A 72089-nucleotide genomic window follows, 5' to 3' on the forward strand; every position below is an offset into this window, starting at 1 on the left:
GTCAAGCCAGCCAACTGGGTCAAACTATAGTTGCTGAGGTATGTAAAGTCTATAGTGCCCGATAGATTTCCAAAGATATTTGGAGAAAAAGTCCCAGTAGATAAACTATTATATAAAACTATTGTTCCTCTGGTTATGGTTTGAGTTTACTTTCACTCTGCCTGGTCTTGATTAAGCCGGAGTCTAGATTGAAGTAGGGAACTTCCTTTCTCTAAGTTATAGAGAGATAAACGATAAGCGAATACCGACTTTATCAGTAATTCCTTCTTTCGGATTTACCGAGATAGACAAAAGATAATGGAGTCGAGGCGAGAATAAATTCTCTTTCCTTAAGACATTTTACACCCCCGTAACAGTACCAAACGTTAGGGGGTATGCCTTCGGGATACAACGACTATCCTTTCAGAATTTTAAGATGGTACTTCTATATTCTGAAAGCGGACGAACCTTTGTAAATAATATGAGCTCTTGGACTGATGCGATAGGTTCACTCAAAACTTCTTTCTTTTCTAGAGATACTAGTATTCCAAACACACACAATACTAATTGTTAGAAGAGAAGAGAAGAAAAGACTGGACTTGGATCTTCTAGACACTTTAGATTATAACTTCACTCAAAAACTTATTTCTTCCTTTTTTCTAGATATACTAGAATTAATTACCAATCAGTATTCCAGACACACAGAATACTAATTAGAAGAGAAAAGAAGAAGAGAATGAATGGAATGAGAATTGGAAAGGTTTTGGGTTGTTTATATAGGAGTTGAATGGGTGCATAGTGTCTGTTGGGTCAAAGAGACATATCTCTTCATTTTGAGGACTTAAAACGAAGTCTGAAACAGTTATATAGTCGGTTGGGTTATAGACCGTTGGATCTGGGTCAAAATATCGGAAAGAACGCGCACCCTTAGATCAATCTCGACGTGCGTCCAACAGATCAAGAGAATGAGCCGTTGGATGAAGATCTCGGAAGATCCCGCATCATGCCCGATGCGAGTGGAACGCCAGCCGTTGGATCTTGCAGATCAAACGCGTATGGCTTCGTCCCAACGTTGTCCCGAAAGACTTCAACGCCCACCGTCAGATCTGGAGCACTCCCGCGGAATGAACGCCAGCCGTCCATATCTGGACGTGCGCGCTTTGCCCAGATAGCCCCCAATCTAACTTCGTCCCTTTTGACGTTTTAGACCCTAACTTAACCGATTTTTCATCCAAACTTTAAACTCGAATTTCTCATTCATCCGGTATCGGATTCGAGTAATTCTTTGCTCTAAATTGAAGAGCTCGACGAGACGAGCGCCATGGCGCATTCCGTTTCATAGTTTGACGAGTCGATTTGAGCCAAAAATAGCTCCGAGTCCAACAAAACTGCATAAATATTGGGTTTATTGTTCAAAGCATCGTTTCCTATTTGATCCCTTTGAATTCCATTCTTGAAGTTGTGATCGGATCTATTCATAAAAAAAAAAGATTGAGTCTACATTTCTTATGTAATCGGATTTCACATCAATCAATATTGATTTACTACCTACATTTCTTTCTTGTCTCACCAGACCCCCACTTTATCCAGGGCCCAAAGTTGTGTATCGGTCAATACCCAATAGAGGTACAAAAGAACAGGGACGGAACTACAGCTAGGCCCGAGGGGGCCATGGCCCCCCAACCTAGCCGTAGTGACTTGATGTACTACCATAATCATAAAGATTACAGTATTAGTCCAAAGAATATGCCAAAAATACCAACAAAGTGCTGAAGCCTTTTTGGTCAGATTCTGTGGTTATGACCTAAGTGCCTCCGGTTTAACACCTTGAGACAGCATATATGTTAAATTTTAAGCTTAGTTTTAAGACTTCTCTCTTTCTTTTTTAATTTGCCCCCCTTGGTCTTTAGTTCTAGTTCGGTCCTTGCAAAAGAATTAATTAGGATAAGAAATGGATGGGTGTGTGCGAGTATTGTTGTACTCTTTCCCTTTCTCTAACTTCTTTCTTGAACATTTCTTTCCCCCCTCAAAAACAGTAAGGTTTCGCTTTTGCACACTCTGTCTCTGACATTTTCTATTCTCTAAACACATGTATATTATTTAATTTCAGGTCATTAATTATTTTTAATGTATTTGTAGAGGTTGTTTCTCTTTCTAAATTTCTCCTCTCTGTAACTTTTTACTATTCTATTGTTGAATTATAATATTATTTATGTACAATATCTATATAATCTATATAACAAAACAGAATGGGGTCTAGCTGACTAGGATAAAATAAATGCGGATGACTGTGACAAAATTAATGCACTTTCTTGCTAAGTAGGACAACCTCTTCCTAGATCCAACCCTCCATTCTCTTCTCCAAGATTAAACCCGACTGTCGATGTGCACTCTAATGTCCCTTCAGTTACCACTTTCAATTATATCCTAATTCGGTTACAAACCCTCCATTTTCCTTTTCTTGCATCAAAGAAAACGTAGTAACGTCTTGCCCATGCCTTTTCCATCCTTCAAACTTAGGTGATTCATCTTGAGAGATAAAATCTATCACCACTCTTCGTGGAGCAATAGTTGAGGTTAATTGTAGGGAAGAAGCATGAATTCATTTTACCTCCTTCATCTTCATACATCCGGAAAAGCATAAACCCTAATTTAGTAAGTTTTATTTTTTTCTTAATCCTATTGCCAGATTTGATGTTCTCCGAAATTATATCTATTGTGAAAGGATATTTTATATGATGGGATAAAACTCCAACATTGAAGAACATTGAAGGTAAATATGGTATTTTGTTCATCATTTTTCATTGTGAAATTTTGTTTCTGGTCTAGATTTAATATCCATGGGTTTGATTGGGTTTATTTTCATACAATCAGAACATTCCTCAAATAGGGTTTAATTTCGTTTTGAGTAGAAATCAAAATTTTAGTGTTCAATCAATTAAGGTGAATAATTATGCCATTATTTAACCCTGGTTTGTATGCTTACTTAATAACTTTTATCTTGAATTTATATTTCAAATTAGAGAGGATTTTGATTAATCGTTTTGGATCCGAATCTAATTTGTTTAGTTTTTCTTTTTATTAGTTGCAGCATAGAACTAATGAACTATAGCCGTTATTTATTGTGGACTCTGGAAATTTTGTTACATAAAGTCGAAAGAGTATCCATGATTTGATTCTTTGCAAATCAAATTCATAAGATTTTCTCATTCACAGGGAGAGTGTAACACCCTCACAAAACAAGGGTGTTGTTAGCAAAAAAAACAAGGGTGCAGATAGCAACACCCTTGTAAATCTGTAAAAACGTTTAACCCCTTCCCAATTCCTTTATTTCTTTCACCTGCTTCACCTTTTACACTCGCCAGCTGTGAGATAGTTTTAGAGAGAGAGAGAGAGTAAGGTTTAGAGAGAGAAAGTGAAGAAGAAGGATAAGGAGGATCAAAGAGTTTTGCTAGGGATTTGGTCTTCTTCTTTGTGTTCCATATCAAGTAGGTTTCTTCTTCCCTAGGGTTTACATAGCCTTCTTCAATTTTTAACCTAGTTTTGAATAGTTGGACTATAATAACTTTGAACCATTATTGTTTACTAGGTTATCATCAACTTAGAACCAATTAGTAATACAATAGATATCCATTATGATTAGAAACTATTTCCAACAACAATACAGTAATCCTAGACCATTATAGTCATATTAATGGAGTACATAATACCCGGACAATAACCTAGGTTATTTAGATTATATAAATATAGTATAAATACACCCGGACACTAGCCTAGATGCTAAGGATTACTTGTGTTTATGTGATTGATGTTGATAATTGATGGTTGTGATCAATTAGATGTAGTATTTTGCATCTCTAGACATATTTATAAAAGTACACTCATCGTAATAGGTTATAGTGATATTATAACCAATACTTATCATGTTTGACTCGTTTGATTGCATGAGATTATATGTATGATATTGGAACATAAGTGCTATCAATAGTTGTGTGTGATATATTGCTTTAGGTTGTTAACCTAGAAAGCATAGACTAGTCGGAACCAAGAATGGTTGGCTCGACATATGGGTCGATTGCAAACACTAGTTACTGATGTGATTTAGATAACTTGGTGAACCATGATCTTGAGTTCCGTTAATGGATTGAACTAAGACTGGTTGGCTCGACAGGCGGGAATGCAAACACGGGTTTGTCAATGTGATATTGGACAACCTAGTGGACCGGGGGCTTGAGTTCCAATATGGATTGACGGTTGTAATCCATAAGTAATCAGTGGTTGGCTCGACAAGATAATCGTTGCAAACACAAATTCATTCTTGTAGACCACATACTTCTAGTTTGAGAAGTAATTTACCAACTAGAGGTTGACTTCCCTCCTGCTCATATGTGAAGTGTTCGTGTTGCACTGTGCTCGTGTTGCACGGATCCCCATTTTTGAGAAGTATCCATGGTTTATTGAGAGGTTTAAGTCGATGCAAACACGGATGCTAAGTGATGCTATCTCGTGGACCTCAAAATTAGTTATGCCCCTCCAAACATTTATCAGACTTATCACAATTTCTGTGCAAGCGCTCTAATCACTTGTAAAACATTGAGAGCATTTTAAGAAATGTTGAAGGAATTACCTGTTGCTCTTTCAACATTTCCAATTCTGCTTCGAGTCTAGAATAAAATGGTTCAATCCACCACCTTGTTATTCGAGGACTAATCCCAACCTCCTCCACCAGGTCCTCATGGGTCCTGGTGTGCATGCAACACCAAAATTTCATAGACATTTAAGATAATGTTTAATACAAATAACAATCTGTCAATTGCATTTTATCAAATGTGATCGTTTTGAAATACTTACAGAAGCAGAAGCAGACAACCCAAAGCTTTGCTCGATTCCTCCCAATGCTTGTGTATCCTCTCCGTCATATATGAGTGAATAGCTCTGGGTCATGACACCCTTTCGACCATTCTTCCCGTTTGGAGATTGTGATAAAAAATGCTAACCACTGAGTAGCCGGAAGAAGAAGCAAATAGGAAGGTGGAGGCCATGTACATGATCCACAATCTTAAGAAGATCCTTCAAGAATTCTGCAAGACCTCAGAACAAATGATTAACTACACCAAATTTAACATCTTCTATTCCAAGAAATCACACCCGAAGTTCAAGCGCCTCATTATGCGGACTCTCAAAGTCAAATACGCTTCTACTTCAGAAAAATACCTGGGTGCCCAACTCTTTATCGGAGCCCAAAAGACTAAAGTTTTCAATGATATCCTGGATCAAATCAACAACAAGCTCAACAAATGGAATCACTCTTTTCTTTCCCAAGCAGGTCGCACGGTGGTCATAGCGACCATCGCTGCAGCCGTACCCTGATATCAGATGCAGTGCTTTGCTATCCCCAAAGGTATCAGCAAACGCATAATCCGTTCAACGGACTTTCTGGTGGGGTAAATCGAAGGGTATATGCACCAAAGCATGGTCTTATATCTGTCTTCTGAAGAATCAAGGAGGACTCGGAATCCACTTGTCGGAACTTGACAACGCTGCCATGCTCTCTAAATGCCATGGAGACTCAAAACAGAACCTGAAGCTCTTTGGGAAAAACTTCTCAAAGCTAAATACTTTCCCCACACTATTAAACCGGGTCCGACTAAACCGCATCACTCTTGGAGCTGGAAAACTATCAGATAGCATTACAATCTTATCGAGGAATTAACCACGTGGGAAGTTCAGTCAGGTAAGGATATTAACATTTGGGAAGATAATTGGACCCCCGAAATCAATGGATCAGTGCCGAACACGAATAACTTTAATCTGAATAAGGCGGCCCAACTTATTACGAATAACTCCTGGAATAATGATGTTCTCAATGTAAACTTTGACACCACGACCCAAAACCTTATCAAGGCTATACCGGTGAATAGCGAAGGGCATGATCAACTCAAATGGAAGTTAACTGAATCAGGTAACTTCACGGTAAAATCCATGTATCATCATCTTAGCACTAATAATATCACTCAAAACCCTAACCATCGGAACTGGAAGTTCATCTGGTCTCTTCCGACAGTTCCGCGTATTAAAATATTTATCTGGAAAATCTGTAATAAAGCTCTCTTAGTAAGAGAGAGAATAGGGAAATACATTGACAATAACACAACTTGCCCAAATTGTATGAACGTCGAAACAATTGAACATGCACTTTTACACTGTGCACTGGCAAAAAATGTATGGTTTGACTTTAATATTATCTCTGAGAACATAACATCCATCTCAGATTGGATCTTTTCATGGGAAGGTAATCCCTAGTATTGTTACACTAGTGATGATATCCACTTTGCAAGTATTCTTTGGATATTATGGAAAGTAAGATGTGATCATTGTTTCCAGCACGAGATAAACGATCTTAATACGATCGTCAGAATGATAAAAACATTCCCAAAAACCAACAAAAAACCTGAGAAAATCAATCATAAACCCACTGATAAGTGACAACCTCCTACCGAACATTTCATTAAGATTAATGTTGATGCATCTTTTGTGAATGTAACATCCAATACGGGACTCAGTTTAATAGCTCACAATGCAGACTCGAAATTTATCGAAGCTCAAGTGAAAACCTCGAGGGCAAGAAACAGTGAGGAATGTGAAGCAATGGCCATTTTATATGGCGTGGAATGGGCTAAAGAACAGAATCACAAATCAATAATAACAGAAAGCGACAACATGAATTTCATCAAGCACATCCGGAATAGAAAGCATACAGTTCACTGGCAATCCTTGATTCACATCAGGAAAATTCGAGAAATGAGAAGAAATTTTGATGGAATTCAATTAAATTACACTAGAAGATAGCTCAACTCGAATGCAGACAAGCTAGCTAAATGAGCGAGAAAGAAGAATAAAAGTAAAATTTGGTGTAATATTCCCTGTATTTTAGTTAATAAATATTGTTATAATGTTTATATTAATTAATGTAAGGATAGTTCAACAAAAAAACATTATACAAAATCCTTATGTCACTCTCACTTTTGCAACACACATAGTTATAAGGTATGCTAATTTTCACACTTTCTCAAACACTACAACTTATCATGTAAACATTACTAAAACTGAACAGGGAGTAATATAGAGTGCTCTCAACATTATGAAAAATGCTTATGAAAATATTTTTGTTGCAAGTAACCCTTGTTTATGTTCAAACCTTACAACTTTTTTCATGCCAAAACATTATACACATGCTTATGTCACTGCTGCTTTTGCAAACACACATAGTTACGAAGTCTAACATTTTACAAAATGCTTAGGTAATTTTTCGAATGACTTGAACATTAGTCAGTTTGTTCCCCATAGTGTTTACAAGTGTTATGAAAAGTTTACAAAAGAAAGTCATTTACAAATTGAAGACACCTAACCTCTTTACCAAAACATTATATAACATGTTTATGTAAGAAAAAAAATGCTCTGAACACTTGTACTATTGCAAACAACTTTTTTTTTACCAAAACACCTGATTTTTTTACACAAACATTTCACAGAATTGTCACATTAAAACTAGAAATGCTTTAAACAATTTTACAAGTGAAAACAATTTTCAAACAATTGTTATATACCAAATCAAGACACGTAACCTCTTTACCGAAACATTATACAAAATGCTTATATTAAAACTAAAAATGCTTTGAACAATTTTACTAGTGCAAACAAATGTTATTACCTCTGTGGTGGAGGTTGTTACCACCATTTTGGTTTTGCCTTTTTTCGAATCCAGTTGAGTTTGTTCTTCACTAGCCCTCTTTCTGGGGCTAGTTCTTGTCACCGCTTCCCCTGCGGTTAGTGAAGAAGAACCTTTCTTTGTTGTCGATAATTTACCCATTTTTTTCTTTAAACGTCTGCATATAAACAAATGTTTAGATATGAAATGAAATGATTGCAGTAGAATCCTAAATGTTTAGAAAAGAACATGACTGTTAATAAAGATGACCCCCAAAAATTGTCTTCATTTATCAAAAAAAAAACCTATATGTTTAAAACATAACACTAAATGTTTAAACCAAAACCAAAACGGTACTACCAAAATCCTAGATTTACCATGAATCCCGAAAATGCTTAAAGAAGAACGTGACTATAATAATCAAGAGTTTTCCTAAAAAATTGACAATCAAAACACTAGATTTAGAAACAAACCCCTAAATGTTTAAGACAAAACCAAAATGTTACAATCAAGACACTAGATTTTGAAACAAAACAAACAAAGATTAACTTAGAAGAAACCCCACATATTACTCTTGCAATCTGTAAAAAAAAAATTTAAGAACCCTAACGTTTCTTATATAAAAACGAACAGATGTTTCAGAAAGTCACAACCCTAAATTTTTTTCAACAAACTATTCGGATTTTCATTTCAAAAACGCACTTTTGTCTCTTAAATCAAGTGATTCAATGGTTTGAAACGTTAACTCTCTTCGTTTTGAGTGAATGAAGGTCGAGATGCTTAGAGCAGTCGATCTAGAGAGAGAAGTAGAAGATACGGTAGAGTGAGAAAGATTGTTTACTGTTTTCGTTTGGGCTTCTCATGTAATAAAGAGAGAGAAAATGGCAGTGGGTTTAAACGTCACTTCTTCCTCAGTTTTGCATGTACTTTTGGGTCTCGATTTCCGCGAAATCTGGCTGAAAACAAAAGGAGCGGAAAAGGGTAGAGGGATACAAGAGGGATGTGAGTCTCTTATAAGGTTAAGATGGTATTTTTCATATTTTCGGTTTTTTAAGTTATAATTCCGAATTGAGCTTGGTTTGATATTTTGACCCGAATTTTGGGCCTTAGATTTTTGCCCTCCTTTTTTAATCTGACATAAAATAAGTCTCTACTATGAGCCTATTATTGGTTGAAACAACCTGAAATGACTATTTCACCTGACGAAAAAAATTCAGATTGAGACTCTAAAAAAACAACGTCGTCTTTAAGGGTATTATTATTTTTTCCATAAATATTGCTTTATATGGATTGAATCATCAGAAATGTGCGTATGTGAGAAAATGCGAAAAATTAAACAGAATTAGTCTAATAATATTATTCGTTCCGGAGACACGGGTTATACCTTATCTCATACATATCTGAACTCTAATTTTTTTCTTTCCCTTTCTAAAGTTCTACTTCTAGTCATCACAAATTGAAATCGATGGTAATTAATATTTTGGCAAAAATATAAAATGCAAAAGTAGATATATAAGTAATACAAATTCTTTTACTTCTTCACAATTTTCAAATTACGAATTCACTGTCACTAAGGTACTCTGTAAACTAAAACAAAACTAAGTACTCTTTCAACTATTTTTGACTTTATATATGTTATTTATTGTTTATTTTGTATTTGAATGTACTACATATTGTCAGTTTGTCATAATGTGGGTTACAACTTAGAAGCTACATCAATGGGTATAAATATTGCATATAATTTTGTTGATTGTACAAGTGACTTTCATTCGTACAAAGAAGCTTCTCCAGACTAATTTTTTTTATAAATCATACTTAAGATTGACCAAGGCGAGCCCGCATAGGGATTCGTGGGGGCACGTGGCCCCATAACCTTAGTGTGGCTCATTTATGTTATACTGCACTAACCATCCTATTATATATGTATTTTTCCAGCTTTCAAACAAAATCTCTGCCTAGCTCAAGTGGTGAAAGGTATGAGTTACATAATTAAGGTATTTGGATCAAGGAGCCTATGCAACACCATTTTTTCTAGAATTTTTACTACTTGGATGCTTATAAAAAATACCTTATGAAGACCATGCTGGGCTTAAATTGGTTCTTATTAATAGGCAAACTCAAATTTGACCTCCTCAAAATTAGGGGTGAAACCGGTCCTGGTGGACCGGTTTTTTGACATATTTAAACGGGTAAATATTACAACAATCCGATTTTTATATGTAAAAAAACCGACCAAAAATCCGTTCAAAATAAAATAGACCACCCATCTAGAAACCGGTCTTTCGTTTTTCGATTTAAACCTAATTTAAACTTTATTTCATGAAATATTAACAATCGAATATTATATTGAGGCTAATATCAGAGATCAAATGAATATAATCCACCAATAACAACAATTTTGGGCATTTTTCTTTCATTCAATAGTGTATAGAAGCAAAATTGAGAACAAAAAAAATTCAACTATAAGATATAACACTTAATTATCCATTAAAATTGGCCAGCGCCTTAGGGAAAGCTAAATAGTTTCCGGGGTGTGAAATTTTAAAGGGAATATGTAGAATTTTAGAAAATTTCCGGGGAAATAAATTTTAACGAGAGATAAAAAAAACACTCCACCTTACCTCACTCTTTCTCCACCTCACCTCTTTGTCTTCTCCGATTAGGTCGCCGGCCGGAAAATTTTCCGGCCGGCGACCATGAAAAAAAAAAATTGACTCTCTCTCTCTCTCTCTAGAAACTCCGACGAAGGGGTTTCCCTTCGCCGGAGTTTCTAGAGAGAGAGTGAAATTTTTTTTTCATGGTCGCCGTCGGAGAAGATAAAGAGGTGAGGTGGAGAGAGAGAGCTGAGGTGGAGAGAGAGAGAGCTGAGGTGGAGAAGCTATGTTGCTTTCTCCCTAAATAAAATTGTCAAACAAAATTGACCAATTTTTGACCAAGTCTTCACACTCCGGAAACTATTTAGCTTTCCCCAAAGCGCTGGCCTTAAAATTTTACCATGAATTGTGTGGATATTATATCTAGTATTTAATGTGGTCCAGTGCGGGACCCACAGGCTTGTTAGAAAAAGGACTGAACCGGTCCTAAAGACCAAGTCAATAAAAAAAAGACCGACCATTATAGACCGGGTTTTTTTGGTCCGTTTTTTTGTGGTCGGGTTCAATTTTCACCGATCTTCACGGTCTTCAGTTTCACCACTACTCAAAATGACCAACTTATTAGAATAGCCTCGTAGAGATGATAAATTTCCTAAACAACCCCCAACATTTTAATTTTGTCAGATTTTTCCGTGACTTATATTTTGGAATTCAAAATTGTCTTTCCTATGCGTTTGTCAGATTTGTCATAGTTAACGTGTTATTAGAAGAAAACTTTATTTTCATCTTTCTTCCATTGCGATCACTTCCTGTTCGTCTTCTCCCCCATCGTTTCATCTTAATTTTCACCATTATCTCTTTGTGTCCCTCTCTTTGTTTTCTATTTTAACATTTTCTGAGAATCTGGTTCGGGGATATTGGTGAGTAAATTAAGGAGATAACTTGTTATATGTCAAAATTACCATGAAATATCTTAACTATAACTAATTTTTTTTTGAGAATTTGCTTTTTGATTCTTACTTGACCGTATACTTAGAAATTCTTGTATTAACTATAACTAAAAAGTGCCCCCACACATAAAAATTTTTTGGCCTCGCAATTGAGAACGACTATGTTTGAAGAAAAACTAAATCATACTTAGAAGTTAGATCATAGGGTTTAGTTTTGTTCTCAAAGTGTCTCTTTGGGCAGGATCAATTATAAAGTTTGATAAACGAATTTGCTTCAAAAAATTCAAGACAAATTCTTTTGAGTAAAGAGAGTCGCATAGAATTACAGAGAATCAGAGATGAATAGATGATGAAGCTATTAAGATGTTAATTTTTTTCCATCAATTTTTTTGTTACATTTGCTTTGTTGTTTGAATTTATCTACAATGTGATATCTTATTTAAAATTGATTGTTTCAAATTTTATTTTGAAGTCTAAGTGTAGGCCTTTTAACAAAAAAAAATATCAAAGTGTAGGCCCCCCTTAAAATTTCGCACGTCCTCAAATTGTCCCATGGCCCCAAACTTTCGCCCAATTCTTCTTATGCTACAGGGATGGAGAAACAATCAAATTTGTAGACAAAGCCTCAATCTGACTTGTAATGAAGTTCTCAAACTCAACCGGATAAAAATTATATATATAGGTCATTCAAGGAGTGTTTTCATGCTCAAACTGATTCAAAATAGTGTTTGAAGTCAAGGATAGGTTACACTGGTGCTTCGAGTCACATGACTCTTGTAACAACTTTTCCCTTAACAGCTTATTCTCCTTGATAGATATCTTATTAATAACTTCTTGTTAGCAAAGGTAGTCTTGACGAAAAACTATCTACTCCCTCCGTCCCATTTTGTTTGGGTGTTATTCCTTTTAAGGAAGTCCCAAAATGTTTGTCCACTTACTTTAAATAAGATTTATTTATTACTAGTTCTATTGATGTTTCCCAATCTACCCTTACTTTTAATACTAATAAAAAAATTCTATTGGTTCTACGTTAGGTCCAATGTAGTTTTCATTGTAATACTCTAAAGTAAATATGGGTGATATAGGAAAATACATTTAGTTAGGTAGCAATAAATGAAAATCCTTAATAAGTTGGATCTCCCAAAAGGTCAAACAAAATGGGACGGAGGGAGTAGTATTTATGAACCTTCACTCACCCCAGCCTTTTCTTATTCAGTTTCCTCTAACATTTCACTAATTTATGAACCTCTTTTTTTTTGTTTATGAACCTCTTTTTTTTGTTGCAAGGACCCGGATGAACCTTAACTTTTTTGCTTGTCATTCTTTCACCACTTCCACTTTTTTCCAATTAAAACTATCTCGTATTTAATTTGGGCACGAGGTTAAAAACACATTCATATTGAGTGGATAGAAAAAGATATTTGTCCAACCCTACCATGAAAGTTACGTGCTAAGTTAGGTTGTTTCTCAACAAAAAAAAATGTTGCTCCAAAATATCAACATATTGTGAATGAAGTGGATAGAAAAACATATTTTTCTAGTCATGAAACTTGAGGCTACCTAATTCTACTCACCATGGCTGGTTTAGTTTTAATTTTACCAATAGTAAAAGTTATACAGTTCTACTGATTGAGGTCTTTCAGTTGTTGCTCTAGTATTTCAGAGTTAAGTGAACATCTCCATAAATTATTGATTGTGAAAGAAAATAATCATAAAAGTCAAATAGGTAGTCGAGGCTACACAAATGTTATTCTTTTTCCCGAAAAATCGGAAGATTAAGAAAGAAACCCAGGACAAGGTGAACAAGTTGATAAATCCAAACATGGGGTAATTTGTAGAAAGGTCAAAATAATATTGAAAATGAGTAAAAAAGCACAAAACATTTGAAAATTATTATTCAGGTCAAAAAGTGTGCAAATATTAAAATACCCCTTTTTGTCATTTTGTGTAACTAATTTTTTTTTCTTTTCTTTAAACTTTAGATCGATATAACTTTTGTTTGAGATGTCGGATTTCTATAAAAATTATATATTTAGAAATGATTTTCCATTAGCTTTCTAACAAGATCCACTTTCAATACTTTTTTTCAAAAAAAAAAATCCAGAAAAAACGCCGTTTTTTCCTTTACGTTTTTCTGCAAACGCGTTTGCAACAATCAGTTATGCAAACGTGTTTGCAAAAATCTGTTCGGCAAACGTGTTTGCAAAAATCTGTTATGCAAACGTGTTTGCAAAAATCTGATCTGCAAACATGTGTTTACATAATGTAAACTGCAAACATGTGTTTGCATAATATAAACTGCAAACTGTGTTTGCAAAATGTGGTCTGCAAACATGATTTGCAAACATTGCATATGTGATTTCGGGTTGGAGATCTTGCAAACTTGATTTCGTGAAGAAAATTCAAACTCCAATTTATAATCAACAATTTATTACAATCGGTTTGTTGGGTCCATCATCAATGCACAATCGTAGTTCTGCACCATTACAATCATCTCCAGCACCATACCAACTAACCCCACCCTTAACTAAAAAATAAAGACTATGGTAATGCTACATATCCGGACAACAATTTCATTCTTTCTTCCTCAATCTGGAGTAGTGGTACTCCACCACCACCACTGCCACCACCTTCAGCGGATTGAGTGTGATCCTTCAAACACATTTGACAAAAAAAATCATAAGAGTTTCTCTTGGATAGCCACAGTTAATATAACAAGCCAAAATTAAAGTCCACGAAATCGCATCTCTAATAAGAAATTCATCAAACACCTTCTGTCCACCTTGAATAAACTTACATTTCTCATACATTTGTATTTTGAGACCATCCTATATTCTGAAATATAGTCTTTTGAAACAAACCTTGACTATAAAAAGCTATGTCAAGTAAGAACCAAGTACTAGTTGTTCCAAAAAATTAAGTCCATGTCTCTTAAGAAATTGAATCGAAAACAACCCAAATGAATTCTTTCCTTGATCCATTATGATTATATTCTCATCAAACTTTTCTTGTTCGTACTTGTAATTGTACTTATAAAACTTTCGACATACCGACAGCTGCCTGTTTAGCATTTTTGGCTACAAGAGCAGTATATCATGCAGTTTCGGGCAGTTTCATACGCCAATAATACATTAAAGCAGCTGGAATACCACTAAACATTAAAATGATTCTCCACATAACCAGCTTGAGGAACGGTCGAACCAACCGGGTCAAACTGATAAGCAAGGGAAGGAAAAACAGCTTTACAAACAGAAGAAATTATAATCGAGACGACTCGACCAGCCAAAATCCCAAACCCTTGCATAGCAAAAAACAGCAGTAATGAAAGCGCCTCGAGTTTTCTTGTTAGCATATTCAGACATGATCGTTGCTATGAGAAATTACTATGAGAAGATAAACCAGAAGTGATAGAACAAAATATCATGAACATCAGAGTTAGCCCGTAAACTCGTTTACGCCCCATTTGGCACTAAACCACCTGAAGTAGCTGACCAGCAAAAGTGCCACAAAGAGCAACTCCATTAACAACAGAGTTGACATTTAGTGGTAAAGAACCAGGAGGTTTCGATCCTTCTTGGTAGTAGTAGATTCATCCGAGTAAGTTTGTGACTATTGCAATGCTAAAGAGATCATAAGCGTTCGTTGAAAAAACCCATACCAGCAATAACTATGGTAGTGAAATGGTATAGTTGTGTTTTTGCAACATCAAGTGCATTTAGCACTTCTGAAGTCTCTCCAGCCGTGACTAATCTCTTGATCAACTTCTTCAACTTCCTTTCTAAATACTACTTAAATATCCCGACTCTTGATCAACTTCTTCAACTTCCTTCCTAAATACTTCTTAAATATCCCGGCGAGCTAGAGGGATCGAAATACTACTTAAATATCTCGGGAAGATTGAGGTGAAATCAGGGGTCTCTAATGGTAAACAACATGAGATTGAGCAGCAAGATTGTAAACCTATTCGGGATTGTTGGTGAAGAGAAGGGTCTGTTAAATCAACGTAGAGCTTCGAGAGAATTATAAGGATCAATGTAGGTGGTCAAAGTTAACGACTTTATACCAAACAACAATCTACACTACTCAAATACAAAATTTCCAAATATTTTAGTGACTTGAACTAGTGAACACAAAATTCACTTCATTGAGGAATTTCTTCAACTACCTTATGCTACATTGTTTGCTTTTCCTCAACCAACCCAAAATGAGGTTAGACTTGAACCTAGTCTTAAGACACTAAACTATTGAGCTCAAAATCTCCCACAGAAATCATCAATTTTAGTTCAACCCATCTCAAAAATGAGAAACAAAAAACAGATAACATGGAAATGTAATCAAATAGAGATGTTTATTAAGAGAAAGAGAGAGACAAACAGGAAAATGAGAAAGGACCTTCAAAGGAACTCCAATTTGAGGAGCATCAAGACCAACACCAGGGGCTTCTCTCGTAACTTTAATCATATATTATCAATAATTCTCTCAATTTTCTCTCATAACTTTGTATTTGATTCGTTTTAGTATTGAAATTCGAAGATCTTCGAATCGATCCATGAACTTCATATACTTTCTCGAGGGAGAACTCAGTTAGATATAAACCATCTTGACCTGTCATTTAGGTGATCAAAGCTATCATCCTTCGGGGTTTTGTGGATTCTCGGTTAGTTGCAGAGACCATTGTCGTGATTGTTCTTCGCTGAAAATTTCTAGAGAGAGAATGCAAAGTGGAGGAAGAGAATTCATGGGTAGTTCTGGAATAAAAAAGTTCTAAAATGACCTAAAAGATAATTATACATATTATTTCAAGCATTAAGAACAATTAAACATATTATAATTACACTCTTTAGCTATTTGAAAATTTTAAGTGATTTTTTACTCATTATATAAAATATTTTGACCCAAACAGTCGTTTTCTATCCAAACATTGATATCATGGCTAAGATTTTGCATCCTACACAAACCAGGTCTCCCCTTCCCCTGTCCAAGTGAAATGAGAAAAGATGAAGATGAAAAGAAAAGTAGCAGAAGCCTAGTTTACACCCCCAGTTCAAGTGAAAGTAAAAAAGAAACGTACATTCTGCCATCCTTCTCTAAGTATTCTGTCATCCTTCTCTAAGTCGCCTGCCGCCGACAGAGGTAGGCTACGTGTATAGGTCAAGCCAACTGACTGAGTCAAACCATACGGGCTGAGGTATGTAAATTCTATAGTACCCGAAAGATTATTGATTTACTACCTTCATTATGTTGTCCCTGGTGTTAATACCTCTAGATAGAGAGATAGAGATGACCCCCAAGCCGAAAGTCAAAAATAAGAAACCAAATACTATATATTAAAATGTGATCTATATTCTCTATATTACTACATTAAAGGAATCAAATTTGTTTGTGATCTTCTGCCATATCAAGAAGAGTGATATGCTATAATAAATCAATGAGACATCATTAGTTCCTCTCTTGTATAAAAGAATCAAAGAAAGAATTGAGACCCAAAAAAGAAAATAGAAACTTCATAGATCTACAACAAATAGAAAACAAACTCTCTGTACTTCCATTAATTACAGAACAACATTAGTATCTAGGGAGATACTTTGACATTCGAGAACCGTATTCTGAGGAAGAGTGGATTGGCGTTGTTAGAGGAACTGTTGAGAACTCTGTATCTGAGTTTTCAGGTTGCTGTTGCTGCTGCATGTTTCCTCGAGAGAAGGGACTTGCGTTGCTGCTTTGATAATCAAGAAATGAATTTCCTCTCGTAGAAGTAGAAACGGGACTGCTGGTTCTATAATCAGGTACTGTTCCTGTCGTGCTTGAAGTATTCCCGTCTGTATTGCCCTTTGAACTGGTTGTGGCCATGAGTTCTCGTCTCTCCCTTTCCATAATCAGGTACTGTTCCTGTCGTGCTTGAAGTATTCCCTTTCTTGAAGTATGCCCTCTTGATACCTGTACAACTCCTCAAGTCTGGTGTTAAGGGAGATAAAGTCACTTCTGTTAATGTTATTTTGAAGAGCAGAGATGGTGTCCTTGATTTGCTTATCGATATTGTCGAAAACATTCTTGTTCCAATGAGAAAGGTGCTTTACTGAGAGTAGAGAGATTAGACTGAATATTGTGCTCAGAGGGATTGTGAGAAATATGGGTCCACTTATCAGCTATGAAATCACGGCACTCAGGGTGAGACATCCAAGTCCGGATGAATTTGAAAGGTTTCGGTTGGAGGTGGTCAGGGTTATGATTATAGAGATATATGGGATTGTGATCCAAGCCTATTGCCTCTAAGTGGCTGAGGCAAGAGTTAGGGAAACAAAGGAGCCAATTATCATTGACTAGATCCTGTCGAGCCTCTTGTATAAGGTTTCCCGAGAATTGCCTATTACTCCAAGTGAAAGGGTTGCCTTGATATCCCAGATCTGTCATTCCAAGCTGCTCGATAATGAGCTGGATGGATAGAATATGAGAGTTAGAGATATTCGTTTCCCCTTTCTTCTCCTTGGGGTCCAGGATGCTATTGAGGTTGCCTATAACCACCCAAAGAGAATTAGGATTTGGGATGAGGGTTTTAAGAGTACTCCAGGGATGAAGTTTATTCTTCTTATAAGGGCACCCATAAAAACAAGTAATATATGTACTGTTATTGTTATTCATGTCCTTAATCTCAGTGTAAGTAATATTGGAGTCGGAGTAACGCATAGAAATATTCATATGGTGTTTCCAGTAAAGAACCAGCCCCCTGCAGTGTGGTTGGGCTCAACAAAGTGGCTGGCGTATAATTTTCCTATACGCACTCTTCCCTATTCTCTAACTTTTCTCTTTCTCTCTTGAACTTTTCTTTCCCCCTCTAGAACAGTACCGTTTTGCTTTTGCGCACTCTCTCTCTCTCTCTCTCTAACATTTTCTATTCTCTAAACACATGTATGGAGTATTATTTAATTTCATCCATTAATTATTGTTTAATGTATTTGTAGAGTTTGTTTCTCTCTCTTTTATTACGAGAAATGATAGAGAACAAGAAAATCCAAACATACTCTACACATACATCTTATGTGGTTTGTCGTGATTTATTGTCTAGTGAATTAGAATCATCAAAAACATACATCCTATGTTATTGATGTGCTATGCACAAGTGTCTGTACCCTGTGGGCACGGGTTATAGCTAGTCTATATAATAAAAAAAAGAAAAATATTGACTGAGGCAAATCCCCTTTCTTAATTATGCATATTATTTAGACGTCTTTCATCATTTACAATATAGTCTTTTGTTAAAAATGTGTAGTGAAATCAAGTGCACGTGAGTATCGAAATCGATTACTTGATTATACAAAATCAGATTAGTCACTTCACTTTAATTACGTATGAATTTTTTATTTGTTTTATATTTGTTATTTTTTTCTTATAATTGTAGATGAAGTTATCACGTGGATATAAGGGTTGGGTTATATAAATTGACTCTCGAGAGACCGAAATACATTAATAATTTGACTGATACATGGTGTTTTTTTTTTCCAATTTCAGATATGATATCCAATTCAAGCATTTGATTCCGGCTGAAATTTCTCGAACTTGTTATTTGCTTTATATTTGTTATTTTTTTCTTATACTTGTAGATGAAGTCATCACGTGAATACAAGGGTTGGATTATTGAAACAACCTGAAATGACTATTTTATGGCAGGGAAAAAAAATTCGGCTTCAGACTCTAAAAAAACAACGTCATCTTAAACGGTATAACCATATTTCCATAAATATTGCTTTATGTGGATTGAATCATCAGAAATGCGCGTATGTGACAAAAGGCGAAAAAATTAAACAGAATTAGTCCAATGATATTATTCGTGCCAGAAGCACGACTTATACCTAGTCTCATACATATCTGAACTCTAATTCTTTTTTTCTTTCCCTTTTAAAGTTCTACTTAGTCATCACAAATTGAAATCGGCGGTAATTGATATTTTGGCGAAAATATAAAATGCAACTTTAGATATATAAGTAATATAATTTCTTTTACTTCTTTACCACTTTCAAATTACGAATTCTCTTCACTAAGGTACTATGTAAACTAAAACAAAAATAAATACTCTTTCAACTATTTTGACTTTACATATTTTATTTATTGTTTATTTTATATTTGAATGTACTACATATTGTCAGTTTGTCATAATGTGTGTGTGTTTTTTTGGTTGAAGGTCATAATGTGTGATTTTTTTTTGGTTAGAGAGAACATTGCATTAACGAAACCAGAGTACAAAGTACATAAAACTAAACTACTGCAAAACATAAATAAACGTAGGTACAGTATTCCACACAGTCCTGTTCGAGTTCCTTCTTCCCCATTTGGCAAGAGCGTCAGCCTGAATATTGCTTTCTCTAGGAGTAAATGTGAAGATGGTGCCTTCAAATTTATCTATTAGCCTCTGTACTTGTTGTATTATCGTTACCGCTTGCCAGTGCAATCCAACCTTATGGCCGTTAATAAAATTTATCAAGGATTGGCTATCGCTTTCAATGTGGATGTGAGAGATATGCAATTGTAGCGCCCATGTGTGTTAGAACTTAGAAATTACATCAATGGGCATAAATATTGCATATAATTTTGTTGACTATATGTGACTATCATCAGTACAAAGAAGCTTCTCCAAATTATTATTTTTTTAAATCATACTTAAGATCGATCAGGGGCGAACCCACATAGGGACATGTGTCCCCACAACCCTAATGTGGCTCATTTATGTTATACTGCACTAGCCATCCTGTTATATATATATATATATATTATTCAATCTCTCAAACAAAATTCCTACCTAGCTCAGTGGTGAAAGGTATGAGTTACATCACTAAGGTATTGAGATCGAGTAGCATATGCAACGTCATTTTTTCTAAAAGTTTTACTACTTAGGTGTCGTTTGGCAACCAAAAATATAAGTATGTTTGCTTGTAGTAGAAGTTCTTTTAATTCAAAAAGGTAAAAAATTGTCATAAATATGTTTGGTAAAAATGTTACTTATAAGTAAAAAAGTAAAAAAAGTTTGTTTGGAATGTATTCTACTTTGATATTTTCTCATAAAGATACTTGATTTCAATTAAATTTCTTTATGGCGGTTTTCGTCATTACTCTTTCGGAAGAGGTGGTGGTGATATCGGTGGTAGTTGTGGAGCCTTTGAGGTATGGTGTGATTGAATCGGTGGTGGTTGTGATCTACTTGAGGTGTGGTGGTGCTGGTGGGGGTATGATCGTGGCAGCGGCGACAGTGGTGGTGGTGGTGGAAGTATGGAATGGTAGTGGTGGATGTATGGGGATGGTGTTAGTGGAGGTACGACGGTGATGGAGGTACAACGATGAAGGTATGGTGGTCGAGGTACGGTAGAGGTATGTGATAGTGGTAGTGGATGACTGGATGTATAATGGTGGTCGTGGTGGCGGTGGTAAATACCGTGGTGGTGGTTGAGATTCAGTACTGGTGGCGGTTGAGGTGTAGTAGTGGAGGTACGATGTTGATAAAGGTGTGGTGGTGGTGGTGGTGGTTGAGATACAGTGGTGGTGAAGGTTTGAGGTGGTGGTGGTACAACGGTGTGGTGAAACTTTTGTTGTGGTGGTGGAGCGGAAATATGCAAACAAAATGTTTGGTAAAGTAAATTTGTGCATATGTTAAAGAAAAGTTGCTTAACTTTAACGTCAAAAGCTAAAAACTTAAGTAAAGTCGGAAGGTTTTACGTTGCAAAACTAACTTGTTAGATGCTTATAAAAAATACCTTATGAAGATCATGTTGGGCTTAAATTGGTTCTTATTAATAGGGAAAACTCAAATTTGACCTTCTCAAAATGACCAACTTATTCGAATAGCCTCATAGAGATGATAAATTTCCTAAACAACCCCCAACATTTTAATTTTGTCAGATTTTCCCGTGACTTATATTTTGGAATTCAAAACAGTCTTTCCTATGCGTTTGTCATATTTGTCATAGTTAACATGTTATTAGAAAGAAAACTTTATTTTCATCTTTCTTCCATTAAGATCACTTCAACTTCGTCGTCTCCACCATCGTTTCATCTTAATCTTCACCATTATCTCTTCGTCTCCCTCCCTTTGTTTTCTATGTTAACATTTTTTGAGAATCTAGGACGGGGGTATTGGTGAGTAAATTAAGGAGATACCTTTTTATACGTTATAATTACCATGAAATATCTTAACTTTTTTTTTTGATGAAAATTGGCATTAACCTTAACTTTATTCATGAATGGAAAAAGAGTTAATGTTGGATTTATCTGCCCCCAACTGGCTTGCAATGCAAACTAGAATCTGATTAGAGTTTCATACATTACTTTCATTTGATATGAGAGCTTCTTTTGCTAGAGTAAGAGTCGCCCAATTAAGATTTCTTGAGCAGCAAGTGATTCTATATTCTTATAAAAAAAAAATGAATTCTATATCATGTAGATTATTAAGTTCGGATAGTATATCAGTCATTATTGGTCGAATTCGAGAATTTGCCCATTTATTCTTACCTGATCTTATTGAGGAATTCTTGTAGTAACTATAACTAAAAAATCCCCCCACACATTAATTTTTTTAGCCTCGCAATTGAGATCGAATATGTTTCAAGAAAGACTAAATCATACTTAGAAGTTTTGCTCTCCATTGAAAGTGGCTTTTTGGACGAGACCAATTATAAAGTTTAATAATGAATTTACTTCAAAAATTCAAGACAGATATTTTTAAGTACAGAGAATCAGATATGAATGGATGATGAAGATATTAAGATGTTAATTGTTTTTTCTTTCAAGTCACATGTAAATATTTTTTATTTATAATAAGAGGGTGATTAAAATTTTGCATGACCCCAATTTTTCGGCCACTCGGAGTGTGGGTCAATTATGCCACATAGATGTAGAAATAATCAAATTTGCAAACAAAGTCTCGATCGGACTTGTAATGAAGTTCTCAAACTCAATGGGATAGAAATTATTTATCATAAGTCCTTATTCTGGTAACCAATTTGTGTTAGTAGGGTGTTAGTAGGGAGTTGTAACTCTATTACAATTGCTAGCACTAGTAATTCTAAGTAGTTACTGCTTCACAACTTTGCCTTCACCTTCTTCTCCCTAATAGATAGCTTATTAATAACTTTTTGTTAGCAAAAGAAGTCTTAACCATGATTGGTAAGAATGTAGGAATTTTATTAACCTTCACTCATCCCATTCTTTTTTTATCCAGTTTCCTCCAACATTCCACTAATTTTATGAACCTTTTTTTATGAACCTTTTTCTTTGTTGCAAGGATCAGGATGAACCTTAACATTTTTGTTGGTCATTCTTTCACACCTTCCACCTTTTTCCAATTAAACCTATAGTATTTATATTGGGAATGAGGTTAAAAACACATTCATGTTGAGTGGATAGGAAAAATACTTGTCCTAACCTAACATGAAAGTTACGTGCTAAGTTAGGTTGTTTCTCAACAAAAAAACGTTGCTCTAGATCATATTAGTATGAAATATCAACATATTGTGAATGAAGTGGACAGAAAAACATATTTTTCTAGTCATGAAACTTGAGGCTACCTAATTCTACTCACCATGGCTGGTTTAGTTTTAATTTTACCAATAGTTATACTGATTGAGGTCTTTCGGTTGTTGCTCTAGTATTTAGGAGTTTAGTGAACATCTTAAATTATTGATTGTGAAAGAAAATAATCATAAAAGTCAAATAGGTAGTCGACGTTACACAAATTTTTTTTTTCCGAAAAATTGGAAGATTAACAGAGAAACCCAGGACAAGGTGAAAGTTGACAAGTCCAAACAATGGTATCATGGTCAAGATTTTGCATCTTACACAAACAAGGTCTCCCCTTCCCCTGTCTAAGAGAAATGAGAAAAGATGAAAAGAAGAGTGGCAGAAACCTAGTTTAGGCCCCCAGTTCAAGTGAACAAAGTAAAAAAAAGAGACGTACTTTCTGTCATCCTTCTCTAAGTAGCCTGCCGCCGACAGAGGTACGCGTCTTGGAAGAACTACGTGTATAGGTCAAGCCAACTGACTGAGTCAAACTATACGGGCTGAGGCATGTAAAGTCTACGAAAGATTATTGATTTACTACCTTCATTATGTTGTCCCTGGTGTTAATACCTCTAGATAGAGAGATAGAGATGACCCCCATACAGAAAGTCAAAAATAAGAAACCAAATACTATATATTAAAATGTGATCTATATTCTCTATATTACTACATTAAAGGAATCAAATTTGTTTGTGATCTTCTGCCATATCAAGAAGAGTGATATGCTATAATAAATCAATGAGACATCATTAGTTCCTCTCTTGTATAAAAGAATCAAAGAAAGAATTGAGACCCAAAAAAGAAAATAGAAACTTCATAGATCTACAACAAATAGAAAACAAACTCTCTGTACTTCCATTAATTACAGAACAACATTAGTATCTAGGGAGATACTTTGACATTCGAGAGCCGTATTCTGAGGAAGAATGGATTGGTGTTGTTAGAGGAACTGTTGAGAACTCTGTATCTGAGTTTTCGGGATGCTGTTGCTGCTGCATGTTTCCTCGAGAGAAGGGACTTGCGTTGCTGCTTTGATAATCAAGAAATGAATTTCCTCTCGTAGAAGTAGAAACGGGACTGCTGGTTCTATAATCAGGTACTGTTCCTGTCGTGCTTGAAGTATTCCCGTCTGTATTGCCCTTTGAACTGGTGGTGGCCATGAGTTCTCGTCTCTCCCTTTCTTCAGTTTCTTTGAGAAGAAAATCGACCCATAGATCTGCGAAAGACTGGAGAAAGAAAAAGAAATAGAGTGCGTTACAGAACAGTAGATTTTTTAGGATTTATACATGAACTCTCAAAGTTCCGATGAATGATCAAGTTGTAGGCCTTGGGAGCTGTGGGTTGTTGTGCAGAAATAGATTATCCCACATATTGCAACTCCTAAAATTTTGGCTGATTGTCCGCACTTGGGAGCTAATGCGAAATTTTATTTTCTTTAAAATACAGAGATATAAGAGCCTGTTGACTAATGCACGATAAAAGAACAAAAAGAACACTATTGATTTAGCACAGAGGAGGACAATGATGATCACAAGAGATTAAACTAGCAAGGACTTCCTTTTACGGGCAAATAAATCGAAAGGATAAACAGAAGCAAAAGATAAAAATGAAAACTCGCGACAAATGATTTAATCATCAAAATAAAATAAAAAATGAATATGCTCTTACAGTTGACACTTCTGCAATCAATTGTTCACTTTTTAATAACGCCTATACTTTTAAATCAGTTCCACTTCACAGTTATCCTTTAGATGTGAGATTGGATAGAAGAAGAACAGAAACGAGAGCATGTCAAGTTGCAAGCATACAGGATATGTACAAACAAAATTTCAATGGAACCAAGTACTACGATAAATAATGTAAGAGTAGGAAAAGATAAACATAACAGACTAACAGTTCATGTGCTTCTTAAGGTATTAAAGATCGAATAATCAAATATAAAAAGCTAACCTGGTTATCAGTTGGCACAGGAGCAGCTGCTTCGCCTGAGCTTCCACCCAAAATACCACCAACAAGGCGTCCCGGAAAACCCAAAACTCCTCGAACGACACCTTTACCGGCACCTTGCTGAGCCATACCTATTCTTTGCTTATCTTCCTCTGTAAATCCCAGCATGCGAACCATAAGATCTAGAACCTGTGAATCTCCAAGTTAACCGCTCATTCATGAGAATTTGAAGTGATAATATTCAGTAGAGAATCAGGTGAAAACATTATTCATTAGATGAGAGAACAAAAAGAAACTTGCAGCAGCACTTTGAGTACGCAACTACGTTGAACACATCGGAAAATGCTACTCGTACTTGAAGTTGTTACTTTAACCTCGATTTGACGATGCGGCGGTCACCACGTAATCAGGTTTACTGAGATTCGTGAATAAAAGGAGATATTGGATCTATGGTAAGTAAAAGTACCACATCATCAAGTCAAAATTCAAGTTAACAAATTTCGAGTACATGTAGCATTGTTGAAACACATTTAAGGTTTTTGTCCCTTCGTGGCAAAACTGTTATCACAGCATAATCGGCTAGTATACAACACGGTTATCTGGTTCATGATTGTCAGTTTATGGTGATAGTGAACACCACAATCTTACCGCTTTGTGGATAGAGCTTTCCATTGCATAATAAAAAATTTATCAGTTAAGACAGAATCTTACCTCTTTGCTGTGGTTCCTCTGAAAGTAGGTCACCAATAACTTGATCACAATTCGCCTGCCAATAGTATTCATCGATCATTAGATATTTAGATATTTGCAATCTTCTATCCAGCCGAAGTAACTTCAAGAGTAATAAATAAAAGAATGCAAGTAGTAAACATATCAACAGTAACTGGAGATACTTTCCACCTCAAAACATACGACGATATGTAGCTTCTGTAAAAGGAGGCTGAAATTTTGCATAATTTGGGTTCCAGTGAACTTCGGAAATAAATTCGTCAAGGAGAAAAGAATAAAATTCGACTACTATCATATATATTCAAGAAATACCAGTAGAAGGCGGAATCTACCAAAATCACTTCGAAATTTAAAGAGAAAAATACATAGAAAAAAGACAGAAAAGGAACTAGGTTTACTTGCAAGCAGAAAAGCTAACCTATCAACGAAGTAGTCTGAATCCACAGACATTCTATTAAGCCTAGTCATACTCTGTTCAAGAGCACGGCGTAGTTTTGAATTGTCTTCCTCAAGTTTGCTAACTCTTTGTTGTCCTTCTGATAGCAACCTCTCCACTTGTGAAAGCTTAGTCAATATTTCATCTTTTTCCCGCTCTGACACCTCCGCTCGTAGATCCGCGTCCTAGTCAAACCAACAAGAAAAAAGTAAAGCTGTGCAGAAATGCATCTGCATAAACAATTCAAGATGCAAATAGTAGAAAATATTATGTCTTACAGTTTTGGTGAGGGGAAAATGGTCAACAATGTGCTAAAATAAACATTCATGACTTAGCTGACAGGACTAATAAGCTAGAATAAGAAAATAGCAATAAATAATGTCAAAATCATATCTTAAACAGGTTAGGTATTTCACATAAAAGCCAAGATCATACGATTCATACCCTCAACAATTCAGGAAATTTAGCTAATTCTTCCCTTGCAAGAGCCAAATCCCGTTCTAGGCGTTCCTACACATAGAGATTAACATAAAAATACATTCTTATGCACTTTTGTAGCATGTCTTTACTACATTATCAAAATAAATTAATATACAAAGGGTAAGATATGAAGTTTACCTTAGCTTCACTTTCAGCATAGTATTGGCCAAGAGCAGTCTGGAGATTCATAAGTTCCACATTTTTGGCATCAATAGTGGTTATACAGCTTGAAAGCTTTTGGTTAAGATCGTTTATCATTTCCTTTGACTTGTGAAGCTCACTGATATTGCTCTTCTTGATGTCTTCCTGACCTGTTATTGCTTGCTTCAAAGCTTTCTCCAAGTGTAATATTTGTGACCTTTGATAGTCACAACTTGCTCGAAGTTCCTCGATGATTTTACTATCTTCATCCATTTTATCTGATTCTTCAAGTTCCTAACAAGATTGCAACAAGAGAATCCCTCTTCAATCTCCACTCGAAAGAACATCACAGACTATGCATAATATAAAATGATCGCATAGAGTATCGACAATGTGAACCAAGAAGCCCATATTGGCGTTCACATTGAGCTAGGCTGGAGGTAGTAGTTCTTTCCTGTTTTTACTTACTTTATAGCTTCCACATGCTTTATTTTTATTACTTGGTGTACATGTATTAGATAATGTTGTGACGAAGAACAAGCAAACCAAGAAAAGCAATAATGAAAATAAACAATCACACAAACACAAGAGATTTATGTGCTTCGGTCGGTAAGACCTACTCCACGTTGAACAATGACGCGATAATATTCACTATGTATGAAGAACAGGATTACAAAGATATCTCAAGAATTTTAGTATTTGTACTCATTGAAAACCTAGCACTCCCACAACTCTCTCTCATACCAAAGATAGGATACACCCAGTAAATTGATAACCGCCCTTATCAGACTAGGAAAACATAAGTATACGGGTTTTTTGGGTCACTTTTCAGGTTAGATTTCGACCACTATTCATGGCACTTCCAACAATTGTCCACCTTGGCTTCAAGATACCATAGTTCTTCACGCAAATTCAACATCTCTCGCCATCGTCGAAATTGCCCCAAGTGCCTTCAATATCTGCAGACTCCAATCAAGCCTAGGCAATGCTTAAAGCCTTAAACTTGAAAGTAGTAATATCCTTGGTCAACATATCAGCTGAATTCTCTTATGTGGTAATCTCTTCACGGGGATTTCCATCACATCCTTAATAAAATGGAACCGGACATTAATGTTTAATCTCTCATGATACATTTGATTTTTGGTCAAATGAATTGCACCCTGGTTGACGCGGTAAACGTTAGCCACCTCATACTTCAAACCCAGATTACCAACTAAACCCTTTAGCCATATTGCTCCACTCACAGCCTTTCTTGCTGTCATCATGTCATGTCTTTTATTTTGCCTAAATTCTATACAATGCCACTACAGACAGTAGTACTATTCTCCAACTTATGACACTTCCTCAGAGAGTGAATATAATAGCTTGTCACTGACCTTTTTTATCAAGATCTCCTAAACGAATCTGAATGACTGAATCCACATATCTAATAACTGATCAGAAGTATAAACCAAACCAAAATATCAATGTGAAGCCAAAGAACTCGAAAACAAGAACACCCAATTAATCAAGCAACAGCCAGATGCAATGTATTTTTCCATCAATCAAATCTAAAAAAGACTTTTGACATCTAAAGTATTTTTCCAGATGAAACGTATATATATATTTACATACACGTGTGCATGTAAATAAAGAGGAGAGAGAGAGAACCTTATCTAACAAGTGTTGCTTGAGCCGACTCAATTCTTGCAATGCCTTATCCCTTTCTTGGCAGGCTTCTTTGAGTTCCTTATTAAGCTTTTGTACGGATAGCTCCAATTCTTCCTTTTCCGCGAATGTTTTGGATGCATGTACCTTCAGAATGAAACAATCATGCATGAGCAAATGTGGACCTCTAGAACACTAACCTGTTAAATGTTTACATTATATTATGTGCAAGAAATCCAGATACTGTAGGCTATCGTGTGGGGCATCATTTAAATTGGCATTTTCTTGTATATAGATACAAAACTCAGCTAATCTAGAGCAACAATATGGTATTGATCCCATTCACTGCAACCATTTAAAGAAACTCTCTGTGAATAATATTGCTGCTATTCGAGTCTTCTAACTTCGGTTTAAAAAATAAAACGGGCCTATAGGCTACACAAGGTAGAGGATAAGCTGAGAAACCATTGTGCAAGAGGAACATTATATTGAAGATACGGGAAATGTTCTGTCAAGACAAAAAGCACACTTCCTTATATAGTGACAGCACTTGTAAGTGTGGTCTGCGAGTTGCATACTCTTGTTATGCAGTTGTGGTATCACCAATGTAGGAGTCCTCCCATTAACAGGTTTGACGAGTCTTGTATGATAATAAGAGTAAATATGGAATATATTTGCTCTATATCATATAAGGTACACAACATCATACCTAATATAAAAGATTTAACATTTGATTAAGCTTAGATGGAACTTCATTCAGAAGAAGATAAACTAACAATCTCTTTGTGAACCAGGAAAGAAAACCGCAAAAAAGAGAAGGGGGTGAAAAGGTCATTGTGCATGAATATTGGATCTTCGTTACGAGTGCTGACCGAGATACTTAAGCGGATTTTAGTGCCTAGTAGTAACATAATTAATAGCTTAAAGACTAAATTAACAGATCGAAGACTCAGTTAATGGGTAAAAATGAACAGCCAAGTTTCTCCTTCCAGAACATACGAATCCATGAGAGAAGGAAATATACAAGCCCGAGTGGAAAAGATGAACTCCTGGAACCTATGTATTTGTAAATAATTGTAATACTCTTCAATAAATTTCCCTTGTCACATACAGTTTTTTGTAACCTTGCTTGGATTAGGATTTCAAATTCATTTTAATGGGTATAACATAAGATTTTGTATGCACGTCTTATGAGTTCTCCCCAACTTGCAAAATCAAGTTAGGTGTAAAATAAACTCTAGGTTAATGTCATTGCATATGGTTGACCCAAAAGTACAAAATTGTAACTAACCCCAGAAATGATAAAACAAACTAAATAAACAAGAAAACATAAGCATGTAGCTGAAATGTATAGGTTGCCGTATCGGCACATTGTAGAAATGTCAGACAAATATTCTGCTACATGTATGGACCCATCTACAGAGCCTGAAAGATCTGAATGTTTCACATCAAATCTAATATCCAACACAACCACTTTAAGATGTTTCACGTCAAATCTTAAGTCCAACAAGTACCAATATGTGAACCAAACATAAATATGAAAATGAAAACACAAATATTTTTCAGAAAATTTGAGTCAATATATATTAAAGAGAATGTAGAGAAATTAGACATAAGATCCTAAACAAACCCAAAGAGCAGAACTGTATCTTCTATCTAAAATTGGTATGTTTTATACCAGTAATTTCAGATTCAAAGTCATATTTTGCAAGACTTCATGCGTATACCCCTTAGTTGTTTACTTAAGAAGTGTAATTCAACCTTCACTGTGAGATTAAAATCATATCCAGTCCGTCATGCATGGGAACTCTAGTTGAGTAATAGGAATACAAATAACAGTCTTTTCTCATCCAACATACATGGGGTTAAAGAAACAGGAATCACTACGATATTAGAATTTTGATTTCTTTACTTCCTCAAACATATACTCCACAAGAGAAAGATTTGAACCACAATATACTTAAGAAGATCAACTAGATAAGTAAGAATACGTAAAAAGTAGAATAAAATATGGCAGTTAGCGAAGTAATACTTGCTCGACAATGAAAGAAAAGAAATAAATTTATGTTCTGAAGTTGTAGATTGTATTGTCAAAATCACAGACATAATCATGACATGAAATATAAAAAGTACCTCACTCAAATTACTTGAATGACTATTTGAAGCGTCTGGGACATCAGCACTGCGGTTATCAGTGGTAATCTCCCTATTCAATTTTAAGGCTCCCTCCAGTTCAGCCTTCTCCATCTACAAGAAATGAAAAAAAAAATACCAAAGCAGCTTCAGGTCTCCCAGTTAACAAGAGTACTACTAACCATAATCAGGTGCCTAAGAAAGACTGCTCAGAAGAGATAAATAATTACATGTGTAAGAAACGACCAAATAAAAATTATATAATCAACTACATAAGTAAAAGTGTAAAACAATAGATTGAATACATCATCAACCTTAAGCTTCGTGTTCTCCTTTTCTAGGTTGGCAATAGCTTTTTCGGCTTCGATGACCTCATTTTCTTCTTTGCCTTTGTCCCTTCTGGTCAATTCTAATTGTAGTTGTCTTATTTCTGATATTTTGTCATTCAACTCATTCTTTAGACCTTTCAGCTCACTAGTTTTCTGCATCTCAATATGGAAAATATCATTAGTCCAACAAGAAGTGGCACAAAGATAAATTATTTCTAACATAGGTTAGGGAAGCTGACAAGAAAAGACCCATAAAAAATAATAATTAGTCACATATATATATTTGTGAAGACGACTCAACAAACACATACACTTGTAACATAGAATAGGGTAGCTGACCAGAAAAGCCTGACCAAAATTAAATAAGTAGCCACATATATATTTGTAAAAACGACTCAATAAACATATACCAACCTTAAGATTTTCTTGTTCTAGGGAAGTAATAGCTCCTCCTAAACTCTCACTAATCTTATTTTCTTCTTCATCATTGTCTCTTCTGGTCAACTCGAATTGTAGTCGTTTTATTTCTGATACTTTTTCCGACAATTCATTCTGAAGCTCTCTAACGCCAGTATTATTCTGCTCATTAAGAAAACAGTACAACAGAGGAAATGATGAGATCCGAATGAAAGATAACAAAATAAGATGTGTAACAGAATTTTAGCCTTGCAATAAATGACAGCTTGCTTACAGAATGATATGACATGGTAAAAAAAACATACAACCGTGCTCGGATTTCTCCCCCACCCAACCCACTCAACAGCACATGTAATAAGCTGTTGCTCCGTGCAAGACATTCATTTGCTATGACAATTATAAAAGGCAAAACTCGGTACGTGTCATTTCAAAAAAAATTGCGGAGTAAGAAAATTCGAAAGCTAAGATACAGGGCTCCTTCTTTTTTTTCCCTTTCCGAAGTTTCTTCCTTTTCCTTACTAACTACTTTGAATGTTCAGCAATTTTGAGTTAAAGCTTACTTTATCGTTTCCCGTCTTCAAAGCAAAGAGTTCCTTCTGGAGGGATCCGTTCAAGGTTTGTTCCACTAAAGAAAGCGAAGTAATAGATTAGAATCCAAAACGACAAGACAGAAGCCACAAAACTTGAGACTTTCTACCGACGAAGTACCGTTTAGTTTTAATTGTAGAGCTGCCAAACTTTCGTGTTCTTTGTTGAGCTCCAACTTCAGTTGTTTAATGTCTGCATCATACTTAGCTTCGGTAGCAGCCAGCAATTTATTCTTCTCCTCAAGTAAACCTGCGAGCTCCTAAAAATTCAAATATCTGTTACCAAGATCTAGAGAGAACAAGTTGATATTTCATGTGAAGGAAACAAACATACAGCCGTATGAATCATTTTAAGTCTTAAGAAAAAGAAGAGGGCCTATGTCTCTCTTTCTTCTATTTCATTGCTCTATTTCTATTTAACAACTCTAAAAGTATACTATTCTATTTTGAGCCAAGTCAGACTGAGTAAGTCACTGAGGCATCTGACACAGATTCGGTCTGACTCGGCCGAGTAAGACTAGTTACTCATTGAACCCATGACTTGAGATTGGACCTGGGATCAGCTAAGGCTAGCCCTCTGCCAAGCATATCCAGGAGAAATTTGCTAGGTTTTTTATCCTGACTGCTTAGATAAAAAACAATGTAGCTAATGAACCAAAGTAAACAAACCAATCTTAGACTCAGTGCACCAAATTAAGAGATAAAGACAGGTGGTTCGTATTACATTATCGTTCCCCTGAAAATTGTCATCCAACTGAGTAGGATCTAGGCTCCCATTGCTTAATACATCCTGTTTAGAGATGACACCTTTTTGTATGTGGTTTCCAGTAGTATTATTGTTTACTTGAGTTGTCAATATATGTTGCCTGTAGGGTGATTGATCACCAGAACCCTACACAGTAGCAAAATAGATACAACACATGAGATAACAAGTTTTGATAGAACCAGAAAATTCAAAATCTTCAAAAATAATTTCTAATAAACATAGTGTTCCATCATGGAAGTGATTAAGCAAATAAAACCTAGCAAGTAACACAGAATAAAGAGCAATAAAGCATAAGAAATGTTCTTGAGAACAAACAGACCTCCTTAGACGTGTACAGTAAGCTATAATAGCATTAATTTGTTCTTCAGACAAGCAAAGAGAATCAGGAGCAAAAGAGCATAAAAAATAGGAAGCATCATTCTAATATTTAATATTATCAAGATTAATATATTAAGAGGAAGACTGGAAGAGGAAGCCAACCTATCAAGTATTAGGTAAGTGAAACGTAAACCTGAACTACGAAAGACGAAAAGAGTTATAAAAGGCTACACTCCTTCCATCTTACAACAAAATCCAAAAGTAAATCAACTTATCAGTTTACTTTTTGGTCATTTGAGATGACTGATGAGCATCAAAAGAAGTATAAAATAGAAATACTTGAGCATCCATGCAAAAATATATAGCAGTACCCATCTCAGTAAAAATATCGTAAGCAGATTGAACATTACCTTGCGAACATTTCTTTTACTCGTAAATGTTTTTGGGGTATCATTTTTAGAAGCATGCAGGGAATTAATAGTTGCCTCCAAATTCTTTTTCAGAGACCCATTTTCTTCATGCAATCTGAAAATACGTTCCTGTTAAAGAAAGATATATATTTCAAGACTTGCTCAAACCTGACGAGGACAATTTGTGGTTCAGTTGCATGGCATGCACATTTTCACTGTCCTACATTAAAACGACTAATTGATAATACTACTTAAGGATGTATAAGTGCAGAATGCAACCTACGAAAAGACTTATATGCAAATTCTCATTTTCTTCTAACAGTACATAACGGCGAGACCCCAAATAGATCTTTGTGCCAGTCAAGGAATAGAAACTCTTCTTGCATACACATTCACCTTTGTGCTTGAATAACTTAGATTATGTTTTCTACTCTAACGTGCACCTGAAGACCTTTTCTATAATTCACTCGTGGAAGATGAACTTCTAATTACAATGGCTTTAAAGTTTCCCTTTTTCCATTAAACACTCCAACAATATCAACAATCAGAAAATAGCTAAAGACCAAATAATAGAAAAGCTATAAACTGATAGAGTCCTGCACACGGATGAAGTCAAAAGGACACTCGCTATTTTTAAGCATACAAGTACTAAAATGGTGTATTTGTGTGGCTTTAGTTTACATGCCTACTTGATGTAGCGTTAAGCAAGATTTGTTCTCAACTGTGTTGCTGAAGGATAAGCACCACAATATATGGATGTTTCCCAATTCGACTTCCCACTTACCATGATAAGAAAAGAAAATTGAAGTCAAAGTGTCAAACGATGGTCAAGATGACTGAAATTGATTAAATACTACATTGAAGTCAACCACGATGTCAACAATTACTTATAAACATAACCATCTGATGGTTCAAGACATTCATAGATAAAATTAGCATGCTAATGTGACATCGCCAGAAAGTTTATCAAAGATACATGCTTATATTCACAAACTGGAAACAGTCTCAACACAAAAGTTATATCAAACCAGATAACGTGGCAAAAGATCAACAGCGGACCTTCAACCCGCATTACCTCTTTCTCTTTTAACAAAGCAGCATAGTTAACCGACAAAGCCTTTATTTCAGCCTCAGATGTTTGAAGCCTTTGAATCTCTGATTTATACTTCTCAATCTGCAAGTAACATGAAAAAAAAAAAAAAAAGAGGGATAACGGAAGGTCATTACTGGAGCATGTCAAATTATAAAACAACAGAGAAATAGAGAACAGAAGCGATCTCCGCATCTTGAGAATAAATGGCCACACAGTGGTTGTGACAGCAAGCAACCCAATTTGGGCCACAAGCCCACAATAACAATAAGAAATAAGTGACTTAATTGAAGCATTAGCCTAATGCAAGCAAAGAATATAAATGTAAATCTAATCTAATGAAACGTCCGATCACAAACTCAACTTACTTATGTAACAGGAATACCTACTTTCAGAAACTTCTCGTCATAATAACTGTTAGAGATGTGTAGTCTTTCTTGACCAAGTTATCTGACTTTTAAGTTAGTAGACAGTACCAGAAGCATTTCAATGTCTCTAACTTACATTTCACTTAACTGAGTAGAAGACCACTTCCAAATCCAAACCAGTGTGGTCCATAGATTATTATAGAATTCATCACAATGTTTTGAGTGCACGGATCGCACTTTTCAACTCATACGTTTTCAATTTAACTAAAAACATTTGCTCAAATAGGCTATGTTGATGGACGGCCTAATTGTCATAAACAGAACATAAAGTCGTAGTACAAATGATGTAGAGTCGACTTGCAAGTAATATCAGAGAATAAGAGCCAATGAAAGCAAAAGCATGTTCTTTGTTCATTGCTTTACATGTGTATAACAGTATATGATAAGGGTATAGATTTGGAACGTGTGTGGTATTGGCAATCAAAGTGTGGTGGGTGAAGTATGATAATAGAGGTGGAGGTATAGCGTTGGAATTGCAAGTGATTGCGGTCTCATGGTGGTGATCAAGTTTTAGTGGGGTGGAGCCTCGGTGGTGGTACACTGGTGGTGGTATGTAGTGTTGATATATGGTGGTGAAGCTATAGTAGTGGTTGTTGAGATGTGTCAGTGGAGGTATGATGGCGGAGATACGATGATGGAGGCTCAGTGGAAACAGTCGAAATACAATGATGGAGTTATAACGGAGGGAAATATTGTAGCAATATTTGTTTCACAGGACCATAACCATACAAGTGGCATTTTTTTTTTTGAAAAGTTTGAATTAATATTAGAAAAGAAACGGAAGATACAAAAGAATAGTGACGGAAAACATTAAAAGGACCTGGGAGGTAATCGAGAGCCAGAAACCTCCCCAATTACAAAAGGAGCACAACACTAGATAGCCTGCTCCCCCCCACCGTCATAGGGAGGAGCAGCAAAAACACAGCACAACCACAGAGGCTCCTAACAAAACTGAAACAGAGGGGCTTATCCCACACCGACTCTGAACCATACAAGTGGCATAAGTATAGTATATTAATATACAGTGTAATACAAATACGCAATACAAGTATACAGCAAAAAAAAGTAGGAAAAAAATTTGGGGCCAATTAGTACCCAGTCATAGAGAGAATGTGGCTTGGTCAATGACCATGTCACATGGTCAACCTAACTTGGGTGCCTAAGAAACCATGTTTGGAAGGGTGCCCGCCTTCCAAGCAGTTTGGAGCAAATACTTCTAAGTTCCAAATAACTCCTTCCCCAACGCCCAAAGCTTGAAAGCTCTACTGAGCTTTACGCTAAACGGCTAAAGCCAACTGGCCGTAGCGGGCTTTCTCACCACGTTCGTAACATGTCTAACTAAAAAAAGGGGCATGGGCGGGCTTTTTCACTCTGATAATTCTGAAATGTCCGTCCGTTTAGACTATCTACCCAAATGGGCAAGTTAGAACTGTGCTCGTTCCGCCCCGACCGATACAGTACCTATCAGCAGGCTGTCAATCCAGCCCGACTCCGTGTCATACCCTAATGGCAATGAAATGTTGATTCCCAAGGCTATGTCCTTCAAAATTCTGCTCCTTATGAGGTGCATTAAACCTCCACTTCTCAGTACTAAGGAGCTTACTGTGTTGGCCTTGAGGCCTTTGACCGACTCATCTCACTCTTTTTCAGTTCTTACACAACATATGATTATGCCTAGCCGGCAATTTACTATCTGGCAATTTACTATCGCATGACTGAATAGGAAGGTTACTCAAGTTGGTATAAAGCCTTATGTCGATAGCTAATTAGCTATAACCATTAATAAATCCTTCTCCACTATTTTCATAAACCTCTAATCAAATATTTCAAGTATTGCTTGATAATATACAAAATTACACAACCCTAATACCATAAAGCAATAAAGAACAGGTTTTACTTAAAATTCAATCATCAGCATAGTGTACAAACTTGGATACCTCAGAATCGTAGCCTGAATCGGTCCCGTTTGAAATTGAAGAACGCAAAGGAGATTTTGTTTGAGAAAACCGATTAGAACTCCGTCGATCAGCAGAAAGGGGAGAATCTTTAATTGGTGTAGTGGATCGATGATGATAAATCTCTAGGTCATCATCATCATCATCAGGAGCATCTTGATGAACATCAAATGCCATCTGATTTATGTTCTCTTTCAAATTCGCGATGCTCCACATCATTTTGTTCGAATCTAAAAGAATGATTGATTGATTGATTACCTGAAGGCGATAACCTAAATTTGTTTTGCTGCTGCTGCGGCGGGGTTGAGTGAGGAACCAAATCCCCCTACAATTTATGCATCAATTTTGCGAAGAGAGATCTGGAAATATTTAAGTGTAAGAAGTCTGGTTGAAATTCCGGATTTCCATGCAAACCTGGGAAAAGTGGTGGAGAAGAAGACGGAAGTAATTTTCATGGAAATAGAGGTATTTGAGTAGATCTAAAATATGGCATTTTATTTAGGCCAGCGCTTTGGGGAAAGCTAAATAGTTTCGGGGTGTGAAATTTTAAAGCGAATATCTAGAATTTTGAAAATTTTCCGGGGAAATATATTTTATGGGGAATATTTTCTAACACCTCATGTATTCGCCTCCTCATCGTCTTCACCGGTGAAGGTCGCCGGCCAGCCAATTTCCGGCCGGCGACCTTCAACCATAAATTTTTTTTTTTCCTTCTCTCTCTAGATCTGATCTAGAGAGGAGACCTCCATTGGAGGTCCGAACAGACCCATTGAAGGTCTGCTCGGACCTCCAATGGAGGTCTGCGAACAAACCTTTTTGAAGGTCTATTCGCAGACCTCCATTGGAGGTCGGAACAGAACTTCAATGGGTCTGTTCCAGACCTCCATTGGAGGTCTCCTCTCTCTAGATCAGAAGGAAATTGGAGGTCTCCTCTCTCCAATGGAGGTCTCCTCTCTCCAGATCTAGAGAGAGAAGGAAAAAAAAAATTTATGGTTGAAGGTCGCCGGCCAGAAATTGGTCGGCCGGTGACCTTCACCGGTGAAGACGATGAGGTGGCAGAGAGAGAGAAGTGAGGTGGAGAGAGAGAGAGCTGAGGTGGAGAAGTTATTTTGCTTTCCCCTAAATAAAATTGTCAAACAAAATTGACCAATTTTTGACCAAGTCTTCACACCCCGGAAACTATTTTGCTTTCCCCAAAGCGCTGGCCTTTATTTAAGTAAAAGACGTTCTTTTTGCTTAAGGCCATGTTTGGTCGATTTCCATAATGTGATTAGTAGAATCACATTTCCATAATGTGATCTCTCGAAACAACCAAAAATAGGAATTCGGTTCCTTCCTAACTTGTTGTTTGATTTGCAGCATAAGAAGGGGAATGTAAATTTTTTTTTTGTTAGAGTGTTATATACTCAAGAAAAAGTCCTTTCAGATCAAGTGTCATGGGTTTTTGAGGAGAGAGAAGGTGTCGAGTGACGTCAGCACTGCGATTCCCTTTTCTCCTTTTTCCCCAAATCGTAACCCTAATTTCTGAAGCTTCTTGATCTACTTCGAGAAATTTCGGTTTGGACAGCAGGAAATTACAACCACAATCAAAATCAATTCCCTACAAATCTCAAAGAATCTATCATAAGAAAAGATAGGTTTCAATAACTTCACCTAGGGTTTCTTCATCTTCATTCTATTTCCAGTAACCCTAGGAGCGATTCAGCATAGACTAATCCTAACAACTAGAGAAGATGCAAAGCCTAAAAGGATCTAAAGATGCAGTGAATATTCATGAATAGAATCACCTGGCTATCCTCTTCAGATCTTAGTTTTCTACCAGAGGGAAGTCCTTTTGAATCTTATCTCTTTTAATTTTATTGTCTTTGTAATTTCTATCTTCTTTCTCCGTTTAATCTAGACGAACCATAGATATGATTTTCTCAGATCAGGCTTTTGATCATCTTAAGCCATTAGAGACCAATCGCCTCTTCTAGTTATCTTTTTGTAGTATTTCTCTTACAACCTTTTAACACATCTATACTGACCTATAGATACACATTATATTTGTCTTGCATGTCTATGTTAATTCCTCTTTTTGTGATTAGCTGTGCATCGTTAGAGGTCGAGCTTCGTGCTCATCTAATGGTAGTTATTTTCATCGCTTTCATGATAAACGATGAACTAACCCTAGATTCACACATCTCTTCAATCTCTACTGAATTTAATTTCAACCCTCGATCTCATCCTATCACCCTCCATTACTGCACCCAAATAGCTTTCACCTCCTGGAATCAAATTAGGACAGTTTGGATCCATCGATTAACTTTGTGGCTCATGAGTTCGTACCGTTTATCCTATAAGAGATTTAATATAAGTATTAACTTACCTTTCGACCCCGGTCGGCATTACACTTCGTATTTCTATATCCATCTCCGTAGTAAAGTCTATGTTACCCATCTTGCAGCTCACTTTTTGTTGAATTCATGTGTATTTGGTGATCTTATAGATTTAACTCTAATTCCAAGTTCTGTAACATGTTCACTTCCACCCTTTGACGCAATTTTATTGCGATCTCTTGTCGAAGTAGCAGGGTATTCTTACTCGGGCTATGACGGCGATCCCATTTCCCAGGTGTCTGAACTATTTCTACATTGTAGAATTCGATCGGATATGGTCTCTGTACATGGAGAATACTGGCGGGATACCCAGGAATCATCATATGATTCCATCTTGCAGACACCCTCGTTTCTTCCGGAAATGTTGGGTGTTTGTTTTATCCATCGTAAGTGTTACACGAAGTTAGATACGAGCTTCATCTTCATAGATACCAGACGGACTCTCAACATTAAAGATTATATCTCGATCAAGAAGAGTTGCCAGCCTTGCAAGCTACAGAATGGAGACTGCCCTACAAGCCGAAGTTATATGATGCATTTCTTCACTTCTGATATTTTGTTGTACTACTTTTCTTATTGTATTTGTATTTTTCTTCTTACTGTATTGTAATAGACTTTTAATATTAATATATTCCCTTCAACAAAAAAAAAAAATAGAGTGTTATATACTCTTTTACTTAGAAAATCTCTAATGGGACACACTCTAACAAAAACTCTAATGGTGTGTTCGGTTGCAGGATTCCTAGGTAGGATTCCTATCAAAAGTGAAATTTGGTAGGAATTATGAATCTTTGGTTTGTTTGGCTACCAGGAATCCTAGGATTCTTGAATCCTAAGGATTCCTTATTCCAAAATTTGTATTGGACCAAAATCTCACCCTACCCCCTAGGATTTTGGATTAATGAACCTAAATTTCAAACTTAAAATCAACAAAAAAATATTTCCTTCTACAAAATCATTATTTTATTTCAAAATCATTATTTTTTTCAAAAATTTTTTTTTTTTTTCAAAATCATTGTTTTTTTCAAAAATCATATTTTTTTTCTAAAGACGTTTAAAAATATTCAAATAATAATAAATCATAGGATTCTTAGTTGTCAAAGAAACCAAAAAATATTACTTGGATTCACGAATCCGTGGAATCATGCATCTCAAGGACTCATGATCCGCGGATTCATGATTCCGCCATCCAAACACACCATAAAAGTCCCCGTTGTCAAGTATTAATGAAAATTTTCTTTTTTAAGGGCAACATAAAGACACTCTAAAATTTTTTATCTCCAATTGAGATCTCTAAGCTCCTGAAAAAAAAATTGAGATCTCTAAGTGGAGGTTATCCGTTCAGAAATTTTTTCAGATCTTTTTTAAGAGTTTCAAAGTTTCGTGTTATTGGTTCAGACCTTTACTTAAGAACTTTAAAACTTCGTGTTATCAGTTCAGATCTTTTTCAAGAACTTTAAAAGAACGTATTATTCATTTTTTATTAAAAATTAAGAACTTTAAATCAAGATCTGGCCTAGGGACCAAATTTACTCATAAATTAATCAAATTCGTGTTATTAGTTCATAGCTTTCTTCCTAACAAGTAACAAATTACATACTCTCTACCTCGACAATTTTTTCTTTCTCTCTCTCACACAGGTTTTTCCATCACATAAAGGTTTTTTACTCTTCTTACCTCTTCAGTGTTGTTGATTTCTCCTTATCTCAAATCTCTCTTTTTTTCCTCTCGAACTCCGAATCTAATTTGTCTTCTCAAAAGATAGATTGATGGTATAGGTTAGATGAAGAAAAATACTATTGATTCTGAAATCTTATTTGTTTGTTGTGCATTTTTTTATTTCTCTCTCTATCTTGTTTTCTAGGTTAGATGAAGAAAAATATCCAGAGAGAGTCTTCCAAGTTCTCAAAAGACAAATTGATGGTATAGGTTAGATGAAGAAAAATACCATTGGTTTCTCTGAAATCTTATTTTTTTGTTGTTCATTTTTTTTATTTCTCTCTCTATCTTGTTTTCTATAAAATCATGTATTAAATACCAAGTTTATCTTGACGAATTTATGATTGGAAATTTGGGTGTCACTTTTAATGTTTCGAATCAGGATGATGTTCGTTTGCAGTTTTCTATATTACTTGTGATTGAAGAAAAAGATGATGGTTTGGGAAGGCTAGTGCTGCACATGTCAAGTAATAAGGCAATAATATCTTATGATTCAAAGGAGAAGAGTTTCACAAAAGTTCGTGATTATGATGGAGAAGATTGTCATGGCTCCAGTTCGGCACCATATCATTTTCTCAATGATCATCAGTTTATAGAGACACTCGTTGATACTTACTGCTCTGGATCATATTTTGATTTTTGTGGTATACAAATCATTGATTTACAACGCAATTTCGGTGATTTGTGTATTTTTTATGTCAGATCTGTTATCTATCTCTTTGTTCTCTATGTCGTCTTTCTATTTCTCTATCTTTTTTCTATAAAAGCCATATAGAAAAGAAATAACATGAGATTTGATTCTTGGAATCCGAGAATTCTTTATTTTTTTTTTGTTTATGTAATTTTTTTTTAGAGAGATGTGTGTGTAATTTTTCTTTGCTCAGCTTGATGATGATGTCTGATGAGTAAAAAACCCTAAAAAAGTTCTAAAAGAAAAATATCAATAGATGTGTATGTAATTCTTTTTAATTAATTTTTTGTATATACTTTTTTTTGTTGAAAAAGGTCGTGATCCGTCCGCCCGAGCCCGTTAGAGCCCGATCGGGTTCTCGGGCAAAAACGGGTCGCGAGCACTTATAATGTATATGTGTCTGGCCCGCTAGGCCCGATCGGACACAATACAATGAAACCCGATCCGCCCGAACCTGCGCACAAAGAATCCGAGCCCGACTGAACCCGCCCGATTCCCACCCCTAAGTGTTACTCATATAATCGCGTGAGCCAAACAATAATCAAGATTGTGATTCCCAAGAATCACATTCAATTCCCAAACCATTCTTCACTACCAAACATGCTAAGTGCTATATAAGATTTTTAAAGTTTTCTCCAAAAAAAAATTCTCCAATGTAAAACTAAATTTAGATATTTAAGATGATGTGGCGCAACATAAATAAAGGTATATCAAGTCCTTTTGAAATATCTCTAATTATTACAATAGAAATCACGTCTTAATAGATCTTTAAAGTAACTAGATAATTCATTACAAAAATTATCGTGTCTCATAAGTAAGCAAAACAACTTTAAAGATAATGAAAAACACGTCATTTTCTCAGAGTTTTTTTCTTTAAAGAACTATTGAAAGTAATTCTTGTCGGAATGATAATGAAAAATTTTATTCTTAATATTGTATAATGTTCACTACAACTCGACATCAAATGAAAAAAAATATATGTAAATATATAATGAAAAAAAGTAATTCTTGTGGGAATGATAATAAAAGTCTTATTCTTAATATTGTAGAATGTTCACTGCAACCCGATATCAAATGAAAATAAAATTATATGAAACAACGATTTCATCATCGGGTGGTTTCGCCACGGCATAAAGACGGTTTTGAAGAAGATTCAAAGACAGATTTGATGAGAATTTCCCACTCTAAAAATGGATTCAAGGATGGTTTTTGAAGTCTTCATAGTCGATCTATACATGGTTGTGATTAGTGAAGAAGAGAAGATGGATTTCGGATATAGTTCATACATGTTCACAACGAAGATCTGGATTAGAAGAATTAAATCAAACGACGGGAATTGACTAAGTTATCTCTTCATCGGATTGCTATTAATACTAGTATCATCATAATACTACTTTGGGAATTGACTAAGTTATCTCTTCATCGGATTGCTATTAATACTATTTTTTTTTTGTTAAACTGATTGCTATTAATACTAGTATCATCATAATACTACTTCTAATTTTCAATTTTATTTGTATTATGAATTTTATTTTGTCCACCTTTAAGGGTCTTTAATTCTCAGATCTTCAGGATCTCCTTCTATCGGCCTTTAGAGTCTTTTCTTTGAGTCAGTGTCGTGTCAATTTATTTCCCTTCATGGGGCACTTTGCATTCGAAAGTCCTATGAACTTATCTTATGTAACTCTCATGAAGTTTTCAGATGGGAGGAATAACAATTATCTACCATGTAACTTTGTGATTGTCAGTAATGAATGAAAGTATGGTTTTGCTCAAAAAAAAAAAAAAAAAAAATTATACAAGAATATATACTTTACTATTTATATATCATATGACCTTATTGATAATTTTAAAATGTTTGGTCGTTTTCTTTTTTTTTTGCTATTTTTCTAGCTCATTAGATCATAATCATAAGTCCTTTTATTCAAAACATCAATAATTTGTAACATGTGGTTTTCTCATCATACTAGCATAAATATTTATGTAGGTACAAATTTAAAAGAATATAAGACCTTGAGTATGATGCTTCATAATCTCAACAAAAAAAAAAAAGTATGATGCTTCATAACTTCAGTGAACATTCTTCCTTACAATTATAGTATATACTTTGTGAAACTCCTAAAATGTTGCCATTAATTAGTAAAATGGTTGTTGAAGCTGTGTCGGAAACCGATAATCTCTTAAGGATTCAGGTGTGCAAACTATTCTTTCTACCAATATGTTCAATATGCCCATAGCTTGTATACAGATCCTTCATCTGAATCACTGTCACTATCGGGAGAAGTTACCGACAAAGATTCCCCAAGTAGGTATTCAACAACCTGGCCACAAATATAAATAGTTCAAAATACAGATAATCTTGTGAACAAGAACAAAATAATTTTACTCATAATACAGGTTAGACCAAGGTGAGAATGAACCATCAAAATGGTGAAGTGGATAAACTTTTAGCTTCCTGTCTACTTGTTGCTCATTGAATATACTTCGCAAGAAACTGCCTAACTAGTTAAAAACTTTATGTTTACAACATTAAGATTCGAACCCTGGTCTCTTCAGTGGAGAGATGTATATGTGTCCACTCAAACAAAGTGAGTTTCACCGTTAAACACTTATGGGGCGTCTATTTCTTAATACACTTGAAATCTGACATTTATAGTACTAGAGTGGCAATTCCATTGCCTTCTATTACTAAGACGAAATGTCACGGCAAATCTGAATTTTGAAGAAAAACAGATCAGTCTTGAGTTTGTTATTTTAACTTATCGGACTTTCAAGAAAAGAAAGACAAGCACCCACTTACCAAAGAAATAAGTTGTTCAAATCTGCTTCACAATTTCTGGTGATTTCTAAGAATCCGCTCCACAGTCGGCTCACAACAGGGTAGGCATACACAAGGGTGGACGGCTGTGAAGGTTTGAGTTTAAGTCACAACTAGACCCATAAACCTCTAAATCTACTAGATTACTGGGTAGGTGGGACTGAAGTCATCAATTTCGACAAAGAGAATAGGAACTATACAAAACAACTAGGGCGAAAAAATAGCGGAGCTCTAATCACAGCCTTCAAGCAAGCACAATTCCAAAGGACTCTTTTAACTGTTAATACCACCACTAATATGTAGGAATTGCTAATAAAGAAAATTAGTAACATAGAAGACACAAACGACATAACAGATGAACTTACCTGTAAAGATGATGTCGGCTTGATTTGCTGGTCTTTGGATTTTAAAGCACGGTGGGAGTTGGTGCACTTCATATTACTGAGCCAAACAATTGATTTACATAGACCACAGTAACCCCTGTTTGATCTCAATCCCCTCGGATATTTGTCTGAGAAATACATGGAGTTTGTTAATGGTAATTATGGTACTATAATCAGATGGAGAAGATAACGCTCGAAGACAAAAACGATAATTAATAAAGTAAATTGTAATTAGACACATAATTCTTCTGAATAACCCCCTTAGCAGTTACAAGTATTATGATCAACTGGCATATCTATTGCCCAATACAAAAACAAGTATTGTGTAAGCATAAGCTTGATAATATAAAATATCTATCCAGATTCAAACAAGTAAACAACTTCCCTAAATGGGATTTCATCATACTGGAAAATTTTGTCAAAACTCCATCGGCCAAATTTTCTATCATCCAAAAGGATCCCACAATTTCTCTGAGGCTTCAGCTCCCTAGGTAATGTTGGCAGAGGACTACATACAAACTCACACGTATTTTGCGCATTCGTACGGGTTTGCGTAGGTGTGCAAAGGTCTGGGCATGTTTGCTAGGAGCCAAAGCCTAAAAAGATAATGAACAGAGTCCAAGCCTAAAAAACAACGGACATGGAGCCTAAGTCTAGATTACATTTGCATGTCTTTTAACCAAAACCAACACAAAATTTGGTCTTCGGAGTTTGGCTTAATTCCCCGCACCTTTAATTTTAACGTCAGTCGTTTCTAGTAAAATATTTTGCCAATCTCCAAGTAAAACTAAAAATAAATAACGAAGCATCTAAGAACAAAACCTGAATAGGCAGTTCTAAAGGCTTCTCTCCAGTCAAAAATGGTCTCTTGATTCATGCTTCCTTCCTTTGGTCGTGATGTTGCAGTACTTTCAAGGGTGCTTCCAAAATATGTGCTGTATTGTGACTTCCATAGCTGGTTGTCATTTGATGCTATACTCCAAGACCTTGTAAGAATAATGTAGATGATGAGTCAAGAGCATCACGAAGATCTGCAATCCTAGTAATGAGCCAAAATTAATCCATAAGTGACCACATTTTGTGTTTTTCTGCCGCGGAACCGTGATTATCATTTTAAGAGAATGCTACCCAATAGACAAAACATGGACCCTGTTTTGAATGAAAGTATCAGATACACTGTTGCCTGGCAAATTAGATGCTTATGTATCCGACGCAATGTGAATTAAGACAATAGACCTCTTATTTATGCTAGTGATTAAGACTATATTTGGCTGACTGAAAAATAGACGAAACCAAAAGGAATCTTCATGCTATGAGCCAAAAACTTTAAACACGAGTAATACCAATCTGATTTAGCGCCTTTTTATATGTCGAGATAAAAGTTTGGGGTGTGATCGTTCAAGTATACACATAATCATACGCATAAACATTCACAAATATATCAATGTTTATTGATTTATTTGACTAACACATACAACGTATTGGTCATATTTTATACTCTGGAATGTAGAATAAGTGGACACCCATATGTGTAGAGAGTGCCCGGCGCGCTTGCCCCCGCCCCTTCCCAGTTTTTGCCCCTAACAACCTTACAGATCTTAGAGGAGAGAAGTTAAGCAACTTAAGCAAAATGTGAAACATGCAAGATTCAAAATCGAATATTTTTTACTTCCAAAAAATTGTTTTAAGCTTGTTTACAAACTGATTTGTCTTTTTGACTTAAATCTAACGAAAAAGTATTTTATAACTTGATTCCAAAAAAACACCTAAAAGAACAAAAATTCAGCCGATAATATATATTTTACCCGTTCTTTTTTTTTTTTTTGAATAATTTGAATTAATAATAAAACCCCCACAGGGGATGGAAAATGTTAAAAGGAAATTACAAAATGCTAGACTCCCAAATGAATACAATATCAGAGAATGAAATTGTCAAGACAAATTACATTCTTTTACTCCAAAGATAGAACATTCCTTTGATCTCATCCTCCTTGATGGAATAATCCATATTTGTTTCTTTGAAAATCTTGTCATTCCTTTCTAGTTTTAAACTTCTCATCCCTAGATCTCCTTATACAGAAGTTCCATGAAAAATCTCCAAAAGCTAGTAACAGTGTCAACCCTCTAAACATAACATCTAAATGATGTGTTGCTATTACCTATTGCGGAATTAATTAAAAAAAAATAGCAACTAATGCTAAACTAACTAAGGAAAGATTGAAGAATAATAACTACAGCAGCACTACAAAAGTTGCCTAGTATGGATGAATTGAGGAAGAGAGGTCGTATAACCAACAGCACATGTGTTCAGTAGGTGGAGGCGGAATCAGTTAACCACATATCCCTCCATTGCAATTTTACGAGTGAAGTATAAAACTATTTCACCACTTCCTCCATGTCTATCAGTTAGTACATGCAGGTATCTGCAGTTGACAGTATAGACCAATGGAAAGGTCTGAAATTACAGAAAAGAGGCACGGACACAAGGGTCTTGATCCCAGTGGCCATCAAATAGACTGTACCCTCCCTGCTCGCTACACGACTCTTTCTCTCTGTGTTGTCATAGTCGTAGTAGTCGACATTATATAAGTGGTAGCTCCTCGCCCAGAATGCGTCTTCCTACCTCCTCCTTCTGCACTCTGAGGAAGCTCTCGGGGGAATATTTCATTGGAGTAGAATTCAATCGTGGACTAAGTTTAAGAGTTATCAAGACTTTGTGCTAAACAGGGACACTTTGAAACATAACATGTGACTTTTGTTTTTAGGCTCATAATTATGGAGCCACCCCTTGTTAATATTACTTTTTTCTATCAATAGTTGAATGCAATTAATTCAAAGTTTCAAAATCACAATTTGTGGAATCACAAATAGGTATGTTATCTTTCCTTACTTCCTTTGCATTAATATCCATGATATGCAACAAGCAGACAAAAGAAAACTTACCGACACACTAAACCAACAACAACCAAAGATTGCATGTCGAGGAAACTGAAGATATGGTCAAGAACATCTTTAGGTAGTTGTGGCGGACCTGAAAAAACATTAGAACCAGTATTTAAGAATTCTTACCAGCCAGTCATTCATCACTAAGAAAAACAAGTCGGTTTTTTCTTTTCCTTCTTGTGACTGCCACTTGGACAAAAAAGTACCATGTAACTCGAAATTTACAGTACAGCAGAACTTACTATGCATGCAGAGCCTGTGTGTGGTAAATCCATTGCATAACCTTTAGACTAAGTAAGTTAAATAGTATCAGAACGTACCAGCGGACCAATGATCTGAGCTGTGTAGACTAAATGAATTATTACTTCTGAGAAGGCTTATTAGCCTTTCGAAAAAATGAATATGGTCAAAAACTCAAAATGATGTGTAGTCTTTTGCACAACATATTTTGCACCTATACCATCCTTAACCATTTCTAGTTCTTCCGCAAACCATATAAGAATATTTATTTCTAAGAATATGTGCATTCAAGGGCGGAGCTAGGATTTGAAATCACACGGTTCACACCTGGCTAGCCTAAAATTTCAATAAAACAAAATGTAGAAAAGAAAAATTTGTCCATGGAACTATTGTTAGAAAGACGCGATTTTTAATGTACTTACAATTAGTTAACCATGATAACCAACGAACATATACCCTAATGTTTTTTCTTCAAAAGCAAGTTGATAATTTAGAAAGTTCAAACTTTTATTAACCATGGTCATGGTCCTAACAAGTGCACTCCAAGTATTGAGAAGGGGAAATAATATCAAAATAAAGTGCTTTGAGGCGAATTTGAAGCCTGAACCTCATGTGTGTAGGGTAAATGCCTTCTCACTCATCCAAAAGGGTTTCTATTAGGTCGAAATTTTTTAATCAGAAATAAGATCCCCTATTTACAAGAAAAATAGAGAAATGCAAACCACGCAACTGAGATTTTACAACAAACATTATGTAGCAAGAAATACCTTCTCCATCTTTTTGTGCTTTACAACGCCTCCTGTGTGCAACTACAGCGTGCTTGAACTCTGCCACAGCCAAAACTTTCTTCTGTTTAGGTAATGCCACTACTGCTGCTTGCAGCAGGCGAGTAGCTGCTGTTTTTCCTCTTTCTGTGTGCACTCTGTAGCATCGCGACAACCACAGCCCACAGGTGAGGTGAGAAAACCATGTCAAAGAGTCTAAAAGTAAGATTGCTAATATAAAATCGCTTCACGATCCAGATGTGCAACTATTGTGTTTTCGAGAAGTATCTAATATAAGTGATGTCACTGACATGTCAAGTTCACTAAAAAGAAATAGTACTCCAGTGACCGTAATTTGCATGACCTACAAACTAGCTATGTCGTTAGGGGGCGAAAGCCGAAAAGTGTGGCATGACGGAGGAGTCAGAATTAGGGAGGCAGGGCGCCGATATGAACAATATTGTAGAAGTGCATGTGTCCTCAATCTCACTACTTATCTCTTCGCAAATTGAAGTTTATTAAACATTCAACACATGATTTGCATATTAAAATTAACACCAGAACACAAGCGAAGCTCACCTAGTTATCAATTACCATTTCCTCTAATCCCTAGTTGGCCTTATTTAATCGTCTAGCGTTGACTAGTTGGCAATCTAAAAAATAATAGAAGCTCGCCTTCTACGAGTCCAGCCCCTCCTTTACCTTGTTGACATTGATGATTAGCTCGACTAATCATCAACATTAACCACATAGTCTATAATGTAAGTAGTCTAACCGAAATCAACCATTTTTTCGCCTGAAACTCTTTCTCTGTAGTTTTTTCCCTTCCCCTCAACCTATTAACATGGAGCGAACATCGTCCTTCTAGGAATAAGCTTCTAATCCTCTTTAAGCATTGTTAACATGATATTTCAATACAGAAAGAAAGGCAAAAACTTTTCCAATTGAACAAATTTAATGATTCAAAGTTCAAATATGCTATATACCCATTCGTCTACCACATCAGTTGGATTAAATTATAAGCCAGAATTGGAATTCTATCTATAAAATAACAAAAGAGAGTACTTACTCGGGGAGGAGGCGAAAAGCAGAAAGAGTGTCTTCAAAGATGATGGATTGAAGATTCTTGGGGACCTTTGAAAAACCCCTCCTCAATATTAAACTGAGTTCGTCACATGCTGATGGGTAATCGTAAAACCTAGAGAGAGATTCTCTCAATTTTAGTTTCTGATATCTCTCTGAAAATCCAGACATTTTTTGAAATCTATGGACGAAATTAGTACTACTAATTCTCTTTGTTTTCAACACGACTTGTACAGACCGTAGGTATTCATACCTCTCGTTTATTATGGGTCGTCATTAAGAGGGGGATTGTTTTGCTTTCAGGAAATAAGAAAGGTAGAATTTTGTTTTTTTTTTTTGAGAAATCGAATACGATCTAGATCAACATTAGTTGTTACAAGCACGATAAGCACGATAACCGGCTAAGTTAAACTTTGATACATTATGAAGATGTAATAAGCAAACTTAGGACCTCTAGATTTTAAAAGTTTATGTCAAACACTTTGAACCACTCGAGCAACCAATTTTTCGTGTTGCAAAATTATAACATGATCTATCTCCATTTATGTATCCCCTTATTCGAATCATTTTTCCAATGGTTTCTTGTCTCCTCGGATGATAATACTGACGTTCAAGCGGGACGACTACAGAATATAGGTCACATGCATATAATTTGAAGCTCGAGTTTACCATGTTCATTTGGAGCTTCTATTAACTTAACCTCGGTATTGACAACATGCCTTCGGCCTCTTCATATATTTAAATCTTTACTTGTATGCACGAGTTTACGTCTTCCATCTTGGAATCTGTTCATGAAATCACTTTTCGAGTCATCCATCTTCTTTCTCATCTTTTCCTTCTTAATCATTTTTCGAGTCATCCATCCTCTTTCTCATCTTTTCCTTCTTTCTTCTTGTTGATCGGCTAGATTGACCTGCTTGACTCCTCTTGGAGTTTGGGTTTTGCCTGAACAAAGGTTTACAGAAAATGTTACACCAGGCAATTCTGATTTAGATGATTTTGTAGGTGATTCTGATGCAGACCCATTAAAATTCCCCATAAAATTTTGTTGTCTTGGATCGGCAAAATTTTGATTATGAAGTATATGTTATATATGATCAAACTAGAATCTTTTTGTCTCTTCAGGATCTTGCTTGAGTAATTATGTGGTTTGAAGAAGATGCAAGAGTTAAAGATAAATACAATACAATATATATGAGATAAATGTTTACGAAAATAGACAAGCTTATATAAACACGTACATTGTCTAGCTGACTGGCACCACTTTGATTTCGATTTTCGACTTGACGCACACAACCCCTGAATCTATTTATTGGTTTCATAATCGCGCCCGATCAACAACTGAATGACTTAGCCACTCTAATTTGCTCACCTTAGTTGGTGGGCATATTTTTCTCAAAAAACCCGAATCCATAATGCATTTTTTTTGTAAGTTACCTTGTATTGAATCTTGAGATATTTGCAACAATGCATTACATAAAATAATGTCTTCATCGGTGAAAAATGAAGGACCACGAGATACTTTATTGTTTCCACTCGCCATGTTTGTGAGGTGGGAAATATTTGGATTTGTCAAATTGGGTAAAGAATATGGATATGTTAAAACATTGAAAGTATGTATATATTTATAGATAAATTGAAGAGAAGATGAATAAGTTGTAAGAGAAAGGATTAAAATTGTAGAGAATATGAATACGTTAACGTTTTAAACAATTTTTATCTCGACACAAGAAGATTAAAGATAATCAGGTTCATTATACATTACGAGATGCTTTAATGGACTATTTATGCGCAACAAGAGGTAATGCTTTGCATTATTGAATTCTGAATAAATTGTTAGAGAGGATTTAAAGAATTACATTAGTTGTCGGTTAACTTTGTCTTTGTTTCGAATTGTACTGTTTTATTTTTATTAATGATAATATAGTTATGTTAATCTCCATCAAATAATACTGTATTACATTTTCTTTTATTAGTTACAATATAAATTGAAACGAAACCTAATTGCTATCTAGAAAATAAAATTGAAGACATAAAAATAATTACATAACAGAGAAGAGACTTAAAATGAAGAAAATAAGAACACAATAAATTTAGGCTAAGAAAATTTCATGGGCTAAACAATTAAAAAAACAAGTTAGACCAAAGGGAGTGTCCCTCCAAATATGAAGGGATGAACAATGCCATCCGAGCTCTATACAATTTGGAGGCATAGGGCTCCCCTTCGAGATTGTACCTCTCTTTTTCTCATACCCAAGTTACCCACTGCTTTATTCAAAAGGCCTAAAGTTAGTATCCAGGTTTATGACTTTGTTCATTAGAGAAAATTCTAATATTTGATCATTAAGTTGTGTTTCTGAATCAGATTGATTGGATTAAAAACTGAATAAACTTCGATTAAGGGAGAACGTACAATAAGATGATTAATGGCAGTGGGCACAAAATTATATCACCTGGATCGACCTATCAAAATTTTTTCGAGCAACACCGAAAACAATAGTTCTCTTCATTTTCATGTTTGCATTGAGAGAATTGGCAAAGAAAATGGTAAGACCAAAATACAGGCACAACTCATAGGAGACGATAAAGATCTCTCTGTCAAATATAGAAAACTTCCACCGTATTTTTTTTGTTCATGAAACACAAAAAAAAAATCATCTGCCTTTCTTCTTGGTCTGTAAAGACGGGGAAACAAATCCGGCCCTTTTCTTAGTAAAAGCGTTGGTTCTGCTTCCTCTATCTCCATCATCATCATCATCGCTACTTTGTTCATCATCTTTCCTATCAGAAGTGTTTACTTCTTCTTCTACTTTCTTGGCAGCTCGACGTTTTCCAGCTTCCAACTTCGCCCATAATCTTTTCTCTATGGGATCTGTTGGAGCTCCAAGTTTAGACTGGATTGGAACTTTTGCTCCTAAGCCCAACCTTCAGAACGTACAAAGGGATAATATTTTCAGAAATCTGTCACAACGAAAAGGTAAGACTTCTTGATATACAAAAAAATCACTAAATTTAACCTGGCGGGTCGACCCACAAATTCTAATTCAGTTGATTCATCATCTGCTGATCCACTCATTTTATTGACCCATGATTCAGCCTGAAAATAAGTTGCACCCAAGTAAGTTCAAATGTAGAAACCAAATCAGCATCCGGACCGTTTTCATGTAACAAAGGAGGTCTAAGAATAACTTCAATGTTAGTTGGGCAAGTGATCCGAGTTTTCAGCCGAATGACTCAGGTTCGGGACTGGCGAAGTTTATTTGGTAAAAATAAGCATAAGGAAAAGAAATAACACAATGTAAGAAGTTGATGGGTAGTTTACGATCAACACTTACTAATTTGAGGCCGTTCTCTAACTTCACCAATTTAGGCATAACTTTCACCTCTGTTGGCGTTTTTGTGGTCATTGATAGAGATATGAACTGATTACCTCCTGGAAAAACAAACCAACACTTAACTTAAAACAATTATGGTCTGTTATTGGCTAAGAACTTTTTACTAGAATTTCGAAGTCCTCAGAACTTCGGGAAAGATCTTACGAGTTAAATTCCAAGTACTTATGCTAGAAGAATAAATGGTGTATCTTAAATCTAAGTCCTTCAAATCAGCGACTGATACTAAAACAAAATCGACATTGTCTGAAGACCCCAAAATTAAAATGTTTGTCATTTACCCTATCTTCAGCACCACCATCACCACCTCCGACTACAACCACCACTTCTCTCTCCTCTCAGACACTTTCTCTCTGTTGCTGCCGAAGAACGACAAACCTAAGACAGACTACTAAACTCAAGTTACCTATAATAGAAAGCATATCTAAATTTCCAAGTACAACAAAAACTCAAGATGCAGATGATTCAAGACTTCTCTTAAGTATGAAACCCACTTTCGGTGGTTGGTAACATGTGTGTTTCTCATTTGAGAAGAGCAAGGTCCTAATCTTGTTGCTTCCAAAAAGAAATAAAAAAGAAACAATTCTCTTGGTTATGCTATTGTGTGAACTAGGTTCATGGATAGATTCCCACTTCTTATCAATCACATTTTATACCAGGGATCAGGATTCTGGTATAGACATCTTTCACGATCAAATAGCTATCCTATCAACTCTCTAAATCCCAAACTATATGGACTAAACAGTACACCTCTCCCAAAAATAGATTCAAATCTCCATCAAACTACTGGATGAATAGACCAAATAAGTTCTACCACTAATTCAAGATTCAGTCTTTAAAACCATTGCTAACTTTTTCTTGCAGTTCGATTCATTACTTTAGAAAATAAACCTAAAATAAGATAAACACAACCTTGTTCAAGCTAAACCCCCAAGCTCATTGGGTATATATCTAATAGTAACACGGACAAAATGATGGCCGCAGTTACATTTTCACCTTATACCAAGCAACATCGATAAGTTTTTCAAGCTCAATTAAACAAGCGACATATGTTCGGTATTACGTGTGCGTAGAGCTATCTATCTAGTTCACAGTACCGAGGCCAAGATATATTACAAGATCCCACCAAAAAACGGTACACGGATACCAACAAATTTCCCACAAAAAACCCTAATTTCAATTTCACAAACTTTATGTGAATTTTGCATAAACCCTGATTTCAGTTGGTTTGTGTTCACATCAAGTTTGATGACCCTAATTAAACCCTAGTTCAAAAAAATTAAACCCTAATTTCAATTTCTCATCAATTTCAAACTAATTACCTTACCCTAGCTCATAATACACATCAATTTCAGGAGGTTTGAGTAGGTTGAATGGATTACAAGAGAGAGAGAGAGCACCTGTTGATTACAAGAGAGATGGAGAGAGCACCTTCGAGATTCAAACTCGGTTTGAATAATTGGTATTGCTGCTCGTTTTTTGCTGGGATGGAGATGATAGAGAGAGCACCTTCGAGACTCAAACTTGAGTAACCCTAACTTGATTATCCACCGAGATTCAAACCTCTGAAACGCCCACCTTTTCGAGTTTCAAACTCGGTTCGAACAACCAGCAAAAACTGGATTCGTTTGGGGCTGGGATGGAGAAGAGATAGTGTGGGTTATTTGCGCCCTACGTTTTTGCTCGAAGGCGCCCAGTTTTTTGGTTTCAGAAAGGCTAGTCTTGATTAACCAATGGGCATTTCGGATGTGTATTATGAAAAGGTGGGGGTTTCATTAATTATAAATAAAAGGTGCGTGTTTCAGTAATGTGTATCATGAAAAGGTAGGGGTTTCAGTAATTATACATATTCATCAGCTCATGCTTTTAACTTGATATATAAAAGCATAATAACCTTAAAAGATAACCTTAACAAACTCAGAAGTTTAAGACCAAGTGATGGGAGAAGAAATTGAATCGAATCCAATGATGTAGAGAGAGAGAGAGAGCAGAGAGAAGACCTGTGATGTTGTGAAACTGATTAGTTCGTGAGTTTGACGGGGAAGAAGATGAGTTCCCCAGAGAGAAGTACCTTGGAGAAAATACAGAAGAACTGTTGAAAACTCGACTGAAACTTGACGGAGAAGAATCTCGTGAAATTGTCGCGGGTAGGGATAGGATCCGTGGATGGCAGCCCTAACCCGTCCGCCTGCGAGACATGGTTGTGGGTAGGGTCGTAGGGGTGGGTTTTTTTACTGTACTTGGATCCGCCCATTAATGCCCGCGTCTGCAAGAGTCTGTGGACGCCCGATAACCGACTCGGACAAAATCTGACCGTCCGAGAAGGGGAAGTGGACGGACGCTGTCATAGACACTTACTCGGCGTTCTGCATATGTCCGCCCGACCGTCCAAGAAGGAGGAAGTGATCGGTGTAACGCCCACGATCAACTGACAAATATGTTGACCCGACTGTTCGTCTCTTTTACCCGTCCAGTTGTTCATTATATCTTACCCACTATATCGATTAAGTACCCGCTCGAATGTCCAAATAATTTTAGACTGTTGGATAGATGATGACGTGGGAAAATGGTTTCTTCTTGTTGTCATCATATCTAACAAAACCTACCCATTAACTAGAAAAAACAAAACCCACCCATCATAGCCGAGTGAAAAGATAGTGGTGAGTATCTTCAGTTCTTGCCGTAGAATGCTTGATACATAAAAAAGTCTTTGCGAAAGGGCCAGAGAGGCTCTGAAAGATGCACATACCTTTTTTTTTAATAAAAAATGATGCTATGCCCTGCGGTTTTCCCGGCCCAATCCCGGCCAGCCGAGTTGGCAGTCCAACCGGGCATAGCATCCTGAGTTGGCACCGTGAAGAGGGTGGTTTTACAATTTTTACAATTTGGTCCCTCAAATTTTAACCCTTTTGAGTTGAGTCATTTTTCAACTCATAACATCAAAACACGGGATTTCACTTTTCACTTTCCCTCTTCCAACTAAAAGCTAGGGCAAAACTTGATTTTGAACTCTACAATCCATTTCAGCTAGGTTTTGCTTCAAAATCACTCGAGAAATACCGCTTCTTCACTCGATTCCAACTACAGGCATCATCAGGTAAGTTCATCCATTCAAAATCGAATCTTGAGTGGATGAATTCTTTTTCCTGATATGTATTTACTTGCATTGTGTTATTTCTGGTGCACTTGTTTCGGTGATCAGGATTTAGGGTTATTTCCAGCGTAAATTTATGAGATAAACAATGGTTGAATAAGCTCGTTTTTTAGTAATCTATAGGTGTGGAGCTCGTTTTTGGTTTGAAAGTGAAGAACCCTAATTTTGTGCAATAGAACTTGCAGATGGGAATGGTTTCCTTTGAAATTTATTATTTTTTTTGTTTTGTTAGTTGTAGAGAGACCAATGTTGAATCTTGCAATTTGAAATAAGATATCGTTTATGGTGTTGCTTACTAATCAGTTCAAGTCTGGTACTAACTAGGGTAGCTAATTACTTAAATATTACTAACATAAATAGCAAAGCTTAGAATGCACAAAATTAAAATCTTAGAGTGAAAGTCAAATTTGTTTAAAGAGGTGCTAGAGGATTGGTAAGTCATTTAGGTCAACCTAAATTATCTTTGGGTTTACACTTACAAAAAGATGTCTGACTTAGCTAAAAAAACACTACCATGAGTAACTTCCTGTTGTCGGTAACCGTCTCCACACTGTTAAGTGTAGTGGTTCATGTTGAGTTTTGCTTCGGAGATGGTTTTTAATTATCTTTGGGTTTTGTTGCTAAGATGTATGTATTTTTCATATCTTATACTTATGTTGGCTGTAGAAATGTTATACTCTTCAGAGAGTGAGGATGTGGATTGTTTCGACAAAACGTCCGAGAATGACATTGGCAAACAGAAAGAAGACTTGTGCGAAGTTACAGTACCAACTATAGGTTTGGAGTTGAACAATTTGGATGAAGTGTATGCCGTTTGTCTTGCCTATAGTCGAAAAGAAGGTTTCTCACTCAGAAAACGATCAACTAAAAAAGAAGAAGGGGTAGTTCGATATATTACATTGACTTGTGCGAAAAGTGGGACAACTAAATCAGTAGGTAGCAATCCTATTGAACAACAACCTAGTAGTCGAAATGGGTGTAAAGCCAAAATCTGTTCGAAGTTGAATGAACGTGGGAAATACGAAATAACTAGTGTTCTTTTAGAGCACAATCATATTCTTAGTCCCGGAAAAGTTCGACACTTTAGATGTAATCGAAAGATTAATGCTCATGTGGCAAGACAACTGGAAATTAGTGATATGGCAGGAATTAAACTGAGCCGTAATTATAAGCAACATGTTGTAGCAGCTGGTGGACATGAGAATGTCCCATTCAATTAAAGAGATTGCAGAAATTATATTCAAAAGAAGAGATCTATACGTCTTGGAGAAGGAGATGCATTAGCTATTCAACAGTATTTTTTGACAATGCAAAAGAAGAGTAATGGTTTTATTTTTAGTATGGATTTCGACGAAGATTGTTGCTTACATAATGTGTTTTGGGCAGATAGGAGGAGTAGGGAGGTGTACAAAGAATTTGGCGACGTTGTGACGTTTGATACAACCTACTTAACAAATAGGTACGGTCGACCTTTTGCTCCTTTTGTTGGCATTAATCATCATGGACAATCAATCCTTTTGGGTTGTGGTTTATTGTCTAATGAAGATACAGAGACGTTTAGTTGGTTGTTTAGGACTTGGCTTGATTGTATGGATGGTAAGGCTCCGGATGGTAACTCTTATTTAGTGTTTCAAAAATAATACTATGTTTGGGTTTATTTTTTAGTTTTTACCATCTAAAATGCCTTCATGTCAGCCCGTGTTGGATACACAAGAGAGCTCGCTTGGTGAAAGTCACCAACACACATACTATACACCGGAATCTACGATAGTAATTTGTTTACCTTTCTTGTTATTAAGTTAATAAATCTAAATATGTTTTTGTGTACTTTAGTTTGCTAATATTATCATATCTGATTACAAATGCAGTCTAACATGGAGTTATTGATGGGAGTATATCGTCCTGAATTTGAAAGTGGTGCAACTGTTCCGTTCTCATCAAATGCAAGAGATCGACAATTTTATCAGGCAAGGACACGTTTTCAATTGATCGATGAGCCAGATAACGATTTTGATTTTTCAACCGACGACACGTAATGAATGGTTAATTATGGTCGACTTTAATGTTTGGTTTCACGAACCATGTTATTTTGATTTTATGTTTGGATTCTATGTTTGGGTTTCATGAATTGTTGTTTCAGAACTTCTTTGGATAAGGCTGTTGTGATGGTTGATATGACAGTACATGGAAGTCTATGGATTGTTGTTTCATGAATTGTTGTAATGGTTGATGTTCGGTTTTCATGAATTTTTGTTCATGCCTTTGTGTTCATGTTGCTTATCTTTTGTTCATGAAACTAAGAAGACATGGTTGTTGATGCTTTTTGTTCATGAAACTAAGAAAACACGGTCGTGGCTGAATCGCGGTTGGCTGAGTCTGACGGTCGGGTATATAACCCATTGGTGGTAGTTATAAACTGTGGTTGAATGAGGTGTGGGTGAACCTTTTCACGCATAAAATGATTATCGCAATCGGCAAGGCAGACAACATGATTATCGCAATCGGCAAGCCAGATAACATGATTATTGCAAAAAACAAACATGAGAACAGGACTAAGAATTGGACTTTGAATGATATCAAACTAGCCATCTCTGAAAACCTGAATTGGAATTTACAAGTAGAAACTCAGTATACTGACACAGCCAAGTACCAAAGCCTCCTTACTTTAGGGTTAACACTAATCAGTATTACTTAGTACCAGTTTTTTTTTGTTAGATAGAAACACAAACTCTTACTACTGGTAAATAGAAATCAAACAACAATAAACACAAAGAAAAGAGACAATATCGCTTTTTAACATAAAAGTATCGAAACCATACTATTAACTAAATCTTTTCAATGCTTTTCAACCTCGATTCGGCGCTTTTTATAAGATCTTTCTTTAATTCTTCACATTGTCGGTAACGCTCCATAGCTTTACGAGATTCCAACTCCAAAGACATTAATTTTTCAGCAATGCGGCTTATTTCGTCATCTTCTCTCGTAGACGCCTCCGGTATGTCATCAAAATCATAAATATCTTCTTCGAAAATGTGAAACCCACATCCGCGCTTTCCATTATAAGATGACTTTGGACAACAATAGAACCTTCGACCTTCAGATTTTGATGTTATGAGCTTGGCAGGACCATCCCCACAAGGAAACAGTCGAAGTTCATCCAACCAACACCAAAATCCACATCCCTTGTCATTAAATCCTCTCTACACACATATGGTAAATGGTCATAACAACATTTGAAATACTTTCAAATACTTTAATGAACCATCGATTAGGATTGCGCTCAGTTTTGGTCCTTTTGGATAACATAACCTTAAGAAAACCATTCGAGCAAGCACACGTGATATGTTTTCTTTCTTCTATGGAATCCAGTATCATTGACTTTCTATTGACAAAAATATAAGACCTTTATTATTATCTCAAAATGGTATCTAAATAAACACACACAACCACACAACCACACAATTATCTTTCTGTTTCGGTTAGTCGAGCCATCGCATGCAAAACAATATCCTAAGATTCACACATGTAGATATCAATTTCGAGCCATCAAGTGTTTCTAAAATATATAGACTTTACAATTGAGGATGAAATGTATATCTCAAATCATACTATTTTGAACTCCTATATGTTCCAAAGTCAATTAATACCAATTCATTTGTACTTTGAAGACATAGTTCATGTTTAGACAAATAAAACATAATAAGATCATATTTTTCTCTCTTTTGAACCACATCGCGGCAAAATCAAATTCAATCACCCATTTAAACCATGAAAAAGGTCAAAATTTACTAATTTTATGCTTAAGAAAACAGTACTAATTTACTAGTTTCGATCCATTTGAGTCATACAATCAAAGAATCAACCATTCATGTTCTAGATAACATCTAAACCACACAAGAATACAACTATTGCTCTATGTATATATATATATCTATTTGACAAGAATGAATTTGTATTTGGTACTGTACGAAGTATTTGAAATACGGGAAAGAAATACCATTCGGGTAATATTTCCAAAGGAGTTGCAAATGGATCCGCAAGTTCGCCAATCATTGACGGTTCTAGAACTGCTAAACCTACATTACATGCAATAGTACCTAGAATTACTACTGGAAAAATATATAAAAGATCGTTGGGCCATGCGGGTGCTCCATAATAATTATGACCCATTCCTTTCGCCAATTTAGCTCTTAATACAGGATCATTCAAGTCAGGTTTCTTTGTTATTGGGATAGGCGAATTCGTATGGATCCATCCCCCGAAGGAACTGGACATGATAATTTTTCATCATCCGGCTCGAGCAAGAATCACAGGAATCAAATAGATCCATAGAAAATCTATATGTCAGCCATACCCACACATATATGACTCTATGTAAGAAAAGATTTACCGGATACAATTTTCTGGAGTTACAACTACGCATTGCAAAGAATTTAGTTCTTACAGGTAAATGCAACTTTTAGCTCATTTACATGATTAATACGAAGCTGAATCAATATTTTGCAAGTGTAAAGAATGAAATTGTACTTCCAATAAAGATCACAGAAACCCTAAAAGGGATTTGAGAACAATTTACTAGACAAAAAGAACCAATTGAATCATGGGAAACTTGTACCAAAATACAAATCAAATAACTCATTAACAACAATTAAGATGAAATTGATTTTACATCTATAATTGCTTATTAATTCTAATTATGGAGATTAAATATAGGATCAAATCGGTTCCATCAAACAAATCAATCAGTATATTGAACAATCTAAGGAAATCATAAATGAGATTCTGAATCAAATACTAGCAGAAACGCTTAATCAAGATTTTCATCCACAATTTAACCAAAGATATTAATATCAAACCCTCTGTCTCCTTCAATTAATAAAATTCAATACAAACTCTCTTTCGAGCGAGTTCGTTCTTCTTATTCACTGATGATGGAATCGACCAAAACCTTAGTTCTGTCAAGATTCGAGCATAACCCTTTTAGGATCAAGCAAATGAAACTAAGAAAAAGAAGACCTAAAACCTAAGAACTATACCTAATAAAAACACTAGAATTTCAACTAGGTTTTACTAGTTATGTTGCTCCATTTTGAGTGGATGAACTTACTTGATGATGCCTGGAGTTGGTGAAGGAGCGGTATTTCTCGAGTGATTTTGAAGCAAAACTTAGCTGAAATGGATTGTAGAGTTCAAAATCAAGTTTTGCCCTAGCTTTTAGTTGGAAGAGGGAAAGTGAAGAGTGAAATTATGTGTTTTGATGTTATGAGTTGAAAAAGGACTCAACTCAAAAGGGTTCAAATTTGTGGGACAAAATTGTAAAAATTGTAGACCCACCCTCTTCACGGTGCCAACTCAGTATGCTATGTCCGGTTGGACTGCCAACTCGGCTGGCCGAGATTGGGCCGGGAAAACCGCCGGGCATAACATCATTTTTATTTTTTTATTTATTTTGTGAATTAAATTGAATGATATAACCTCGATAAAGAGGTTTGAATTATGGAAATACTTGATGTGTTTTGAGATTATTAAGTAGAGTCTTATTTTATCATACACAAATTAAGTTTTGCTCTGTCAGGCATATATTAAGCCATGTGATTTAAAGTTGGAACTGCACACCATAACTAGGCCCCAAGTCCTGCGAGTCTCACAATGAAAATGTCACGACATAACTAGACACCAAGATCTGCTAGTCTGACAATAGAACTGTCAGACCATGACCAAACATCAGTCTACTAGTATAAAGATGGCACTGTCATGTCAAAATAAGGCACCAAACTCTAATAGCCTGACGATTAAACTGTCATGCCATAAACAAACACTAAGCCCTGCTAGCCTGACGATGGAGTTGTCAGACTATAACTAGGCACTAACCCTGCTAATATGACGATGAAACGTGTGAGCCAAATATTAGTTTGCCTTGACCAATTAAGGAGTCAACTGATTGACTTGAGCGACATGTGCCGCAACCCTGAATACATACGAGCTAGACTTTCATTAAAGACAAGGTAACAGAAAAATTAAAATGCACTACAAAAATCGGGAATATTGCCGACGCCAGGAAACCGTCGGTAAGCCAACATTCTCGTCGGCAGAAGTATTTGCCGACGAGCGGGAAATGGTCGGCAGAATGGGCGTCGGGAAGTAACCCCGCGACGAACTTCTCGACGGAAACAACACGTCGGTAGATATTTTGTCGACGTTTTTGTTAACTCTATTTCCGTCGGCAGTAAGAAGATTAATTTCCCGGGAATCTCATTTCCCGCGAATTTATTGCCCTCTGCCGACGACTTGGATTTACAAAAACCGTCGGCAACTATTTGTTTGGCCGACGGTTTAATTTCCGTCGGCAATATATAACAATTTTTTTTTTAAAATCGATTTTTTGTACCCGTTGCTGCACCCGTTAATTCATTAAGTGCAGCAACATAATGAACAATAACCTGCATAACTATCAAAATTTGTAATACACATCTAGGAACAAGTCATTGTTTTCATAACACATATTGTCTAACAAAAAGAAAACCATGAAAGGTTTGAAAATTTAAAATTGCGAAAGATTTTAAAACACACATTGTCTAACATCAAGAATCAACAACTATCTTATCATTTCTTCTTCTCTGAAACACCAACAAACCTGCACAAAGAAGCAATCGAGCAATTAGTAGAGATACCGATTTCATAAAACTCATAAATCCATCCAATAAAACCAAAAAACTAACTAATCCATCTCTAGATTTGTCAATCCGTATAGAGTGCATGTTTATGTATTCTTTTATCATTTCACTACTCAAGTCAAATTAAAAAATCCTTTGACTGCAATATACGATTAGAAACCAAATGAGAAACAGATGAAGGGACACGCTGATAAAACCTATGCAAAGCCATAATAGCTTTCTTCCTAACAGCTTCTTTCTGATGCCCTAGAAGTTCAACCACTTGAGGTAATACAACAGGAATAGTTTCCTCATTGATCAATTTACAGACAGCAGTTAATGCAGCACAAACAACAAGATAATTATCTGATTTCAAATCCTTTGAATGGTATTAACAATTAGAATAATCAGATCATGATCTTCATTAAGGAAAAGAGTAACAGCTAAGTAACCAGTTCGTTTGAGAAAAAGAGAATCATCGTGAGTCATTTTTACAGCATGTATATAACCAAAAGATGCATCATGACCTAATATTTCAACATAAACAAGTCTAATTATATATTCCTTCATCTTTCGTTTAGGAATATCTGGTTCAGTAATTCTTCTTTTTAAGATTTCAATTTCATGCATTACGATTCGATCTTCTTCAACTTTAGATCTAGAAATTCTTTGGATAAACCCCATCCAATAAAATCGAAAATCACATAATAAACTGTCACAAAAATTGCATTATGAAAATCAAATAGTAAACTATGACAAAAAGTGTGGTTCTAAGCATTTCTATGAACTACACGGAATCACTTCCACCAGGGTCATGGAAACGATTACACTACTGTGGACTAAATTTCCTTACCGACAAGCATAACCTGACTTCTATCGACTAAATTGTTATAGACGAAATCAAAGTATAAAAGCATATATAGTTCATTGTTATATTACCAACTCAAATATTAATAAACGGATTAGATGGAAGAGATCTAGAAAAAACTGCATAAAGTATTTACCTTAAACAAAATTAATCCAAGCTAAGTTTGAGATGAAGTTTTGCCTACTGCCCCTGTTCCAACTAAAATACAAAGAAACCATCAAAATAAGTTTAAACGACGACACACAAAGCTAACATATGTGAGAAGAATGAGTTAAATTTACCTGTGATGACGAACCAGCACCCGATGATCGCATGAGATTCATGAACTCTGTCATTTGTGCTTTCAGAGAAGATACCTCTGATGTGACATTCGATAGCTTTCTCTCTAATTCAATATTCTTCTCTTGTAACTCAACATTCTTTTCTTGTAACTCAGCATTCGTTTTCTTAATATCAGAAAGGTCTTGCTCTACTTTCTTATTAGTTGTTGAAGATTGCCGAGGGAAAAGGTCTTTCGGCTTCACATGTGGCATAAGTCGAATGCGACCCCTTGGCTCTGGTCCCATGACCTGGGCAAAGATGTCATCAGGACCTGGCAAGTCTTCTAGTTCTCCATCAGCATTCTGGCTCATAATCTCCTTTAGTTTCTCCATATCTTTCTGTCAAATAGAATAAACTTGATCATTGTCTATATTTATCTGCATAATCATTACGAACAAAAAATAATATTGTTATGAGATGTAAATTATTACTAGCCGCTCGGCAGCATGGGGGTTTACTACTCCTTCGGTTGTACTTGTATAAGATTTTTGAAATAGCTCCATTCGAGTAGGCTGTTTGTTATTTTCTTGTCGGAACTGTAAAAATCAAAACATGCAGCATAATAGTTAAGGAGTGAGAACAATAATAAATCAGAAAAATACAAGGTTTACCTCATGAGAGACTTGTGCTAGGGATTTCGACCCAAGACGGTGATGAAGTGTCAGAGCAGCTCTATTTCTTGCATTTTGTTCGGCTAACTTCTACATTTAACAAAAAAAAAAGGTTAGAAACACATAGTAAAGCTTGAAACAAATATAAAGTGAGGAAAGAATTTTTTTTACCCTAATATCATCATTCTCATTCCATAGTTGAACCATCGTCACCCATTGAGAAGCAACAATTCCTTTAGGAATATTTTTGTCGCATTCACTCTTGTCTTCAATATCAGTATAAAACTTTCTCTTCGTCGAACATTTATGGTCTTTCCACTTAATGCTTAGCTCATTACTTAGAAACTTGTCAGACACATCAATGTCAAAATATAACTTGAAAAAGAAATAACTAGAGTTAGCAAATTGAAAACAACATGAAAGGAAAAGAGATACTATTTTAATGAACCCAAATATATCTATTACCTTAATTTCCTTAATGGCTTTCTCTTTCTGTTCGCTGTCAATTTGTTTCCATTTTTGTTTTGTTATTGGAAATCTGTGACCATCTCTCGCCAATAATCCTATGTATTCTGCCAATTTTGTCCTTTTTTTTCCAATAGGTCGGTTTTCTGCATCGAAATCAATATGTATTTTTTCTTCATCTGAAAGATCATTCATCCACGCATTTTTGTTCTTGCGCCTTCCCCTCTTTTTTGGTAGTTCTGACATGATGCTTCAAAACCTACATAAACAAGACAAATACGGAACATTAGAATTCGTACGGTTTTCGAATACAACGAATAATAATAATAAAAAAGCATAAAGTTCTCAAATTACAACTAAACAACTAAATCATATTTTTTCGAATAAAAAGAAACAACTAATCGAAATAATTCTGAAGTAAATCTTGAAGTTCTCAAATTACAACTAAACAACTAAATCATATTGTTCTTGAATAAAAAGAAATAACTAAACAAAAGAGTCATCATCCTCTTGGTCATCATCGCCGTCTTCCTCACTTTCAGCCTCATTATGTACGTACTCTTCCTCCTCATCCCCCTCTTCCTCTTCTTCCTTTTCTTCCTCCTCCTCCTCCTCCTCCTCCTCCTCCTCATCTTCCTCATCTTTGTCTTCGTTGTCTTCAATTTCTTCATTGTCTTTGTCATCATTCATCGTTCCATTGTGAACGCCCTCATTGATTTCATCTTCATTATCACAAACATTTGTATGCTCAAGAATTAACTCACTATCAAGTGGCATGTTATCATTTTTATTGTCATTCAAGTCGTAAGTATCTCTGGGTATATTTTTTACCACAACATGCCAATTAAGTTCAATCGGATCTTGAACATAAAACACTTGGCTGACTTGAGATGCCAACACATAAGGATCTTCATTTTGGGTTGACAACAAACGAGAGAAGTTAACAAGTGTAAAACCAAATTGATCCACCTTTAAACCTTTGTTTTTATTGACGTCAACCCAGTCACATTTGAATAATACAAATCGACGATCTCGTGGATATGTAATTTCAAGTATGTCAGTTACACGCCCATAATGTGTTAAGACCGCATCAACTGGATTTGAATCTTTTGCACTTGAGAAAAAGGTTTGACTCGCGTCAAGAGCCACACCACTGTTTTGCGTCGTCTTCCCCATCTCTTTTGCAATAGTGTTGAAATTGTATCCGTTAATTGTATAACCCTTGAATCGTTGAACACGTGGAAGTGGACCAGCAGCAAGGATGTCTAGTTCTTCGGGATATGACTGTTTAGCTCTCTTCAATTTTTGAAGATGATCCTTAAACCACTGAGCGAATTCCTCTACGTGTTTTCTTTGAATTGCAAGGGGACTCAACTTGTTGTGTTGGATCGCTACGAATTCTTTGTGAATGCTGCAAATGGAATAAAATTTTTACCATCTTGACCATCTTAGAAATTTACATAAACGGAATATTGATTCTAAATCAGACTTACTCGATAAATTTGTAAACATCCGGATTATTTGACAAGATATAATAATGAACCCGGTTAGATTCAGCTATATCGAGTGTAAATGAGACACCACTTCCTATCCGTTTATTGTCTATGTAACGGGGTGGTCTATTTGAGCGTGACTCAACATTTTCCATGTATCTTGTCACAAATGAAATACACTCTTCAGCAATATATCCCTCGGCAATTGAACCCTCCGGTTGAGCTCTATTACGAACGTAATTCTTTAGAGTATACAAAAATCTAGTTACACAAGAATAAACTCTAGTTAGACGAGTAGACAAGTACGACAAATATAATATATTGATAAAATAAAAAATAATAATATACCTTTCAATGGGATACATCCATCGACATTGGACAGGACCACCAATCCGTGCCTCCGTGGCTAAATGAATTGACAAGTGAATCATTATGTCAAAGAAGGTAGGTGGAAATATCTTCTCCAACTTGCACAAAATAAGTGGAATTTTATCCTCTAGTTGTTGAAAATCTTCCACACGACCTACTTTTGAGCACAAGTCACAAAAAAACATGCTAAACTCTATTAGTGTAGAGCAAAAAATATGTCACTACAACATTTTCAAATTTTTTTAGTTACTTATAAGAGAGATTTACAACAATTAATTTTATTCCCCGTATCAAAACTATCATCAGGAAAATAAAGAGACAATAACATTTTTTTTTAAATAGGTTCATATCCCTTTCAATGTTCAAGTTGTAAATGTTGTTTTACATTTTGCACAAGCTAAAAATCACCTTCAGGTTGATTAGGAAGACAACCGTTTCTTTCTAACCTAGTCTTTCCAATATAGGGTAATATAATCATTTCCTCCATAATTCTTCGTTATCTCAACTATACAATTTTGCGATGGTGTAGTTCATATTTTCATCTGGTAATTAATTCTGTAAATATTTTTTTTACGACACTATTTGCGATTTCTTCTTGTTGTAAAGATCGAATTGCAAAAAAAAAAAAAAAATCTGAGATCTTAAACATTTAAATCTGGTCTATTAGGCAATTGAAATTTTAACTGCGTGTCAAAACCTTCCTTAGAAGATGCTCAAGAAACTCAACATGATATCATCCACATCAACGTGAAGTCTAGCATTATCTTATCGAATAAACATAGTTTTCATGCTTTCTTGAGCATAACAATTAGATTGAATGACCGGTAAAACTTTGTTTATCATGCAATCTGTCATCACTTATTTCGTTACTGATAAAATAGGTTTTGTTTCTATTGTAATTGTTATACGATTTTTGCTACTTATTCTAATCTTACTTGAAAATATACAATTTCTATCGTTATCGAGTCTTGGTCGAGCTCCTGCAGTTAAGAACATTATCCTAGGAACAAATCACTTACTCTTGCAAGTGCGTAAAAGTTCATCTTCTATGGGAAGAAGGTAATATTTTGTGATTCCTTCGCCAAATAAAACAATTTCTCGTCGATATGTGTATAGTCATACATGTTCGTGAAAACTAAAGAATTGGTACCACTAGTTAAATTACCTTCTTCGAAATTTGATAAAAAAACATCTAGATTTCTTACTTTCTTCTGTCAAATATAGCTTCAAAGTATTTGAACGTTGCTTTAAGAACACCTTCATTATTTCTCCTATGAATTGAAGATTTACTTGGACTTAAAACCTTTGCAAGAAATCGAATATTACGACGTTGACGTAAAGGAATTCCTATGAATATGACTACCAGGAATAATGGTCGGGTAATGTGATTTTAGTAATTGTACTACCCTAGTTTAGTATTGAGTTTGGTTAAGAATATGATTCGTAAGGACATACTTTATCTATAGATTATATATTTTATGATTCCAATTGCTTACGCCAAACATGACCCTAGTACTTTACCAAAAATAGCAAGTCAAAATTGGTAAACTCAATTATCAATTATTGAGGAGTGTAAACTTAATTACCAATTAGTGTGAGGGGGCAAAATAAAAAGAACTCAATAATAAATAAACAAAATAAATTAGAAAAGGTAGTTGTTAAAGAGCTACTCAATTTTAGTGAAGAGACACCTGCACATTTCAATGTACATGATTTTCCTCACTTGCACATTTCAATCAATTAGGTTTTTCAACAGAGATGATGTATTACCTACTTGTTTGTTCCCGACTCCATATTAAGGTATTTTTTCTCTATACAGAGCCTTAGCTCATCTGTCTCTCTTGCAGTCACAGACTCACATGTGAGGATACATAGGAACAGTAAAGCGACGAAGACTCGGAATAGTGAACAATAATAAACTTTTAGTGACGGTTTGATATCTAACAATATATTGAACATTTATTTTTTTGTATAAATATTACTTAAGCTTTCAAACTTCAATACTCTTTTGTATGTATTATTTTAAATATTTGAGAGGAAATTTCAGCATTGTTAGAAGATACATAATGCAAATTATTTAGAGTAGAAGGATTTTACCGGTGAAATCCTTCTGTCATGTGATTCTTTTAGACAATTTCAACTATATCGTTTGAAATACAATAAGTCTAGAGAGTCCATCATTTGGGGACTCCCTATGACCCGTCCAACCCAAATGGACTAAAAGACAAGGAAAAATCTAGAGAGAGAAAGTGATTTGGTTATTGCCTTTTAGTACATTTGGGTTGGACGGGTGATGGGTCATGAAAATGTCCTATCTGAGTCGTTTAATTTAGCCGAGTGAGTCTGTTTTGAGTCTTTATTATAATAAAATGATTGGTTTTCTTGATTAGGTGTCTTTTACAGAATTAGGTATGAAAACGGTTATAAACGAATACAAAGGGTATTTTGGTCATTTGGAATCAAGGATATTCTGGTATTTTGGCCAAGGCGAGTACATGGGTGAAAAGTAGAGTCCGAGACGAGCCCATATGAGAAAACGGAAGTCAATTCGGAGTCCGGACGAGGGAATTATGCGAAGTCAAAATCAGGTCAACATTTGGTGCACAACATGTCAATTTTTGGGACTTTGTTCGGATAGTTTCTGGCGGACGGTATAGCTCTGGACACATGGCAACTCGTGAAGCCTGGATCATCCAACTCCCATGTTCAAGCTTAGCATCGAGACAGACCCCTATAGGCATGATCCAGTGTAGCATGTTGCAATCTATTCCCGTGGTCCCACAACTGAAATTCATATCATATCCGTCCAAATCTGCGTTTGATCCATCTAATCGCTATAAAAGCTGCTTCCGCTTAATATCCTTATCCAGGAAGCACATTAGCTCTCCATATTGATTCTATGATCTTTTCATCATTCATGCATTATAATTAGATATTTCATGCTTTTATTAAGTTATTAGATGAGATATATTTTTTAGATAATGAATGATTGTTTCGGAATTTAATTTTATATGATAGTCAATCAAATATATATGATTTTGATTTGACTTATTAATAAATATCTTCCGAAATCTAAATAATTTATTATGTTAGATTTTGAGTTATACATGAAAAAGGGATTTGTCCATTTATGTGGTGGAATCAAGAACCCTAGATTTCTTTCCCAGCTTGATTTCATTCTTATTAGTTTATTAGTATTGTTTTCTTTTTAAAATAGTTTTCAAAATCAAATCAAATTTTCGAAAGGGGTTTTAATTTGAGATTTAGGTGAAGTTGTTTGTCCCTTTAAACGATTCTCGGACTTATTAGTAATACTATAACTTGATCCCTACACTTGGGGAATAAACCTATTTTAGGCCTATCAACGGGTCATAGGGAGTCCGCAAAAAACGAACTCCGTAGACTTATTGTTTGAAATATGTCATCTTCTCCAACGAAAAATTACTGAAATTCTGAGAATGCATGGATGAGGTAAAAGCCTCAAAGTTTGACCTAAAAATGTATTTTCTTGAAAAATTAACATTAAAGATTTTTTTTTTTACTTCTTTTAACAATTTCTTATCCAAAATGTCACTAGTTGAGTGAAATGTGATCAGTTGGTTAAATTTGGAGAGCGCGTCCTCCTCCATTAATGGACTATTAATTTACGTCACGAAGACATAAGAAAGTTTACTACTACAAATGTAACAACTAATTGAATGTATCATAGTAGTTTTTTTGTTGTTGTTGAAAGGTATCATAGTAGTTGTAGTGGGTGATGTTTGTAGTTAGTGGTGATTGTTCACAAGTAGGAAAAGAAGCGAGACAAAAAGTAACTGGACAAATATTTCTATTAATTATTTTCATAATTTGATACAAGATGTTTTTTTCATATATAATCTTCAAAAATGATGTTTATATACCAATTGTGATATGGAGACATCAAATACAAAAACTAATTTACTTTGGGTGTGTCTTTAGAATTTTTGGATAGCTCCCTAACGAAGACCAAAGAGGCATGATGTGCATAACTACACCCCAACACAGGTCAGCCCAGTGAGTGACCACCACAATATACATACAGTGGTTCCTCTAAAGGTACTCTGTCATTTTGCTCTCAGCCCGATCATCCCCAAGTGTAGGGATCAAGTTATAGTATTTCCAATAAGTCCGAGAATCGTTCAAGGGACAAGCAATTTCAGCTAAATCTCAAATTAAAACCCTTTTCAAAAATTTGATTTGGTTTTGAAAACTATTTTAAAAAGAAAACAATACTAATAGACTAATAAGAATGAAATCAAGGTGGGAAAGAAATTTAGGGTTCTTGATTCCACCACATAAATGGACTATCTAAAACATGCATTCAATCAACAAATTCTTTTTTTCATATATAACTCAAAATCTAACATAATAAACTATTTAGATTTCGGAAGATATTCTTTAATAACACATTTCAAAATCAAGTAATTTTAATTGATTATCATATAAATGTTATATTCCTTAACAATCATTCATCATCTAATAAGCATACCCCATCTAATAACTTAACAAAAACATAAAATATCTCACTATGAAGCATGAACGATGAAAAGATCATAGAATCGATATGAAATGACAATTAATAGGCATGAAGCTCAATAGAAGGATTTATTAATCAATAACATACTTCAAAATAATCCGAAGTATGAGTTTTCTCTACTACCCTAGATACAAGATTAGCTACTCATTAAATTTAGAGACATATACATGATAAAGCAAAATACATGGAAATAAATAAGACAAAGAAAAGAAGTCACCCAAATCCTTACTCCAATTGATTTTCAAGTATGGTCCAAGTTATGCTCCAAATCCAAATAATAGCACTTTAGTTGATGATAGAAGAGAAATAGAAGAAGAAGAGGTTTAGAGAAGAAGTTATGGAGAATTAGAAGTTTAGATGAAGAAATTAGAAGTAGAAAGAAATTGTAGAGAAATGATGAAGAAATTAGAAAAGAAGAGAGAGATTGGAAAGGAAGATAAGAAAAAAAATTTAGAAAGAAATTATGGTGGAATGGGTAGTAAAAGAAAAGAATGGAGGCTAGGATTTTTAGTTTAGAAGAGGTAGAGAGAAAGGGCAGCTAAAAGAGGAGTAGAGAAAGATGGATAAAGAATGGGAATGATAGGGTTGTTCAAGTCTAGAG

General features: G+C 35.4%; 5 protein-coding genes and 1 pseudogene across 7 annotated transcripts; 1 reads left to right on the forward strand and 5 right to left on the reverse strand.

The window, feature by feature from the left end:
- Positions 1-13995: 13995 nt before the first annotated feature.
- LOC147544698 (putative inorganic phosphate transporter 1-7) lies at positions 13996-17105 on the reverse strand (annotated as a pseudogene).
- A 6283-nt stretch (positions 17106-23388) lies between these two features.
- On the reverse strand, positions 23389-37106 carry LOC147544699 (golgin candidate 3-like). Of its 2 annotated transcripts, none has more exons than XM_086636105.1 (16): positions 36568-37106; positions 34188-34286; positions 33113-33241; positions 32343-32510; positions 31740-31878; positions 31592-31656; positions 31029-31193; positions 30600-30767; positions 30286-30399; positions 28156-28299; positions 26503-26799; positions 26329-26394; positions 25867-26069; positions 25431-25485; positions 24723-24908; positions 23389-23998 (listed from the first exon to the last, which is right to left on the reverse strand). In XM_086636105.1, the coding sequence occupies exons 1-16, from the start codon at positions 36802-36804 to the stop codon at positions 23648-23650; spliced, it is 2586 nt and encodes an 861-aa protein (XP_086492231.1). In that variant the 5' UTR covers positions 36805-37106; the 3' UTR covers positions 23389-23647. The 2 variants fall into 2 exon arrangements, with proteins under 2 accessions (XP_086492231.1, XP_086492232.1); XM_086636106.1 differs by having other exon boundaries at positions 34188-34338; positions 35726-37079.
- Positions 37107-43280: 6174 nt separating this feature from the next.
- Positions 43281-49966, reverse strand: LOC147544700 (F-box family protein). The gene is made up of 6 exons (XM_086636110.1): positions 49591-49966; positions 48525-48679; positions 47518-47605; positions 45397-45560; positions 44557-44702; positions 43281-43694 (listed from the first exon to the last, which is right to left on the reverse strand). The coding sequence occupies exons 1-6, from the start codon at positions 49773-49775 to the stop codon at positions 43596-43598; spliced, it is 837 nt and encodes a 278-aa protein (XP_086492236.1). The 5' UTR covers positions 49776-49966; the 3' UTR covers positions 43281-43595.
- A 2197-nt stretch (positions 49967-52163) lies between these two features.
- On the reverse strand, positions 52164-54692 carry LOC147544701 (uncharacterized). 2 transcript variants are annotated; one of them, XM_086637494.1, is made up of 4 exons: positions 54397-54692; positions 52940-53037; positions 52622-52701; positions 52164-52529 (listed from the first exon to the last, which is right to left on the reverse strand). In XM_086637494.1, the coding sequence occupies exons 2-4, from the start codon at positions 53009-53011 to the stop codon at positions 52259-52261; spliced, it is 423 nt and encodes a 140-aa protein (XP_086493620.1). In that variant the 5' UTR covers positions 53012-53037; positions 54397-54692; the 3' UTR covers positions 52164-52258. The 2 variants fall into 2 exon arrangements, with proteins under 2 accessions (XP_086493620.1, XP_086493621.1); XM_086637495.1 differs by having other exon boundaries at positions 54428-54681.
- A 2126-nt stretch (positions 54693-56818) lies between these two features.
- LOC147544702 (protein FAR1-RELATED SEQUENCE 5-like) lies at positions 56819-57370 on the forward strand. The gene has a single exon (XM_086635753.1). It carries the CDS (start codon positions 56819-56821, stop codon positions 57368-57370), a length of 552 nt encoding a protein of 183 aa, XP_086491879.1.
- Positions 57371-62591: 5221 nt separating this feature from the next.
- On the reverse strand, positions 62592-65329 carry LOC147544703 (uncharacterized). The gene is made up of 7 exons (XM_086636416.1): positions 65069-65329; positions 64775-64978; positions 64604-64693; positions 64424-64528; positions 63953-64330; positions 63808-63869; positions 62592-62784 (listed from the first exon to the last, which is right to left on the reverse strand). The coding sequence occupies exons 1-6, from the start codon at positions 65312-65314 to the stop codon at positions 63852-63854; spliced, it is 1041 nt and encodes a 346-aa protein (XP_086492542.1). The 5' UTR covers positions 65315-65329; the 3' UTR covers positions 62592-62784; positions 63808-63851.
- Between the last annotated feature and the right edge of the window lie 6760 nt (positions 65330-72089).

This window comes from Eschscholzia californica, unplaced genomic scaffold, assembly GCF_041429995.1.
Source record: "Eschscholzia californica isolate CP2 unplaced genomic scaffold, dmEscCali1.0.p SCAF_4, whole genome shotgun sequence".
NCBI classification, from domain to species: Eukaryota; Viridiplantae; Streptophyta; class Magnoliopsida; order Ranunculales; family Papaveraceae; genus Eschscholzia; species Eschscholzia californica.

Coding starts and splice junctions, on each gene's coding strand:
- LOC147544703 (XM_086636416.1), bottom strand. CDS start 65,314: ATGTCAGAACTACCAAAAAAGAGGGGAAGGCGCAAGAACAAAAATGCG. Junction 64,694..64,774: donor ATGAGAATGATGATATTAGG/GTAAAAAAAATT, acceptor TGTTAAATGTAG/AAGTTAGCCGAACAAAATGC. Junction 64,331..64,423: donor CCCATGCTGCCGAGCGGCTA/GTAATAATTTAC, acceptor TCTATTTGACAG/AAAGATATGGAGAAACTAAA.
- LOC147544701 (XM_086637494.1), bottom strand. CDS start 53,011: ATGACCACAAAAACGCCAACAGAGGTGAAAGTTATGCCTAAATTGGTG. Junction 52,702..52,939: donor TAGAGAACGGCCTCAAATTA/GTAAGTGTTGAT, acceptor ACTTATTTTCAG/GCTGAATCATGGGTCAATAA. Junction 52,530..52,621: donor TTTGTGGGTCGACCCGCCAG/GTTAAATTTAGT, acceptor TACGTTCTGAAG/GTTGGGCTTAGGAGCAAAAG.
- LOC147544699 (XM_086636105.1), bottom strand. CDS start 36,804: ATGATGTGGAGCATCGCGAATTTGAAAGAGAACATAAATCAGATGGCA. Junction 34,287..36,567: donor ATTCAGGCTACGATTCTGAG/GTATCCAAGTTT, acceptor TGTTACTTGCAG/ATTGAGAAGTATAAATCAGA. Junction 32,511..33,112: donor GTAAAAGAAATGTTCGCAAG/GTAATGTTCAAT, acceptor GCTACTGTGTAG/GGTTCTGGTGATCAATCACC.
- LOC147544702 (XM_086635753.1), top strand. CDS start 56,819: ATGTTATACTCTTCAGAGAGTGAGGATGTGGATTGTTTCGACAAAACG.
- LOC147544700 (XM_086636110.1), bottom strand. CDS start 49,775: ATGTCTGGATTTTCAGAGAGATATCAGAAACTAAAATTGAGAGAATCT. Junction 45,561..47,517: donor GTTGTTGGTTTAGTGTGTCG/GTAAGTTTTCTT, acceptor TATTCTTACAAG/GTCTTGGAGTATAGCATCAA. Junction 44,703..45,396: donor CTTTAGAACTGCCTATTCAG/GTTTTGTTCTTA, acceptor TGTATTTCTCAG/ACAAATATCCGAGGGGATTG.